The sequence below is a fragment of the Ailuropoda melanoleuca genome, chromosome X (assembly GCF_002007445.2).
Source record: "Ailuropoda melanoleuca isolate Jingjing chromosome X, ASM200744v2, whole genome shotgun sequence".
NCBI lineage: Eukaryota > Metazoa > Chordata > Mammalia > Carnivora > Ursidae > Ailuropoda > Ailuropoda melanoleuca.
In genome coordinates this window covers 16,776,449-16,838,502 of record NC_048238.1, presented here as the reverse complement: position 1 = coordinate 16,838,502, position 62,054 = coordinate 16,776,449, and the positions used below count along the sequence as shown (strand labels likewise).

Genomic DNA, 62,054 nt, shown 5'->3' with positions numbered 1-62,054 from the left:
GAGTTGTATGAGTTCTTCATATATTTTGGATATTAACACCTTATCAGATACATGGTCTACAAATATTTTCTCCCATTCAGTAGGCTGCATTTTCATTTTGTTTATAGTTTCCTTTGCTGCGCGAAAGCTTTTTAGTTTGATATAGCGCCATCTGTTTGTTTTTGCTTTTGTTGCCTTTGCTTTTAGTGTCCTGTCCAGAAAATGATCACCAAGATTGATGTTAAGGGGCTGTGTATGATTTCTTTTGGGAGTTTTATGATTTCAGGTCTTACAGTCAAGTCTTTAATCCTTTCCGAGTTAATTTTTATGTATGGTGTTAGAGGATGGTCCATTTTCTTTCTTCTGCGTGTGGCTGTCCAGTTTTCCCAACAGCATTTATTGAAAAGACCACCCTTCCCCTGCACTGTATACTCATGGCTCCTTTGTCATAAATTAATCGACCATATACGTGTGGGTTTATTTCTGGGATCTCTATTCTGTTTCACTGGTTTACATGTCTGTTTTTATGCCAATACCTTACTGTTTAGATTACAATAGCTTTGTAGTATAGTTGGAAATCAGGGAGCATGATACTTCCAATTTTGTTCCTCTTTCTGGAGAATGCTTTAGCTATTCAGAGTCTTTTGTGGTTCTATACAAATTTTAGGATTGTTTGTTCTTTTCCTTGAAAAAATGCCTTTGGAATTTTGATAGGAATTGCATTAAACTGTGTATTGCTTTGGGTAGTATGGATATTTTAACAATATTAGTTCTTTATTTCCATGAGGACAGAATGTCTTCCCATTCATTGGTGTCATCTTCAATTTCTTAATGTGTTGAATTACTGCTTTAAAACATGCAGAATTGTATCACAAGTGCTTTATATTATATCCAAACATGAATACAGCTAAGGGCAGTTTGCCTCTGAAGTGAAGGTAGACTAGAAGTTCCCTTACAAGTCTTCTGCTTAACAGACGAACTGACCCTATCATTTTTTCTGAAAAACAAGGCGACCAAAGCTCTTGACACTTGGAATACCCAGATACCAAGCTCCCTTCCAGTCCACCCACACAACTCAGCTTCCATCTTTTAAGTTGTATGCTTTAAAAAGATCGTTTGGGTTTTCATTCTCAAATATGTTTATTCCAGTTGTAATTGTAGGTATGTTAGTTAATTTTGCATATTATGCAAACTAATGAAACGTGATTACTAGTGAGGGAAGAAAGCAGAATTAAGCAGAGAGAAAAGTTGAGTTGTAATGTGATTCCCAAGGACACTACTTAATAAATATCTTGCCACCTAAACCCCATCTCAGGATCTGCTTCCTGGGAATCCCAACCTGCAACAGTGGTGCTATACATTACAGCACTTCACGTAAGGAAATAAAACTGTTTATACCCGTTGAGTTTAAATATGATTTCATCTGAGTATGGTCAGACCTTGGGCTCAGGGAGATTTAACCCAAAACACCCACTAGCCAAGAAGAGCACAATGGCCTTTATGAATATAACCATTTCTTCTCATGAGCTACACTGGCTGATAACCAGAAAAGATGGGAAAACGGGAATTTTTTTTTAAGAAAATTAAATCCTAACAATCAAATCTTGTAGGAAAGGATGTTCAATGTAGTAAACATATTTAGGTTTAGAAGATCTAGACCTTCCCATTTAATATTAAGATTAGAGGTTCTGACTAAATTAGAAACTGGGAGACGTCAAAAATAGGAATAAGACACCAGGAATTCATCATTGCAACACAAATCTCTAGATCTTTTTCCAAGATGATAAATTTAGGCAAAGTAAGGATCACTCCTCATTACTGATGAAAAAAGAAATATGCTTGACAATAGCTGTGGGTGGACTTGCGACTTGGTCCCCAAAGCATTCAAGACTGAAAAAGAAAAAATTGTCATTATTTGAAATTTTCCATAGTGGTGACAGCTATCACACTGTGCTGTCTTTTGACCTAACAATCCAATCTAGCTGATCTGTTGCTAGAAGAGTTTTACTGATGACTAAAATGTTTATTTAGCTGCTAAAATTATTCAACTCACTAGATATAATGATAGAAATATATTTTAATGTGAAGAGTGATATGAAAAGTGTCATCAATGGTTTCACTTGCAAGGAGAGGCAAACAAAGAAAATAGAAAGGAAATAAAAACATTGTAATGCATCACATGTCAAGAATTTCTGAGTCCCTTTATTTTTTCTCATTATGTATAGGGACATCAGATATATTCATTTCCCATATTCTATCAAGGTGAAAAATGACAGCTCTCCTATCTATAAATAGAAAATTATAGCCTGCTAAAATTACACTATATATCCAAATTCTCCATGAAAGGAATTATAAATAGAAGGAAACTTATGAATTGAAATGCTGTTGCTCTGAGAAATCTTTCTCACCAAGAATAAAGAGGTTAACTCGTTTCCCCTCCATCTGCTCTGCACCATCCATACTTCTTTTATCAGAATTCTCTGATGGTAAGTTCTGATTGCTTTTCTCCTCTGGGTCTCAGATCTACTACTAGCTTTGATGATTTCTCATCAGAACCATTTAAATCCAGCATCCCTAAATCTTTTCTAAGGTGTGTTTTTAACTGATTCTAATGAAAAAGTGGGAAGGCATTCATTCTGAAAAGGAAGGCTAATTTCTGATGGGATGGAGCAGTCATGGCAGAAGCAACAATCTATATGCTCCATAATCCTTGTGCTTCTTGGGGAGAAAGAGGATGTACCAATTAATTACGGCTGCAGTGATGCTGTGTAACAACCAACCACAAAATCCCAGTGGTAAACAACAATAAGCATTTATTTAGCCCATGAGTCTATGAGTCAACAAGAGTCTAGCTGATCGAGGCAGGGCTTTGGCTGAGTGGTTCTGCTGATCTCTGCTGGGCTTACTCATGCATCTGTAGGGTTCACTGAAGATCAATGGATCTAGTCTGGGCTTGGCTTGAGTGACTTGGCTCTGCTCCACATGTTTCTCATCCTCTTTTTGGGACCAGTGGGCTAGCCTGGACACATGCTTCTCAAGGTGTTGCCAGAGGTATAAGAGGGCAAGTCCAGTCATGCAAGTGCTTCTACTTTTGGGTCATCTCACATTCGTTAACATTCCACTGGCCAAAGCTCATTACATAGCCAAACTCAAAGTCAAGCATCAGAAAAATAAAGCCCACTTTTTTAGTGGAAAGAACTGAAAAGTCATATGGCAAAGGGTATGGGTACAGGAAGAAGTAAATAAACTAACAAACAAAACCAGGGTCATTAATTCAGTCTCCCACAGGGAAGGAGCATATATAGTTGCTTTGATATCGGACTGCCACATATCGATGTGCAGATGTATTATGCACAATGTTATGTGGCAAAAGGCGTGGTAGGGGATAGAATCCAGCCCACACTGCACTGCCCACAGCCATGCACCCTGGCATGGCGCTGTGGCCTTTCTCTAACAAAAGTGCTGCATGGGTGAATGGAGCCCTGTTTGCAGTTCACCATTAAAGGCTTCAAAAACTGTATCACTGTCCTCCCACCAGAAGCAATTTTCAACTTTCTCATCAGGTTTTTCAATTCCATGCTCTTCCACTTCTATTCCAAAATCACCTCCTCCAGATAGCAGTTCAGACATGTGGTATGTATGGATCTCAGCACACAAACCCAAGTTGAAAAGCATTTAACTTACCTTCTATAGATAAACTTAATTTCCTTTTTTAGGCCCCCGTTCAGTCAGTGGTAGAAAATTAATCCCTGTCAGTTCTGTACCACCCCTTCCCCACAGTTGTGTCAGAAGCATGGGGGACTTATATACTGTCACATGGTCCGTGGAAGATTGGGTGTACAGTCATCATAGACCCAGTGAAATGTGATAATGATGTCCTCCCACATGTGATCCTCCATGCTCCTTCCCCAAGCTGCAACCTTGACAACCAAGAGACAAAGATGGCAAGGTGACAAGAGGGTAAGAGCCTGGGATCCCTGAATCATCACCTAGAGTTAGAACCTTACCTGCCGATCAGGAATTCTTGTTTGGGATTTATGCCAGAAGAAAGAAAGAAACTGTTAACAGATTAAGCCACTGATGTTGGGAGTTTATCTTTTCAATAGGTAAAATAACATCAATGAGGTTAGTCAATTCAGATAGCATGCGCGCTGGGCAATGTAGCGTGATGACCAAGCTGCGTGCAGAACTGACAGGACTTCTGCGATCACTCACTCAAAGTGCAGGTCATTGGGTGATGGTGGGTTTCTTTCCAACAGTGTTCAGCTTCTCAGTGCAGATGTGGAGTAAACAGAGTCCTGTTTTGAGCCCCAGGTCTCTTGGCCTCAGCCTCAGTGATTGTAATACCCAGGTAACTGTCTTCCCCTCCAACGTTACTCCTGTCATAATTCTTGGAAATTTCAGTATCCACGTGGATGATGGTTCTAGCACCCTGCTGTGCCAGCTCATTTAGTCAGAAGCGTGGGGTTTAGGTTGGTTTCTCTAGAAACAGAACCTGAAACGGAGATTTTTGTACAAGTGATTTATTGAAGAAGGACTCTCATGAGTAAGGCAGAGAGGGAAACAGGAAAGGACAGAAAAAGCCAAGCAGAGATGTGGTTTCAGCTGAAGTCTGGCCTCTGCTTGAAACTGACATCATATAGTTGTCCCAGCTTGAGGTAAGTGGGGGGATAGAACTTTGTACCCTCCCCCTAATGCAGGCCATGTAAGCCCTCAGGGGAAGGGCATAATCTGCCAGGCAGTTCCCAGGGAAGCAGCTCCAATTGACCAAGGGTAATTCTTCAAAGAAGAGTACAGCTACAAGCCGTCAGCAGCGAGTTTGCACAGTATGCTGCCCCAGCCCAGGAAGAAGCATCTGAGTGGGTACCAACAACCTGTCACAGCATGCTACCTGGACTCACCCTCCAGTAAGAAAACCTGCTTTTCTGTGTGGCCTTCTCCTTCAGAAGGAATCCAACTAGACCACTTCTCTCTAAGACAGTTTGGCCAGGTACCTGGCATAGCCACCCATGAAGCCTCACCGCTGGACTAAGGTCATTATCACACCGATGTCTGCATCATAGCAAGCCACCTGGGAAACACTGCATCTCCACCTAGAATAGAAAGCAGTAACATGCAGTGTCAGCCTAAAAGTTTACTGCTCCCACCTCATTTCAGCTTAAATAATTTGATGTAGCCCTTAGCACTTTGATCTCATTAGGAATTTTGTGAACTTGTTCTGCAAAATGAAACTGAAGGCAGTGTGATTTGCACTGCTAGCCTCACTGGGGTCCACGGTTTTCATGCAGCATTTCCTGTGTAGCGAGATTGCCGTCACTTTACCGAGTGGTTTCAAGTTATGGCAACAGGATTATTTGTGCAGTTTGAAAAGCTATTTCATGAAGACATTTTGGCTCAAGGCATGGTCAGAGACCTCTTGAAATCAAATTAACAGAGTGAATTGGGGCCCTTGTCTTTACAAACTAATCAAAGACCCGCTTCCCCGCTATAATAAAATATTCCAAAACTTTTTCCCTTGCTGATGACTTGTCAGTCCCATAAAAAAAAAAATCCACCCACCCAGTCTATACAACTCCAGGGAAGATCTCTGCTTTCATTCAATTTCACCACCTATGAGTTTGTCATACACACACACATACATACATATGTAAATACATGCAAAAAAATGAAATGATGGCCATGGTTATCATTATACCTCAGGTATCTTATTCAATGAGACAAATATTTATTTAGCACAAATGTGCCAGACGCTATGCTAAATGCTAAGATTGCAAAGGAGAATGAGACGTGGGTCCTGCTCTCAGTTTGCTCGCAGACCATTGGCAGAGATGGATCTCTATTCAAATAACTGACAATAGAACTGTGGCATGTGGCTAACAGAACTATGTTGCATGGGGTGGTGTGGGATAATGTCATTGAGAAGGTGGCGTTTTATCGGAGTGGAAGGGATGAGTATGCATTGTCTGCTAACTGGAGTAGTTAATTATCCCAATTTACGGAATAATTGGTGAATCCATCTTTCAAAATTCAGAGGGATCACTATTTCCTAAGACAAATGAGTTCTGAAGTTTCCAATATAAAAACATAGTTAATAAACATTTTTGGCATCTAAAGTCAATTCTGGCTCAGAAAAAAAAGGGTAGATATAGTGATAAAAGAAGGAAGAAAATTATCATTACATAGACCTTATTGTTGTCCATCAAATTACATTCTCATTCAATTCAACAAACAGTACTGAACACTTAACATAAATAAGCCACACATGGCAATGATATTTAAGATGAAGAATAGTTGCGTGTGCAAACTGAATTTTAGAACTTTACAACAAAACTGCTGGCAGTGAAAGCTATTTTTAAAAAAAGAAAAATGATATCAATAGAATTGTTTGATGCATTGCTCATGTTTTCTTTTGGCAAAGATTTCTTGCAGCAAAAATTAAAATTAAATGATTCTTGAGGACATGCAAACTGTAGGCCCCCCAAGGATGGCAGGTACATTAGTGAACGCAAGGAGCACTCCCACCTCCAGGGAGTCTGCCGCCTGAGTAGCTCCAGACTATGGAAGATGGATTAGGCCTTGCTGACAACCATGAAATTGATGTAGCTAGAGAATGATTCAAGCGTAAGAGTTGCAGTCATAGTCATGGGATTTAGAGATGGAAGGAAATCCACTCATCAGGAACAGACGGTTGTTTGTCAAACAGTCATCCAATTTAAATAGCTCTTCCTGTATGATACCATAGGTCAGGATTAAAGCATTTGGGAGAAAAATTGGCATGTCGACCCACAAGCACAATGTGAGCAAGAGTAGGTTACCCATTTGAGCTAACGTGATTTCGGGGCTCCCAACATTTTACACGCCCAGCATGTGCACTCACACACTCATACACACTCATTCACATACACAGTCTTACTCTAAATCTCAAAATCACAGCCCAAAATCCCACACTTAAAAAATTATTACAGGAGGGGCGTCTGGGTGGTTCAGTCATTAAGCGTCTGCCTTTGGCTCAGACCATGATCCCAGGATACTGGGATCTAGCCCCACACTGGGCTCCCTGCTCAACGGGGAGCCTGCTTCTCCCTCTCCCACCCCCCCTGCTTGTGTTCCCTCTCTCACTGTCTCTCTCTCTGTCAAATAAATAAAATCTTTAAAAAAAGTTATTACAGGAGTTCCTGGGTGGCTCAGTCTGTTAAGCGTCTGCCTTCAACTCAGGTCATTATCTCAGAATCCTACATGGGATCGAGCCCTGTATTGGCCTCCCTGCTCAGCAGCGAGTCTGCTTCTCCCTCACCCTCTGTGCGCTCACTCGCTCTCTCTCGCTCTCTCTCAAATAAATAAATAAATCTTAAAAAAAAAAAAGAATTGTTACAGTTTAAGTGTTGAATTCATTCCTGGATCCAATGAAAGTAAAAACTCCACTAGAAAATTAAAAAACCTGTTAACTGTCTGATCCAGCAATGCCATTCCTAGAGAAGTGAAAACTTACATTCCCACAAAGACCTATACAGGAATGTTTATAGCAGCTCTACTCATAACTGCCAAGAGCTCAAACAACCCAAATTTCCTCCAACAGGGGACTGGATAAACACGCTGTAGTACATCTACCCCACGGAATACTACCCAGCAAGAAGAAGAAGTGACTAACAGTGCAAACAACAGCATGGATGAATCTCAAAGGCATTATGCTGAGTGAAAGAAGCCGCTCTCAAAGGTCACATTGTATAATTCCATTTACGCGACCTTCTGGAAAAGGCAAAAGTGTAGTGATGAATAACAGATCTCTGATTGCCAGGGTTCAGGAGTGAGGGCAGAGTTTTGCAAAGGAGCAGCCCAGAGGTGGTTTTTGCTGTTGTTGTTGTTGGGGGTTTTTGTTTAAGTGATGGAGCTGTTCTATATCCTGATTGCGGTGGTGGTTACACAAACCTACACACGTTAAAACTCTGAGAACTATGTATCAAAAAAATAAATTTACAGTCTATCGATTAAAAAAATTGAAGACCATGCATGCCAGTCTCAAAATGAAAAACAGAGATGTATATTTAGCTACAAGTGGAAGGGTAATCTGCTTCCCCCCTCAAAATCTGATTTATATAGACTGAGAAGGAAGGAGATTAAGAAGGCATTTGGGGCACCTGGTGGTGAATTTGCAGAGGATAGAACAGGTGGCGGAGGAAAGGAGTGGGTGAAGAAGGAAGGGTAAAGGACAAAGAACATGGAGTCTATGAAACCATGGAACATCTCTAGGACTCAGACCCTTAACAGCACCAATTCCAAAAGTTGAGCAGGGGAGGTAACACTTTTTAAAGCTGATTGTGCAGCCCCCAATTTTTGTGCCACAAGAGATAGAGGCTGAGAAGAAGACAGAGGTGACTAAAAAGGGGGTGGGGGAGATGAACAAAAGGAGAAGAGACTTTGTTCCCCTAAGTACTTCCGCCAGGAACTGGGCTTTCCACATGGATCACGGAGTGGAGAGGAGTTTGCAGTCTTTCAAACGGAGTGTCTCCATCACCTGCCTAAGCGAATGTCCTCCTACCCTTGTGACCCATACGCATCTGGTCAATTCTCAGACCTTGAAAGAAAATTGTCTATTTACTGATGCTTTGGCAAGAGGCAGTTTTGACAAAGACGAGTAATCAGTTAATGAGCCTTCCAAACTTTACGTCTGTTAGGTGCCTCGTTGCCTTTGGGAGCACACGTTTATTCCTTATCTAATTCTAAATCAGTGGTTCTCAACCAGGGATAGTTATGCCCTCCGTGGGACACTGGAGACAGTTTTGGCTGTCACAACTCAGGAGAGGATGCTACTAGACACGCGGGGCGGGGCCGGGGGTGGAGGCCAGGGCTGCAGCTAAACACCCTGCATTGCACAGAACAGCCCCCACAACAAAGAATTACCTGGCCCCAAATGTCGGTAGTGCCAGGATTGAAAAACCCTGCTCCAAATGTTCTAATAATACTTGAAATTTTTCCATTACTTAATTTACATACCACCTTTGCCTGAAATAACTTTTACTCATTAGAGGTTTTTTTTCTAGCACATGTGTGATGTGGCTGGGGTCTGGTTGGGCTTCTCGACTTCACAGATGGAGCTGCTGATCACCACAGGAAGCTACGCACCAGATACGATTGCTCTGACTTGAAAACCAAGGCGCTGCAAGACCTCACGCTCATCCACATATGCTAAGTACATTTTCCACATTTGGTACTTTTTATGGGGCAAATAAAACCCACGCTGCTTTCTCAAGATCACACAAAGATCAATCAGTGTTCTCCATGGAAACATCACCCAGCTCGAGGCAAAGCAAAGCAAATGTGCCACCTCTGTGAAGGGACAGGACTTCTTGTTTCAAAGGCTAATGACAGGTTAAGATGATGAGTATTTTCATGCCTCCTCAATGTTTAAAAAGCATGAATTGTTTTCCTTTTCGGTGTAATAGCCAGAAAAGTCTATTAATTTTCACTTTTTCACTATAGAGCAGAATTTGAACAGACCCATTTAAATCACCAGGCTCCATCTGTACCCCCCCCCAAGCAAATTCCCTGCATACTCCAAGAAACAAGGAATAGAAGGCAAAGTAAGCCCAAGTCACATCTCTTTCAGTGAAGGTTTAATAGAAACATTAAGCTGGCATTTGTGCTCAAGTGAATTCTCCCCATACATGCAGAACCTTCTTTCTTACATCACAGACACTTGGGTTTTTCAGACATTCGACTCCTGTCTCTCATCTCCTGCCCCATCCAGCCTCAAAGCATTAACAGAAAGGTATTTTATACTGCTGTCTTGGTTCATTGTTCAGATTCTTGTGAAGAAAGCAAGCAGTGAATGGTGTCTCGCATAAAAGGAGGCAGGTGTACAGCACCTTACCTTCCAGCTTGTGTCTCACATTTTCAAACACCTAATAGAAAAATTGTGCACTAGCAGGACCCAATTTGTTGCCATTTCTAAAATGCCTAAAGCATTAAATGGATGACTAAGAGCTTTCACCCATTTCTCCCATCTCCGCATTATTATGAGAGCAATACATTCACCGGGGATGACAAGGACATTTATTCAAAGACCACCTGCCCCAAAGGCCTAATTTTCTGCACAGAGATTCTTTTCTGTAAAAGAAGTAACGTTTCAGCCTGTACTTAATAAACACCTTACTCCGGTGAGCTCAGTACGCTGCTTGCATAGGTCCTAGTGAAGTTCCATCAGGAGGCAGTGATTGCCCCAAACACAGATCTGGCTGGAAATTTCACTCACTGAGGATTTGAGGATGGAGGGTAGGTACTGAAAAATATGTGTATTAAATCGATAAACAGTAAGTCTACCGTTCTAGGTTCCATGGCAAGTCCAAAATGACCTGCCTTCAGGGAGTTTAAGATCTAACTGAAAACATAAGACAAAAATATATATTAAAAAAAACACCAAAACTAAACAACTTAAGGACACTACTGATGTTTATATTCCACTTACTGCAAATTCTGTATGATGGTGGTTAACCCTCAAATCATAAAAAGCCCAACTTCCTTTTGGATGATTCAAAGAATATGATATCATATGATATCCAGATGACATCAAACACAAATCAAGTATAGATTTTTCTGAAGACATCAAGGTATGGCAGCCATATGTGGATGATTTCTAGAGTGGTCCCAATTTTAAATATTTTATCATCTTGCCAGATCCGGTGCTGACTTTTCATTGAGGAAATATGGTCACAATACGTAGTGATGTGCTGGATGGAGTCTCATCAGTAGGTTATGTCCAAATCCCACTGCAGGATGGGTTTCCTGAAGAAAGTCTTAGAGATCAGGAATTCCACCATGAGTGAACAATTGTCTCAAGAAAGGAAGGTAGCAAGGTAGCCCTCGGTCTTCCTACCCTTAGATTTTGACAGATACCTCTCACTTTTGAGCCTTTGGGCCTGTGAAAGTGCACCACATCATTTGTCATCATGCTAAGGACTCAAAGCATGAGGACAGACAGATTTCCTGCCTTTGACAAGCAATGTACTTAATCAAAGAGCAACAACCCTGGGACACAATAAAGACGTTGTTTAAAAAAAAAAAAAAGCAATGGGTATTTTTATCCTTGTCAGGCTCTGACATTTACGCCAGGATACATAACATGAATTCTTATTCTCCAATCAGCCACACAGCTCCTGACCCAAGGTTATGCTTACAAAGGAGGCGAGGAGAGTCGAAATTTGCAGAGGGATGGATGCTTTAAGCCAGCAAGTCCACAAAAAAAAAAAAAAAAATCCCAGTGTGAAAGAGCCTCTGTATTGACTCCGTGAACAATTTCTTTTTCACATCTCCCTATTTCCTCTTGCTGTGTGGAGGGTTTTCAAAAGAACCATCGGGTCAATAATAAATTGACAAAAAGTGCTTCAAGCCACTTGTCCTGTCAGCATGTATAGACTTCTTTAATTCCCAAATGACTGTCTTCGGTAACCTTCCTGTTGTTATGAGTTAGGAGTACTGACGTGTGATGAATAAATTGCACCCATTGGTTATTGTCAGGAATAGGTAAATTACATGTTTAGATTGGCATTCCTTTCTCAAACTTCATCGCCAAATGAAGCACATGTGATATGACTATGAAAATCTTCCCTGACTCAGAACAGAGTAAAATAAAAAACAATTTCTAGATTATTGACCCCTTATAGGATAGAAAGAAAAACCCCCAACAGCCCAGCAATATCTGAAGAGCCCCTGGAGATTCTTTTCTCGTACCGCCATTTCTCTCTGTTTCTCTCCTACCACACGAAAGCTAATATTTCAATGTGAGGCTACTGATGAAATGCTTGCGATCCATTTGAGAGGAAGGTTAAGATGAGAACGAGCTCACTTCTGAAGTTGCAGATGGACAGCTGAAGCATATGCAGGCCGCGCATCACTCACAACGTTAATACTTGGACGGGACAAACCCCGCCCTAGTCTTTCACAACCTCCCATGCATCTCTGCTCTTTTCCACCTGCCTTTTAATGGTAACAGAAAAGAGGAAGAAAAAAATCCTGTTAATGAGGATTCGGTCCAAATTCAGGACTCTATGTAAACCATCTTCTTAAATTCTGTCCATGTATTTGAAATGGGAAATGAAAATTTTATGCAAACAGGCTTTTGGATTTCAAGTAGCTACTGATTACTCACCAAATGAACCTGACTTTTAAGAGTCCACTTAATAACTCGCCTGTGTCCCCCCATATTTCTGTTCTGCTATGGAGTATTTAGGAATTGAAACTTTTTTTTTTTTACTCAACAAGCTATTCTTTCAAGTAACATTTACAGAGTTTATAATATCTAACCGAGATGTGGCTTTTAGTCTTGAGCTCAGGCTAAAGGGGAAATTTTTACCTTAAGTGATAAAAATTTTAAATCAATAATATTGTTATACATAATAGAGGTATCCTTATTCAGAAACCATTTTTTAAATATTGTAAGATAAAGCAAGTAATGATATTAAGACTCAAGACTTTGAGAATAAAAGAGAATTATAAAATCAAAGAAATTAAGTAAAAAATAGTGATGTTAAAGTTAATTGACAATATCAATATAAAGTCATTTGAAAAAAAAACAGTATATATATATATATATATAATTATTATTTTTTCTAGCTCTGATTTAAAATGCCCTAGAAGCAATGTCACCCCAATCATAATGCATAACCTTGAAATTATTTTTCCTCTGATACTTCTCATTCCAAGGAACCAGGGCTCCTTGGAGAAATGGCAGATTCCAGGCCTGGGGCAGAGAAGGTACAATTACAGTCTGAGACACCTTGTGGGCAGGAAAAAAAAGGGAGCTTTTCAAGATTAATTGGGTCATGTCAAAAGGACACAGGAGCCAGATTGAAAGTGCCCCTCCTACTGGCGAAAGTTGTGACAAACGAACATCAAAGAGAACAATGTAGTTGTTTGAAATGTATTAAATCTCTGAAAATCCATAAATAAAAAAAAAAAAGAGAAAGCCAGGGGAAAACTCACTTGGCATAATTCAGGGCAGCTCTTAACGTGACTCCTTCCTTTGCAAGTTAGTGATTAAAGGAAAGGGGTTAAACATTTATCCTGGAAAAGTAACCAAATAGCTCTTCATTCCAGAGCAATGCCAGTTAGTATATGTAAAAGGAATGGTAGAATTATACAATCATCATTTTGCAGCCCCCAGAGAAATTGATTCAGGCCAGGATTATCAGTGGGTGTTAAAAAAAAAAGAGAAAAAAGAAAAGAAAGAAAGAAAGAAAACAACTACCAGGGGAATGGTAAATGAGGAATGAGGCATTCACAGTGGGTCCAGAGAAAAACCAGTCTTAGAACTCTGAGCTCAAAGACGCAAACTCAAGGGTATGGCAGAGGGGGTCAAGCTGTTATCACCCTAGTCCAGGGCTCAATCTTTGTACCACTAATGGTAGAACAAGCAGATATCACATGTCACCTGTTGTAATGCATTATAATGTACCCAACATCTGTGACCAATTCTTGTGACAAATATTTAATGAGTACCCATCAGGCTTTTAGAGCCAACTTGCAGTTTACAGGAAATAGAACTAAATATAGCAAAGTGACTCCACAAGGAATCAACCACACAAATCCAGAGAGTGAAATAATTTTTTATGGACAATTTGCCCATCAGTAAGTCAGGATCATGAAAAAGACACTCTTTTGGAATAAAAGAGACTTAAAGGAAATAAGTACCCGCAGTGGATGGTCCTAGAGTACATTCTGGTTGATTAAGGGACATTTTGGAAACCATTGGGGAAATCTGAATATCCACTGTATATTAGATCTTATTTTAAATAAGCATAATTGTAACTTCAAGTGTGATAATGTTACTTTGCCAAAGGTATTTTTTAAGGAGCATATTTAGTAGCTTCTTTTGATTGGTGTGCAGCAGAAGCCAAGCCTAGAACTAAGTGTGGTCTGCGGACATCTGGGAACATGCTGGAAATGCAAACTCAGTCATCACCCAGACCTACTGAATCAGTGTACATGTCCACAAGATCCCCTTGGGATTCCTCCACACCCGGCAGTTTGAGAAGTATGGTTGTAGGGCCTGATCTTGCTACATAATGAAACATTGAAGAATGCTGTAACAAAGTTGTGAATTGCTTTGGCTTCCAGCTCCCTGTGTGCCCTAGAATGTGCTTGATTGCACCCCAAAGTGTATTGAGACTTAGCCCCTGTGCCCACAGGATTCAGCCTCTAGTTAACTCATCTGCCATCATCACTCTCCTTTTTTTTTTAAGATTTTTTTATTTATTTATTTGACAGAGATAAAGACAGCTAGCGAGAGAGGGAACATAAGCAGGGGGAGTGGGAGAGGAAGAAGCAGGCTCATAGAGGAGGAGCCTGATGTGGGGCTCGATCCCATAACGCCGGGATCACGCCCTGAGCCAAAGGCAGACGCCCAACCGCTGTGCCACCCAGGCGCCCCCCATCACTCTCCTCTTCTAACTGCTCCTGGCAGCTCCCAGTTTTCAACTCCAGAGTTGAGCAGGGGAGTACGTTCAGAAGAGGTGCTATTGTACACAGAAGCAGTCACCCACTAATTACGCACAGTTCTCCTGGAGGGGAGGAAGAGAGAGAGTGCCCCCTGTGACTCATCCCGGTCACATCCCTTCCTGCCCAGATTCTGCTTCATTTAGACTGAGCTCTGCAAGTCTGCTCTTAATCTTTTGCAGGACTTTGTACCTGCCCGTACCAGGTGGACTGGTGTAAATAGTGTCCCTCCAAAGTTCATGTCCACCCAGAACCTCAAAATCCAACCTTATTTAGAAATAGGATCTTTACAGATGCAGTAAGGTTAAGATGAAGTCCTGCTGGAATAGGGTGAGCGCAAAACCCATTAGGACTGGTGTCCTTGTAGGGCGAGAGAACTGTGGATGCAGACATGCGCATGGGGAGAAGGCCCAGTGAAGACGAAGGCAGAGATTGGAGTGAGGTGTCTGCAAGTCGAGGAATCCTAAGGACTGCCAGTGAGCACCAGAAGCTACGAAGAGACAGGGAGGGATCTTCCCCTAGAGCCTTCAGAGCCTTGCCTTGATCTCTGAGTTCCAGCCTCCAGAAATGTGCAAGGATGAATTTTTATTGTTTTAAGCCACGAAGTTCGTGGAGCTTTGTTACAACAGTCCTGGGAAACTACTAGGCAGCCCTCCCAACCTAAATTCAAAAGGAGTAACATGATGATGATTACTAGTTCACATTTATCGAGTGTTTATTATGTGCAAGGCGCTAGACTGCGTACTTTACATGAAATTGCCTAATCTAGTCTTCAAACAATCCTCTAAATTAGATAACTTAGTTCCCCATTCTACAGATCAAAAACTGAAGTTTAGTGACATCAAGTACCTTGTATAAATTTATCAAGTTAGTAAGTAGCAGAGCAGAATCGAATGCATCTGTCTGATCCCACGGCCATGCACTTCGTGGCCATGCTATGAAGTTCAGGGTGAACGTAGCATCATATTTTGACCAGGATTTTTCACTGGTGCATGTCCAGCTGTCACTCGTCACATGGATTTGTATCATTTCCCAGCCAGAAGGCAGCAGAAGCCAGGGCCCTGGAAGACTGGGGACCCGGGGTACTTGGAAGTCCACAGCTCACTCACTGGTGTCTCTTCATTGTTTCCAAACGCACCTCACCTCCCAGGAGAACCTAAAATAGCTTGGGGTTGGCACTATCCCATTAGATACTCAAAATACTCAGTCTTTTATCCTTATGAGGACCAAGATAAAGCCAAAAAATATGATCCAAAACATACAGTACTGTTGCCCAGGTGACAAATGCCTGAGTCAAAGTGTCAGCCACCTGCACTAGCTGCAGGCCAGAAAGCTGGCTTGGAAGGACTTCTGTAGTTTTACTCAATTGTCTCTTTGGACCTCCTGCAAAACCCAGAGACAAACCTTCATCGTGTGTGCCCCTGACGGTCCCTCAGGCGCAAGAGACGGATAAGGAACAGGTCAAAGTTACCTCTGAGTGCTTCACAACTTAGATGTGAACTGAGTGTTTCAGGAGTCTCAATATCTTATGAGGATTTTAGACGTTTGAATTATTGCTATTTAAGTGTCTAAGTAACCAGTTAACTTATTGTCTGAAATCCTAAAATGATTCAAGTGGTTTCTTTTAGGGGAGGCAGGGAGTTTCTGCTTTCAGTGCTAGTGCCCAGTAAGGTAGGGGGATAAGTCAGAACTCGAGGATGGAAATACTTGGGTTTTCCTTTCTTTAATTCATTTTTTCAACATTTTAACAAATATCTTATTAACCTCAAGTTCCTGCCGCTTCTCTATTTTGTTTTCAATCCCTGCTTTGTTGTCTCGGGTAGCCCGTGAAAGCAGTCCGGTGAGGGCAGGGCGGGGGATCCTGTGTGGAAAGAGACTCAGTCCTCACACCTGTGTTGCTTTTTCTTTGTTTCCACTTACATAGAGCTTTAGAGTGTCAAGTCTATTATTGTATTTGATTTGCTCCATACTTACAAGATGTGGGCAGAAAAGGCATTCCTGTGGTGGCCTTGTGAAAGAGAGCTGGCTTTGAGCTTCCAGCAAGCATGCGTCAGGACTCAGATACCCTTGACCAAAGAAAAGGAAGACGCCATTCCACCCACAGGCTTTGGGAGGGACTGACATAAGGAGGAAAGGGACTCCCACTTAGCCAGTCAGATCAGTGGAAACAATCCTGGCAACCAGTTCAGTAACAGATGCTCTGGCCAGATGGCCCTCTCATTCATTTTACACATGAGGAAACTGAGTCCCTTCACTCAAATATTTGTTGAACACTGTGCTTGCATTACAGTATGGAGAGTTGCATTCTAATGAGGCAAGTAGACAATAGCCACATAACCGCTCTGAGGAAAAAGCAGGGGAAGGGGATAGGGAGGGATGGAGGTGCTGCTTTAGAGACAGCAGTCAAGGAAGACATCTCTAGGATGCCTTCCGCAGAGCCCAGGAGGCAGGGAGGGAGTTAGCTCATGGATATGCGAGGCAAGTGTATTCCAGTTAGAGGGAGCCACAAGTGCCAAGGCTCTGAGGCAGGAACGCCCCGGCACTAGCAGAGGTAGGCAGCAGGGAAGCCGGGGTGACTGAGCAGAGAGAAGGAAGGAAAGAGTGGAAGGAGATGAGTCACATGATGGGGGCAGCCTGGGGACTGGGCAAAAAAGGTAGGGCCTCAGAGGCCATGCTACGAATTCTCCTCATTCTGAATGCAGTGGGAAACCATCTTAGGTTTTGGACAAGACAGTGACACAATCTGGCATTTTTAAAGGGTCACTCCACCTGCTATGTTGAAAATAGACTGGAAACAAGACAAGATTAAAAGCTGGCCTACTGATCCAGGCAATGGACAAAGGTAGAAACAGAGCTGACGGTAACTTGGACCAGTGGTGATGATGAGAAGATATCAGAACCTTTCTCTAGGACAGAGCCGCAAGGATGACAGTGTGTGTGTGTGTGTGTGTGTGTGTGACAGAGAGAGAGAGAGAGAGAGAGAAGAGTCAAGAATGGCTCTGGTTTGGGGCCTAAATAATTGAGAGGACTATAATCCCATTAACTGAGATCAGGGGCCAGCAAAGTTTTTATGTAAAGGGCCAAATGGTAAATATCTTCAACTTTACAGGCCAGACAATCTCTTAAAACCACTCAGCTCTGCTATTGGCATGTGAAAGCAGCTATTGATAATAAGTAAATGAACGGGGCATGCCTGTGTTCCTTCAAAACTTTATTTAGAAAACCGGATCTGCTCATGACCACATAGCTGATAGGGAGCCAGGATGAGAATTGAGATCTACTGACCCTCACTCTGGTGTTCTTCTTGCTGTTCTGCCTCTCCTAATAACATTTCTCCTACTGTTGACAGTATGTGAGGATCACAGTGCACATGGCCAGCACTAGCTTAAATGCCACCAGGAGCTCAATGAGTGCGGTCCACAGGGCATCTGCAGGTGGCCAAGGAGAGGTTCAGCAATGCACACCCCAAGGAGGGGACAGAGGCTTGTGTTACATCCCTGCTCTAAGAGGTATGCTTGCTTGTGGACTTTTATAAGGTGCTCCATCTTGTCCTACTTACACCAACCTTCAGTAAGGTCACAGTGGTGAACTGGGGGCATGCTGGTCTTTGTCAGAGGAAATTTGCAGAATACTGCCAGTTATGTCTTCCAGAAGCAAAAAAGAAGAAAAATACCCTACTGCATCATTTCAATAGCTCTAATAAGATGAATCTAAAATCGGGTTTTGGTTTCCTTTTTGTCTTGTGCCAAGAAATAAAAAAGGGAGAGAGATCCTGGCTGTGTTCCCTGTAATAACCTTTAATTACCACAGTGATTAACAGCCGCCACCTTTTCAGTTAGCTCGGGTCTGTTAGTTCTCCGACTGTGGGGCCTAGAGGTTGCTAGCCTCGTGGCTCTATGAGGAGATAACCGATCGTCAATCGTTACTGGCTTTTGTCCTGGTTGGCACCCTCCACATTTGCATCTGTAGCCTATTTCTCTGTGCCCATCAATAATCGGTCATTCAAAGTTCTCCATGGCCTTCTCATCCTAACCTCAAGGCCCCTCGAGCTCTTCCAGCCTATGTCCAGTCACTTCCATAATGCTCTCAGAGGTATAGGAAAGTCTGGCTCTCTCATACCACCAGGAGGTGACAGGAGACATGGGAGGTCGTCTTCTGCCCGCGCTACCTAGACCCTCCTGGATATGCTCCCACTTCCACTATAGATGACACATTATGGGGAAACCTTAGGCTCCTTCTTCTCGTTCCTGGTTCAAGTCTAGAAACAAAGCACATTATTCTCTGTCCTCAGATCCCCAAACTTGCATGAAGGATTTCTTATACTCCTGGCCTCTTAGCTAGCATGGAGCCAGCTCACGTGCGCTCACTGGAGCCAGGTGTGTGTATCTTTCCAGCTCCAGCAGCAGCGATGCCAGCTGTGTCAGTATCTTGAACTTGGCCATGTACGGTAGGAGTATTGACACCAGGGAAAGTGGCAGACCCTACAAATCAGGGCTTTTCTTCTTGGACAGCCATCTGTTAAACCTTGAGCAGCGCATCACTGCCCATTACACTTCACACCTTGATGGGGTTGGGGGTGTAGGGCACACATGTCACAGAGCTCCTTCTCAAGGACACACTGACAGCCCAGCTCCTCTCTCTCTCCTCTTCACCTCCCCTCTCACTTGCCAATCTGTGTAAACATCCAAGTATGATGCACTAGAACTCTCAGCAAGAATTCTTCCCAAATCTGCTGTTAAAGGCACCTAATTCCCACCTCCACACATTCTAATTTCATTGGTATGAGTGCACCCTCAGCATTGGGGATTTAAAAGCTCCCTAGGTAATTTTAACATGCAGAAAAGTTTGGGAACAACTATTTTAAGGCTTTGGTTCTCCACCTGGTTGCATGTTAGTGTTATTGGAAGTTTGTGTGTAAACGTGTGTGTGTGTGTGTGTGTGTGTGTGTATGTATAAAATAAATGAATGCCCACCAAAAATCAACTACAGGGGCGCCTGGGTGGCACAGCGGTTAAGCGTCTGCCTTCGGCTCAGGGCGTGATCCCGGCGTTATGGGATCGAGCCCCACATCAGGCTCCTCCGCTATGAGCCTGCTTCTTCCTCTCCCACTCCCCTGCTTGTGTTCCCTCTCTCGCTGGCTGTCTCTATCTCTGTCAAATAAATAAATAAAATCTTTTTTTAAAAAATCAACTACAACTGAGTCTTCGCAGGTAAAGTCCAGGCACTGGTAGGTTTTAAAACCCCGCAAGGTGACGGTGATACAAGGAGGTGTTTGAGAGCCACTAGTCTACAGCCTAAGTTTTGGCTCCAGTAGTGTTAAAAGCTATGCTGGTCAATCTCAAAGCCTTTTCTCTGAATCTCTTTAGAAACTCAAATGCTGTGAGATGCATGTCTTTCTCTCTCTTTTCCTTCTATAACCGTCCTCCCTTGTGGCAATCTGTATGGAAAGATTTCTCTGCTGCCTGAATGGTGAGAGACAGAGAGGGAAATGTGCGTTCCTGTGGATGAATAGCACGGAGGCTTCTATCTAAATAGTACTCCGCTACAGGGATATAGAACAAAGCCTTAAAAACCAGATTCACTAGTTTTCTTCAAGAGAAAAGGGAAAACAGGGTAACGCTTAGGTGTGTTAGTTCGGGCTTCTGTAACAGAATACCATAGACTGGCGGGGGCTTCTAAACAACAGACACTTCTCACAGTTCTGGAGACTGGGAAGTCCAAGATCAAGGCACCAGTAGATTCTGTGTCTGGTGAGGGCCCCTTTCCTGGGTCATACAGGGGCACCCTCTCACTCTATCGTCACATGGCTGAAAGGGTGAGCAAGCTCTCTGGGTCTCTTTCATAAGGGCATAAATCCCATTCATAAGGACACCACCGTCATGACCCAAGCACTTCCCAAAGGCCCCATCTCCCAGTACCATGACATTCGGTGTTAGGATTCCAACATAGGAACTGGGTGGGGCAGGGGGAGAGGGACATAAACCTCCAGCCCACAGCACTTGGCTTCTGTTGTTGTTAGTAGTGGTGGTTGTAGTGGCGGCAGTTTCTTTGTTTTTTAGAGTTTAGGCTGTTTTTCATTCTTTTTTTTTTTTCTCCCAGAAGCTCCGATCACTTTAGCAATGGTGTGGCAATGAGTCTCTACGTGGAGGTTAGTACACATTCTGGAAGCTTGAGCCTCTAGAATGCACAATTGAATCCTGTCCTGTGTCTTTTTTTTTAATTAAAAATCCAGTTAGATACTTTATAGTTCTCATTATTTTTATAATCTCACAGCCCAATGAACCCTCAAATTACTTCTCCCTACAAGATATCTCCCCATTCCGTTGAGGTTTATTCAAGAGTTCATCCACCAGACCCACACGCTCGGTGACGGTGGCGGTAGGGCTGCCGATAAAAATACTGAATTTGTTGCCAGCTCCGCTGTGTCAGTGTGATACTGAGATGAATCCCATAAATACATCAACATTCCCACCTCAGCGAGGTCATTTGGCAGATAGAACAAGCTTGAATGCAACATGGAAAGCAGCACTTTCCACTCAGACAGACATGGATTTGGACCCCACCTCTGCCGCTGAAAAGACATGTGGCTGTGGCAAGTTACTCCTGCTCTCTGAGCCGGTTTCCTCATCTGTTAACCAGCAATACTCATACTTTCTTAGAGGGTGTTACAAGGATCACGGTTAATGTGTTTAGAGCTAGAAATTTAATGCATGGGGGCGCCTGGGTGGCACAGCGGTTGAGCGTCTGCCTTCGGCTCAGGGCGTGATCCCGGCGTTATGGGATCAAGCCCCACATCAGGCTCTTCTGCTATGAGCCTGCTTCTTCCTCTCCCACTCCCTCTGCTTGTGTTCCCTCTCTCTGGCTGTCTCTATCTCTGTCGAATAAATAAAAAATAAAATATTTAAAAAAAAAAAAAAGAAAAAGAAATTTAATGCATGAAGTGGTTCCTTTATATTGTTATTTTCAGGTCTAGGCTTAGCCACAAGACCACACCACATACTGTAATAAGGGTTTTGTTTTCTTTTGTTTCTCACAAGCAGAGAGAAATAGCAAGCTTTCATTTTCCTTTTTTAATATGTTAGCAACCGCTAACCTGTCCATGGCATTCAGCATACCCTGTAGGTGTATAAAGAAAGGACAGGGAAGCCAGAAGGAGTGGGGAGTGCACTGCACAAATGATCAACTCTCATTCTCAAACCCCCCGGAGTCACAATACAGATTAATCTGCAGGGGAGAGTTGGTTCTATCAGAAAATGATTCAGAGGCCACCCACGTTCTTATTTCCCAAGTTCCCCATTTGTCAGTGCTCTCCTGCTCTGACGACGTAAAGAGCAGCGCTTGGGTGTGAGAAGTAGCTTCTTCTCCTCTGTGTCCCTCCAGCTGCACTTTGTTTTTACCTCTACAATGCACTTGTCATGTTTTCATCTGAAGTTTCCTTTCCAGATTTGCCTCTTTCCCCTCCGTCGTGTTTCTCAGCCTCAGCTGCACTTTGGGATAAGCTGGGGACCTTTCAAAGATCCCGAAGTCTGGGTTCTACCCCCAGACATTCTGATTTTACTGAACATGGTGCAACTTGGGTATTTTTTTAAGTTCTTCGGGTGACCATAATCTGCAACCAAAGTTCAGACCCTCTGGCCAACACCCTCCCTAGACTGTGAACGCCATGAAAGCAGTGACTGTGTCCTCCTCACTCTCATGTCCCAGGTGCATAGCCTAGTGGCTGGCACAGGGTTGCTCAATAAATGTAAGTAGGGATTTAAGATCTCATCATTTCTGATTCTCTCCCAACTAAGGAAGGAAGTGATCAGGATATCCCTAACATTCTTATCCTAGAATCTTGGTCTGGTAATCCCAGAGACTCTTGTGATTACATTCCCATGATCACCAGTTGGGTCAGGTACTGGATAACGATGATGCTAGTGGTGGTCCCCCAAACCCTTCATAGAAATTGAATAGCTACAGAATAATCCCATGTCATTTGGAAGCCTGGGGGAGAGCGCTCAGCAGTCCTGTTCACAAAGGAAAAGAATTCCCTCCCAGGAAATGCTTAGTGGAAACAAAAAGGATGTTACAGCAGGCTTTCCTTCTCAATCTGACTTGAGGCACGCCAGCCCATGGATACAGCAGCCCGAGATCTGTTTCTGTAATCCCCACTGCAACTCCCATGTCTAATCATTTGTTTCACTTGGGACGCATTTATTGAACGGATATTTAGTGTAAGGTTCTGAAATAAGTGCTATGAAAAATACTAGGAAGGTTCAGTATAATAATGATAACACATCAAAATTGCATAGAACATTAAAGTTGACAATGCACATGGTGCATTCTAAACCTGATACTTCAAAAGAGTCTTGTTCAGCCCAATCATACACCAGTGAACTCACAAAGGTATCCAGTCCCCCTTTCACTCTCTTTGCCATGGTTACAGCAAATTCTAACACTTTGGTTTCCACATCTAAAGCCAGCCTCACAGGAAAATAAGTTATTACTTGCCCGGGAATAATTTAAGAAGTTCTAGAAATACCTCACAGCCAAAAACACCTACCTACCTCCCCCACATCTGAAATTCCAGCATTTGAGATTCTTCCCTTCCTGATATCCTGCTAGGAGGAGCAAGAGAAAGCTCTCACAACCTAATGAATTTATCAGCTGCTTCTCTCATCCCAAGAAGCATTGAAGAAGAAGGGCAGGATCAGTGAAAGTCTGGAGGAGAATAAAGAAAACATGTCGGGGAGCCTGGAAAACAAATCTCTCCACCTCCATATCCCACTTAAGGTCATAGCTAAGTACTGCTTTGGATAAAGTGGTCACACAAAATGTCCAAAACCAGACAGCTCCAGCCCTTCTGTCTCACTAAGCTCCTTAAGTCTGCTAACTTTCACTTACTTGACATATTTTGTTTGTGTTGTTAAACCTTCTGAATATAAATTGCATATAAACCTCTCCAGATCGCCTGAGGGGGAAAAGAAAAAGTATTTCTCAACAGGGCCCCTACTGGCATTTTCGATGGGACAGCTCTTCCTCGTGCTAGACATTTTCGCTCTCTCCCCCACTTCAGCAAATGGAAGTAGCACGCCCCCCAGTCATTGTGACAATCAAAAATGCTCCCACACACTTCCAAATGCTCGCTGGAAGCGTGGTACTGGCGTGGGTTCAGAATCGCTCATTTTACACCCTAAGCCAGCAAGACACAAAAGGCTCACAGCCATCTTGTAGAGGCATTTTGCCTACAGAATTTTGAAGATGAAGTTGTCATCTTACCTTACCACCTTCATTAACAAAGCAAAAATTAGAACTCATCTCATCATGTGAAGCCCTTCTACCAGAAACGAGAAAGAAACCAGAAAGGATTCGTCCTCCCTTTTGTGAGAGCCTACACATTATATATGTTGCTCTTAAGCCTTCTCTGAATCAGGTTGTTCCAATAAATCCCCAATATACTTTAAAGTTATTTGGAAACCTTCAAAGAGGATTATTGAAGTGGTAGTAGAGACATTACTCAACACAACTTGAACTTGACCTCACACGGGGAAGTTAAGTCCTGTAAGGAGGAACATTTCAGTGTCCCTCAGGGGGCGCCATAACCCCTTCACAGACCTCTCTTCTGGTTAGGCTGGTCTGCAACCCAGTTCCATTATCCGAGGATTGGTAGCAAAGAACAACTCTCAAATGGGATTCCTTGGGGAGCAACCAGGACGATTCTGGTAGCCCCATAGCCCTCTGTCTGTGTCAATGTCGCATAACCTATCCTGCCTGGATTTCCTCCCCCAACACAGTTTGATTATCTTCAGCCATGGGTGATCCCAAGGTAAACCAGACTGTCCTGTTTCCAGGAAATGAGTCTCAACCCTATTTCCAAGGTACTAAGAAATCCTTTGTAAGGGCCTCCTGAACACTGGCATCTTTTCAGACACACAGGACCTGTATTCATCTCACTAAGAAAGAATCTGAGTTTTTTCTCCAGTTCCCTATGGCTAAGCAATCACTTGAAGTATTCCAAGCTTAATTGCTGAAATAATGCCATCAGGCAATACGAGGTTGTGTCCTCACTTTGCCAAGAACAGATATTAGGGAAATAGTCACTTTCTCTGCACTCTTCTGATTGGGGTGTGTGTGTGTATATTTTTTTTTTTGGCAAATTTTGAAGACAGACACAGCAGTGCTACTCTTGGGTATATATCCAAAAGAAGTGCGTGCCCAAAATAGCCCTTTTTTGTACGTTGTCCACAAAAATACCTATACAAGAATGTTTCTATCAGTTTTTCTCATAGTAGGCAAAAAGTGCAGAAAAACTCATCAAGAAGAGATTGGGTAAATGAAGTGTGGTACACCCATGCAATCGGATATGACCTAGCAATACAAAGGAATGAAGTGTTGATGTATACTACAGTCGTCCCAAATGTATTGTGCGTAGTGAAAGAAGCCAGACCAGAAAAAAAAGAAACCATCTAATTAGATGAATTTCAGGAATAGGTGAAACTAATGTGTGGTGTAGGAAATCAGAGTGGTGGTTACCTCTGGGAGAGGGTGTCATATGTGTGGGAGCATGAGAGGATTTTCCAGGGCGATGGAATTGTTCTGTATCTTTATCTGGGTGGTAGTTATATGAGTATATAGATAAATATTCACGGGGGCGCCTGGGCTGAGCATCTGACTCTTGGTTTTAGCTCAGGTCATGATCTCTAGGTCATGGGATCGAGCCCTGTGTCCGGCTCTGCACTTGGTGCAGTCTGCTTGAGATTCTCTCTCCCTCTCCTTCAGCCCCTCTCCCAGATCATGCATTTTCTCTCTCTCTCTCGCCCTCAGATAAATAAATAAGTCTTTTTTAAAAATTCGTCAAATGATACACCTAAGGTTTGTGTGTTCTACTGTGGGTAAATTATTCCTCAATAAAAAACTCCTAGGGCAAATGCAAAATGATGTAGTTAGAAGTCTCAGCGAAGAATTTCTCTTGTATGCAGTAATACATGTGATACCCAATGTTTATACTAATATTTCTCTCACCTATGTCATACTTTGAGAAATCATATTATTATGCTTTCCTCTAAATTATGTAATTGAGCACAAGTTCCTGGGAACGCTTTCTTCTCTGGGGCTGTTCGAGCCGGAGCAGCATTCAGGAGAGTAAGCAAAAGCCCTCCAGTCAGTGAGTGGTTTCAGTTTAAAAGCAGATTGGCTAGGAAGGCACTTCATCCTAATCCCCAAAACCTTGCCAGGAATCTTCAAGACAGGCCTCCTTTCCTGCAGCCTACTGAACTCTCCAGTGACTGTTGGAACAATAATTGCCCTATGCCCCAAGTTTCTTCCTTTTCAAATTCAGTCTTTGCCCGTGTGCATAATTTATGACAAGTCTGGGTTAGAAGACAAACACAGGCTCTACCTGATTGAATGGCCCGTTCAGCTTTTCAGAATGCAGTAAAGCAATTCAGTGATCTAAAATTGTCTTCCCGAGCAAGCATTTAATTACTGCACAATTACTAGACGCTGCATCTGAACTGGCACTTGCTAACTCCAGAGCAAGAACAATTTGAAAATCAAGAAACTATTCGGAAAATCATATTCCAGTTGTAGACAACAGCACAGTGGACTTCTTGACTACTTATCACATTTTTTTATCACGGTAAAACGAATTAGAATTTCAAAGGAAGTTGTTGCAGCATTGCTTATAGGGTTTTTGTTTCCCAACAGCCTAAGAAGAACTTGATGAAAGCTTGATTTATTATTGCATGTCAGAGTTCAGGTCCACTACCCGAGCTCAGCAGAGGCAAACCCAGCAAGAAGCTAGACTGAGTAAAGGACGCTCGAGTAATCTGTCGATTTTATCAAAATGTGAATGCGTGAAGCACCTAAGTTGCAACTGTAAAACCTACAGAACTTTTCATTCACGCCTGTCCATGGGTTCCGAGGACATATAAATGGAAGGATAAAACTGGAAAGCATTGCCTTCGTAAGGAGGAGTTAGAGCCAGAAAATCAAGACCTACCAATAGATCTTCCAGACCAGTCTGAGATACCCACACTCTCATTGCTGACCCCATGACTTTCTTCTCAGGTTTTCTGGAGTACTGTCTTTGATGGCATGCTTAAAGAGCAGGCCCTGAGACTCGGGTGTATGTACATGTGATTTATCAAGGAAGAGCTCCCAGGAGAAACCAGTAAGGGTAAGAGGAAAGAAGAACAGGGAAGGGGAAGAAGCCTAACAAGGGTAGGAACCACAGGGATCTGGGGATCTCAGCCCATGTGGATCCTGAGGGGAGCTCTGGAATATAACTGCCACTCCGAGGCATAAGAGCACCAGTCAGCCATCGGCTGACGACCCTGAGCTGGAGGTAGGGGAGATAAACTCCTAACAACTTGCTTCTCTCCTGGTGTCCGAGAGTTGGCTCCAGGAGCATAAAGATAGGTCCCTAAAGAAAGTTGAAGGCAGTTGTGTTCTGGTAAATGTTTAACAACTGGTTGGGGGCTGAGGTGCGGGAGCCTGGATTTGTAGCCTTTGCTGGTTTCTGTCGTGTAAATACTCCCACCGTGGCCAATGTCCAACTACCAGCTTGTCATCACTGACCACGGGGGTTTGGAAAGAGATGCACAGACCCTCACTGTATCGTATTTCTGCTATACAGTTTTAATACACATAAATAACCGCAAGAGCATAGATGATAGTCATATGTAGCAAAATAATTAGGAAGTTAGGAGTTTTGAGTCTTTACTACCTTTTGTGTAATATAATTCATTTTTAAGTGTATATAGTCAATTCTCGTTATTCACAATAGTAATGTTCTGCAAAGTTGCTGCAAACACTCAGCAAATACTGAATTATTGCTTCTAGAGGAAATACAGGGTTAATTGCCTGCAAGCCTCAAAATATTTTGCCAACTGATCAATGCATGACTTTGTTTTATGTATGTTTCTGTTTAAAGACAACTTATTTAATATATGTTGCTGAATCATTAGCATTGAACTCATGACCAACAGCGCTATAACTCATGCCTGAACAAAGCTTATTTAACACAGTATTTTCTCCATAAAGCACATCACAACATTTTTGTGCTTAGGAACACGAGTCAGCACTTGAGTACTACACTTAGAAGCCATTTTCAACAGTGAAATCATCCACAAAAAAGCACAAAAATGTGAAAAACGTGGCACTAAATATATACCACAAAAAAACCCCATCTCATTTACAGTATGAGAACTGGAACAAGAAGGTCTTGTTTGACCTCAGCTGGGAGCGTGCACATTGGGCAACTCAAATTTTTCCAACTCTGCACATGCACATGTTTGCAAATGACCACAAAAGTGCCCCAACTATTGATTTGGGGCTTACAAATAAATTTTAGTGAGTAAGCGAATTCACGAATACGGAATCTGTGAATAATGGGAATCAACTATATACATAATTTTTAGCAATGACTGTGTTTAACAGCCCACTCACAGAATTCCTGAAAATTTAGCAGTCAGCTCTTGTGAGCCTGAATGAGCCTGCTTCAACACAGCCTTGACTGGACTGGACATTATCTTGACCACCATCTCCACTGGTCTCTAAACGACAACGCAGGAACCAGGTCCTGTTTATTTCATTATTCTGGCACTTAGCTCAATGCCTGGTTCATGGCAGGTAATCAGAAACTGTTGATGGATGGATGGATGGATGGATGGATGGATGGATGGATGTATTATGGCAAAATAATAAAACTCACATTGGAAGAGCACTTTAATGTTTAGAAAATACCTTCCCATCCAAAGGTTGTTTGGTGTTCACAAAATTCTGTGGCCAGCATTAACTATTTTACAGATAAGAAAATGAGGCTTTAAAAATTAGGTGACCTCCCAAAAAAGACAATCGATTAGGAAGAAAGTCAGGACTCAAATCAATTCTTCCTACTTCAAATCCCATGTTCCTGCATCATACTAGGATTAACTCTGTCCCTGCAATTAATGGGTAGCAACAGCAATTACACCCATGCTATGTATGGGCAGGTGCCCACGTTTGCTTCAAATGTTTCACCTGAACAAGTCACCAGTCTACCCAACAAACCAACAATAAGAAAAACGACCTCCAATAATAACAATTCAGTCACTCGTGGTACAGAATTTAGTATTCTAGATTTTTAAAGGCTTCAGATAACTGAAACACAAATCATCTAGGCACAACTGTTGCTGTAGGAACGGTTTTTAATAAAATGTGTCAAACACGTATTATATGCTAAGGCAATTTCTAAATTCTCAAATGACAGAAGTGTTTGTACGAGCTCCTGGATATCTCCTAAATCATATTTCCTTTAAGAGCACTTTATTTCCTGTGCATGTCCACACACATATTATCTGCTTTTTCAACTTTTGCTAATGTTTTCTCTTTCGCTTACGGCTATGTCTAACAAAGCAACATTTCTAACTGCCTGTGTACCTGTTGTAACTGGAGAACGCAAGAACCACACTGAGGTTCAGAGGCTAGTCAGCTCAACTTAGCGGTTCAGCAACAAGTTCTGTAACCCAGCCCTCATAAAGCTTACAGCTCAAGTCACACACACACACACACACACACACACACACGCTCGCGCACGAAATCTGGAACTGCAAATAGCATCCTCGACTGTACTGCCATATTCAGAAATTTAATCATCCTTAGAGATTCCAGGTCATAATAATAAGCAGCAGTGCCTAAAACAGTGCCTTTTTCATAGTAGGGACTCAGCAAATGGCTCAGTGACGAGCCAGAGTCTATGTTTTCCACCTAAATCTTCAAGAAAAAGAGAAAATGTAAAGTCATTGAGTGAAAGATCTTAGCTCTTGTCCTGGCCAGTGAGCCACCTATTGGCTCAGCTATGTTAAGGAAGAAGTTTGCTAATTAGGGGTGCCTGGGTGGCTCAGTTGGTGAAGCATCTGCCTTCAGCTCAGGTCATGATCCCAGGGTCCTGGGATTGAGCCCCGCATCGAGTTCCCTACTCAGCGGGAAGTCTGCTTGTCTTCCTCCCCCTCCCCCTGCTCGTGCTCTCTCTCTCTTGTGCTCTCTCTCTCTCTCAAATAAATAAAATATTTTTCTAAAAAGGTTGCTAATTATATATAAAGTAGCTTGGCACAGCTGGGCACCAGTAGCCTTAAAATGTATTAGTGTAGGGTTCTCAGCTTTATTTCCTCTATACAGGGAGCTCGTGTAGTGATGAAAAATGAAACTCAACTTATTAATGTGGTGAGATGAGTCCCTTCCAAGAGTACAATCTGCAGGAAGACTCGAGAAATCCTTTGACCTAGCAATTCCACATCTGGGAATTTAGCTTTAGGAAATAGCACAAGATTGATATGTGAAGAGCTCCCACAAATATTTAGCGAAAACATAAAGAGCATACTTTTTTACTTGGCAAATGACTTTAACAGAAGATGTTTCAGAGGAAGAAATAAAAAGAATGAATAGTTACAGGAAAGAAGTGCAATGGTAAGATAGCATTTTCATCCATCCATCAGCCTGGAAGAAAGAAAAACAGTAACAGCCAGCGTCATCAAGGTGCGGGAAAATATTGGAGGAATGTACTCTGCATTTTGAGAGTCAACTGTCTATATCTATTGAAATTGCAAATGCCCGTACTCTGACCCAGCTATTTCACCTCCAGGCATCTACCTCATAAAAGCATGTGCAAATGTGCAGAAAGGTATATATGCAAGAATAGTTATTTCAATTACCACTTATTGTCATGAGAAAACAATTATAAACAGCTAAAAGTCCATTACCAGGGGAGTCATTGTGTTAATTGTGCCGTGTCGGTCCGATGGACTAATACACAGCAAGTTCAAAGAAATAAGTGGGTCAATATATGAATATGGAACCATCACCATGACATATTGTTAGATGGAAAAAGCAACTTGCGGAATAATACATAACACTGGATCTCACTTAAGGAACAAAACACTCTGAGTCTACGTACATATACTTGAATGTGTATGTATGCACAGGGGGGTAAAGAGAGGCACAATGAACTGCAGTTGCTGCTTGTCTGGAGGTGAGTAGATGGAGAGTAAAAGTAGAGGGGCATTTTTATGTTTTACTGTGTGTGCTATAGTATTGTCATAATTTTGCCAGTGAAAATGTAATTATGTACCACTTCAATGATTTTTATAAAACAAAAAATACACGATGAAAGGTTTTTTAAAACACTTCATCTAGAAAGAACTGGGTGTTGGAAGGCAGAAAAGCAAAATGGAAGTTCTAAAAAAAGTCCGAGTGGCTGTGTGTGACCGAAGGTTGAAAGACCACTTGCGGACTCTACCCCAAAGTTAAAAATTGGCCAGTGGGAGGAAGAGGCCAGGAATCACAGGGAATTCTGTCGGCTGCTTGGGCTTGACTTAATCTGATCAGAACCTGGACAGAACATGATTTTAAAAATGTTCTTTCCACTTCTCTCTCTGTGGTAGATTAAAGATAGCCACAAATTACTTGCTGTTGCTACCATCAAGAAATGGAGTCTCTTTACCATCTTGAATCTAGGCATGTCCCGTGACTTGCTTTGAGCAGTAGAACATGGCAGAAATGACAGAGGGCTTGCTCTGGGCCAAGCCTTTGAGAAGCCTGGCAGCTTCCACTATGTAAGGGGAAGCCAGCTAGCAGTGAAGAAGTCTCACTATTCTGAGACTCCCATGCGAGGGCCCAGCTAGCCACGTGGAGAAGCCACCCGGCAAAGAACTGAGGGCCCGGACATATGACCCCAACTGACCATCCCCGCCAATATTTCCAGTCATTTCAAGCCACCCAGCCAAGCACCCAGACACTGGGGAGAAGACAAGCCCTTCCCACGGTGCCTCTCCAAATTCCTGAATCACAAAATCATAAGCAAGTAAAATAGCTATTGCTTCAAACCACTAAGTTCTGGGGTAGTTTCTTACTCAGCAATAGGTAACCAAAACTCTCTCTATGCTGTTCTTTTTCTCCCCTTCTATCAACTGTAAGAAGACATTGCAGGGATGTGTAGTCTGACAGAGCTGGCTTTTATTACAAATCCCATAGCCACAGTGCTGACCACGCAAACTAACATTCTGACCCAAAAGACGCACTGTGCCAAACACTCAGAAAGCTATCTTCCTAGAAACTTCCAACTAAGTATTGTCAGAGAGCCAATAGCACATGGGTGTTTTTGAGCTGGAAATAATCAGGTCACTGTTGAATTTGGAAAACCAAATTGCCAGCCCCTGACGTCACAAAAGGATTGCTCTTCTCTGGAACCTGCTCTGCATGAGTTCATCCAGAGGCTGGACCCTCCAAGGGATACGCCCTGGGTCATCCACCTGGTCCTTCTATATGCCCGTCTCAGCCCTGACGACCATGAATAGGGAGCGTCTGGGAGTCATTGAGGGTCTGAGGGAGCTGGCAAGTGAGGGGTGTCACAGGTGTGGGTGGGAGAAAAGCCGCAGATGTGGCCTTCTGAGATCCTCTGGGTGGGCCCTGGGACTAAGCACCCAACAGGATTGAGACCCAAGGAAATCTGGCTGCTTGACTTCTCCCAGTAGGAAATGGGCAGTCCCTGTCAAACTTGGCCAGCAGCTTCTCCAAATGCAGTTTTTCTGGTACACCAAGACAGGAAGTTACTTGTTTTCCCTAAACCTTAAAGTCAATCTGTCCCTACGAATCATGGCTTCTGACAGGCACATCTCCACTAGTCACCACAGCCCAGAAATTAGAAAACACTGTATTCATCCAGATGAATGTGCACAGATGTTTCTGACTTCACTGTCACGTGAAAAACGTCACTGAATTGCTCTTTCTCGTCTTGGGATACTCTTAGTTTACTGGGACTTTTTCTGGCTAATATGCAGCTGAAGTTTTGAAACATCCCAAGAATGATCATTTTTAGTTGTTCTGGGTAAATAGATGTGGCCATCATATAGCCTAGACCTAGAGCCTTGCTACTCTGTGGACCAGCAGCACCTGGGACTTTGCTAGAAATGCAGACTCTCAGGCCCCACCCCGGATCCACTGTACCAGCCCCTGGTGCTTAATGAGGTCCTCAAGGGATTTGTGCACACAGTAACATTTGAAAGGTGCTGGTCTGGGGGCCACATCCTTTAGCGGCTGCTCCAGAAATATCCAGCTTCTCCTCCTCCTCCCCCCCCTCAGATTTTTTACAAGCAGAATCATTTTTCAAGAAACATGGAAAGTGGCTTTGAAGAAGAAAAGCAGGCCTGAATAGAAAAACACACTGCCTCATATAGCAAGAACTCGATTATGTGGCAGTAAGACTGCCTAGATGGGGGCTCTTGAGGGTTGAATTGTGTCCCCCAAAAAGATATGTTGAAGTCCTAACCCCCCAGTACCTCAAAACATGATCATATGTGGAAATAGGGTCCTCGCAGATGTAATTAGTTAAGATGAGGTCCTAGCAGAGTGGAGTGAGCCCCTAGTCCAATATGATTGGTGTCCTTATAGGAAGAGAAGACACATTCAGGGAGAAGATGGCCATGTGACTATGGTGGAAGAGATTGGACTGAGGCATCTACAAGCCAAGGAATGCTAAGGACTGCTGACAACCACCAGAAGCTGGAAGAGGTAAGGGAGGATTCTCCCCCACAGGCTGCAGAGGGAGCATGGCCCTGCCAACACCTTGACTTCGAACTCGTAGCCTCCAAAACTGGGAGACAATAAAGCTTCTGTTGTTTTAAGCCACCCAGTTTGTGGCACTTGGTTACAGCAGCCCTAGGAAACTGCTAAGATGGGGAAGGGAGTGGATGGGGCTTGCAAAATATCAGAGTCATCCCCCCACCTCCTTTCTTAGCCCCAGGCCAGGGGCTGCCAGTGTCTCCTCCAAGGGATTCCCTCCCTGCTGAATTGTGGCTGAAAATTATCTAAGCACTATGGCTATCTTGGGTGATAATATCACAGAAACAACTTTCCTAGCAATTAGAAGGGAACAGAAGTCAGGTATTTTAAAGTGCCTGGTACAGCCTGTCCTGCTCTGTTTTAAGCACCTTAAGAATACAAAGGAAGTGAAAGCACAAATGCCGGTCAGAACCTAACTGTTGGTCAGAAACTCAGCAATCAAGCTGGCTGGATTGTTGAGGGGGGACACTATAGAAAATATCCTTTATCTGGCGTCTTCGTAGCTCTCTTCCTTTCACCCTAGTGAAAACTCTTATCTGGTTTTGGCTTATCCTGCTTAGTGCCACATGGAACCTTCTCTTGTTCTTCAGCAACTTCACTGATGCATTGTAACGCTGAAAGGGTTGAGAGGGGAAATCCTGCCCAGCGCCCTTTCTCAAGATACCGACTGTATGTTATTTATTTTCTCTTATCCCTCCCTGTGGTTTACCAAGCATTTCGAAAGATCTTAGAACCAAAAAGAACCTCAGTAAACATCTGGTCCAACTGTCTTACACATGATGAAATGGAGGTTCAGAAAGGTCAAATGTTGGGCAGCAAAGCCAACATAAAAAACAAAACAAAACAAAAAACTCAGGCTGTCCAACTCCCAGGCTCTGCGAGCCTCATGGCCCTAGTAAGTAGACTGCCTTTTGACCATTTTTTACCTGAGGCAAGGTTTGGGAGACCAAGCAACAACAAAGGAGCACAGCCTTTGAAGTCAAACAGAGCTCAGTCCGAGCTCTAAATCCTCCACCTACATGGTGGGTGACCCTGAGCAATTTCACCTCTTGGTTTCCTCATCCCATATAACGGGGACAACGCCACTACCTCAAAGACGGCTATGTTGATTTCTTTGATAGCATACGGGAAGTTCTGTGTCAGTTGGGGTGGTTTCAGCTCACAATGTCTATGACTCCACTCCCCAACTCCCCACCCACCTCCACTCCTTAGCCTTTCTGTTCCTCACTGTTGGCTTCAGGGTCAGGCCAGTAGCAAGATGGCGGCAGCCGTTCCAAGTATCTCCTCCAGGCACAGCAACTCCTAGGAAGAAGAGAGACTATCTCTTTTTTTGGCTCTCCCTTGGGAGTGAGAAAACATTTTCCAGAAGCCTCCCAGGAGACTGTCCTAGTCTCACTGGCCAGATTAGGTCACATGGCCATTTAAGGGGAATGGGATTAATCTTAAACCAACCAGGCTATCCCTGAAGATGGGATCAGCTTCCTCTGAGACACATGGCTGAAAAAATGTAGGGTTCTGTTAGAAAAGCAAGTAAACTGGATGCTAAGTAGGCAGGAAGCACTGGCAATTATAATAGATGTTTCCCATTAACTTATTTCATTGTGAGTGAAGAAAACACTTCCGGAATATTTTAGATAACCCTCCTGACAAGGTTTGAATGGTAAATTACCTCTCCTCCCTCCATACCATTTCCCCCAAAGGGAGTTTCCTGACATTCCTGCTACAGCATCCCCCCCACCTCTGGGAAGTATGTCAATTCTTAGCTATTCATCCCCAGTGACTCACCAAATATGTGGGCTGCCCCTCACAGTTGTGCTGGAATTGACTATCTAAGGATAAAACCATCCATACGTATAGCTAGCACTCTCAAGTTTACAAAGCTCTTTGATACATATTATCTCATGTGAGCCTCTACATCTGAGAAAAATGAGGAACAGGGAGAGGTGAAACAACTTGCCCAAAGGCCTTAGCTAGTAAGTGGCAGTACTATCTGGAAAGACACCACAGGTGCAAAATGCTTTCTGCTGTTCTGCTTTGCCACTAGCAATTCCAGGTAGAAATTCGGCCTATATGGCAGTCATGAGAGGTTATTGGTGCCAACTGAATGGTGGGATTCTGCATTCTACACACTGTATACCCTTTCTTTCAAGATCCACCCATTTTCTAATCCAAAATCTTCCTAGAAGCACAAATGAAACTTTCCTTAATTCAAAGTGGAGCTTCTCATTTATTTATCAAACACTGATAATAGCACGTACTGTATGCCAAGCATTATGCAACAGGCTTTACAAATATTAATTCATTTAATCCCACTTAGTTCTGTCTGCTTAGTGAAGTCCAACGTCTTAGGTCATACCTGTTTCACAAACGCCTCATATAATTTATTCTATTGGAAATCCACTAAAGGTTGAGACCCCCCAAATGGCCCAGAATTCAGAAACAGATCAAACTTCTGGGCAAAAATCTTTCCAGAGCTAGCCATCTTTTCTCTTACTCTTGCCTTAGAAGCAACCTATGCCCAAATTACCCAGTCAGAGCAAATATGTAAACAAATCATGCTACAGTCTGCAATTGCTTGAGGAAAAATCTGGATTGTCCTAAATTTATTATAGGACATAATCCTTTCATAACCCTCTTTTCTATCTTGGCAGATTATAATTTTCCTTAAAAGGCGAGGGAACTTTCTGGTTCATGTTTGGGAGGGCCGAAGGGCATTGGTTGGTGCTGCTTTTGTGTCGACACATTCTTAATCTTCCCGTTGGTGTTTTAAAATAACAGATCACCCATGGAAATTGTAAACTGTACCTTATAAAAGTCCCTGTGAAGTGCTGCCATTTGCAAGAAGGGCTTTCTGACAGTGCAAGAAGTCACAATATGTCTCCTGCTTTTCATGTGACAGTAATTACTATCTCAGCTCTGAAGTGTTTACTCCCGCTGCTGAGAAGACAACATTTATAAGAGGTTCCAGCCATGAACCATTACTGTTTGCAATATGGGAGGATAAAGCCTTCAAAGTATAAAAAGAGAAAACCTAAGATATTTTGTCTCCTTTAACAATGTGGGATAAGCCTTTTAAGGAGGATATGGTCAACAGCCTCACATGCTTGCAAAAACAAGTCACAGTTGTATAGATTTGATTAACAAAGTACCAGCAGGTGTCAGGGGTTTAGTTTTGGGTTTTTTTTTTTCTCTTACACTGTCTTTCTTTTTTAAATTCAAGTTTGCCACAGAAAAAATAAGCCAATAAAAATTACTGCTCATCACACCTTGGGGAACTAGAGAAAACTCTGTCAGATTCTAAGAAATTTGCTTACTTGAAAACATGGTTCACCTTGCTAGAAATAAATTGCCTTTGGTCGAACAAGCTGGATAGGTACTCCTCTGTCAAATGTCAAATGAAGAAAATGAAGATTTCCTTCTTGAGGCTGTCTACACCTGGGCTTCCCAGACCTAAGCACATGTAAGGCTTCAGCAGCTTGTCAAAGTGCAGATTCCCACACACCTCCATCGAATCTGATTCAGTAGGTCTGGGGTGGAGACCAAGATGCTTGAACTCGAACAAGCCACCAGTTAGTGCTAATGCTGCTGGTCTGGAAAGCAACCACCCTTTGACCAGCACTGGTCTACACCAGCAGCCTCTTCAGTGAAGGCTGGCATTTCATCTTTGGAAATTCCTTTCCTTGGGCAAAGAAATGTGCAAATTAAATATACCAGCCCATGTGACCAACTAAAGAAAGCTGTATTATTATTTTGAGTTTCAGTTCAATTTGGCAAACTTACTCTGCTGTCTTGCACTATGCCCGCTGAAGACATCAGCTTTACTCTTACGAAGACCCCTATCTCTATAGGTACATAAATACCAAGGCAAATTTTAACGAGGCTGTGATATGACAAATACCAAACATGAAGCCCACACTCCTATTAGAGGCTAGCATTCAGAGAATGTCAAAGGAAAGAGGAATAGGCAGGGAATGGTCAAAGAGAGCTTGCAGAGAAGGTTTGCAAGATTCTTTATACTTTGCCGTAGAGCTTTCGTATAACCTCACGTGCCCTGTAGAGCTAGAACAATCCTGTGAGGCATGTATGACTTTGTCCAATTTGTACATGAAGAAATGAAGGCCGAGAGAGCTAACATAATTTGCCAAAGTTATATTAAAAACAAATGAGTAACACTTTAAATGGAGGAACTAAGATGGAGGGCATCCCCAGATGGAGAGGCAACAAGAAAAGAGGAAGAAAATTAGAAGATTCTAATTGTCGCAAAAACATTAACAGTAAATAACTGACATTTCTTGACCACATAATACTGCCAGACACAGTCCTAAGAACTCAGTATACATTATCTTGTATAATCCTAAAGAGCAATCCCATAAAATAAGTATTATTATTGTCCCCTTTTACAGAGGAGAAAAACTGAGGCCTGGAGAGGTTAAGTAACATGTCTAAGGTCACATAATTAAACAGTGGTTCTGTCAGAATCTGAACCTAGGTTTCTTAGAGTTTTAGTAGAGAGCAAGGGATGGGCTGTATGACTAGAATTTTGGTGCTGGAGGTGAAGGGCAGATGAGGTTAGAAAAAACTCTTGAATGTCTGCCAAAGAACAGTTGGACTTGATGTGGTAAGCAAAAGGGGAATTAATGCAAGTTTTATTTTAAGTATGGGAATGAAAAAAATCAAAGATCTATTTTAGAATGATATCTGTAACAGCGGTGTCTAGGGTAGTCTGGAGGGGGACAGAGAAGCGAGGCAGGTAAATCCGTACGGCTGTCAGGATTCAGCTGAGAGCCAGAGCTGGATGAGTGTCATAAGCCCAGGTGAAGAAAGGGCTCCACGACTGGAACTGTGCCCAAAAGGGCCTGCTGCAAAGAAGCATCCAGAACAACCTTATGAGTTGGGGACCTCAAACAGACCTTTGACAAGCCTGGGTTCCTTACGTTTGTACGACACTTTACTCTTTGCCATCAACTTTTCATGCAATCTCATTTAGCCTTCAGAATAAGTCTGTGAAGTAGGTATTACTTGCCCCACTTTGTAGATGAAGAAACGAAGGCTCAAATGGTGAAAAAGGATTTGCCAAGGTCAGAAAGCAAGGAAAGATGGAGACAAAGAATAAAGTTCAGAGCTAACATCAGGCTTCCTTGAAAGAAAATTTGGAAAATGTGGCTGAGTTGGCTCTCATGGTGACTTCCCATGGCAGCATAGGGCCCACACCTATTAGTGAAAAGAGGCTTCCAAGATCGAAAAAGATTAGGTGAGCCTGCAGAACTTTTCAAAAACTCTAATGTATGTGTGCCCTGCAAAGCTATAAAACAGAGGCCGAATAGCATGGTGGCTGCAGAGAATGATACTGTATTGTATACTTGAAAGTTGCTAAGACGAAAAAAATCTTAGAATTTCTCACCACAGAAACAAATGGTAACTATGTGAGGTGATGGATGTGTTAACTAACTTTATTGTGGTAACCAGTTTGCAGTACGCATGCGTATCACATCGTTACATTGCATTTATACCTTACACTGACACAATGTTATATATCAATTATATCTCAGTAAACTGTAGAAAACAGGATCAATGCTAACGCCAAGGACAAGTAGACTGTGATATACGTCACTTACCAAAGAGAAAGTATTGGCCCGTGGAAAGTTTGTTTTTTGTAGAATGCATGTCCCCTGTAGGGTAGAGTATGTGAAACACTTCCTGAAGGCAGTTATTCTCCAGAGGGCCATCATAGGCTTGCTTGCTGGACCTAGAAGTGGATCCAATGGGTGTCTTTGGCACTTCGTGCTTCTCTGTGTGAAGCTTAATACTGGAGCATGTAATAAAGGCTGGTCACTAAGAAAAAAATAATAATAAAAATAGGTATTCCCCCTCACTATCTGGACTTGTTATCCAAACTCTCACTATCTGAACTCAATACCCAAATAGATTTGGGAAAGCAAGGAATACTTGTATTTACTTGTCTCAAATGAGACACATATGCCCTAACTTCCATGAGGAAGAAATACAAGGTAAACCTTCATGGAAATACTTTATATTAATAATAATATAACAGGCCGTAGCTCCTCAATTGCCTGTTTGCACCATTCCCACCCTTCTTTACTCACCTCTTTGTTGGAGGACTCTGGCTACCTGCAAACTACTTTTCCCAGACTCCCTTGCCTGCTGGCTTCTGGCTGGGTTCTGCCAATGGGAGAGAATGACAGGAGATTGGAAGGTGGAAGAAAGGGAGAAGACATTTTTCTCCAGCTTCTGGTGGTGGCTGTGGCACCAGAGATGGCCTTCTGTCTTTCCCGCACTTGCGGTGACAGACAGTGGCTGGTAGATGCTGGCAAGTGAGGGCTACTGTGACAGTAGCAGCTCTGACGTCACGCACAGCTGCAGGCTCCGGTGACCTTTGGTGTTTTCAGGAGTGACAGGATTCTCAAAGCACCAGCAGTGTGGGAACAATTTCAGTGAAGAGCGTGCTCCTGGGCTCTGGGAACAGCACCTCTTCCCTTTGGCTCCTCCGGTCCTAGCAATAGTTTCTCCTGTCTCTAGCTTCCTGCCGTCACTACTCTTGGGGTCTCCTCCCTTCCCCTCGTGTTCCCTGGGCGTGGCCAACATTCTTGTAAACCATTTCCTGTATTAAATTCCCTCTGAAAGACCTAGAGTGGCTCTGCCGTCCTGACTGATACCCACACAACTGAGTTTTCCCACACTCCTGCAGTATTTCTTAAGCTTTCCTGTTGAAGCCCTTCTAAAGGTAGAGAAGGATGCATGTGATTTTTTTTTCTGTGTACCTGACATCTCATGGTTTAGCCCCAAACAGTTTCCCAGAGCAGGAGATATATTTTCAGTATCTTGTTTAGCGTTAACATTTTTATTTTTATAAAAATATGCATCATGAATGACTTGACAGTAAAGATGCATCAAGTTTATCATGCGGTTCTGCTTACCCTGGGGTGCCACCACGTATGCCTTTGTGGTTCAAACATCCCAGTTTGAAAGCAAGAAACCCAGGTGCTATCTGAGACTGTCTTAGCAGTAAGTCACCAAAACATTAGCACTCGTCCTAAGAGAGCAAACCTTGGGAGGCAGCTTGGCAACGTGGAGAACAGGACCTTGGAGGCAGGCAGGCTGGATTCCAATCCTAAGATTGGATTCCAATCCTAAGAGTCATCTGCTAGCTGTGTGACTTAGAGCCAGTTTCTTAACTTCTCTAGGACCTTCCCTGTTTATAAATTGAACCTAGGAATCTCTAACATACCAGGTTTTATGAGGATTTGCTATAATATAGGTTAAGTGCTTGGGACCACCTAGATGCTTCATAAATGCTAAATTTCTGGTGTCAATATCTGCTAATGGACATTACAGCCTTTCCTGGTTGGTTTCCAAATGTCTCCTCTCTGTAGCTCTTGGGAATGAAGAGAAGTTGATAGTCCACTCCCATATGCATCAGCCAAAAGAAAACTTTATAGAAATCGATTGTTGCTTCTCATCAGGAAGAGGATAGGGCTCCCTGACCCAGTGCCTGACTTGCAGTCATCCTTCACCTCAGCTTCCAGGTACCTGCTTCACGGAACGGGGTCACTGTGTGTGCTGCCTCTCTTGTTCTCTTCCATCCCACAGAGCCAAGTAACGTCTGGAAATCCAGGCACAGCTTCTGCCCAGTAACTTATAGAAGAAATACATTTTTCTATAATTGTAGGATGTATAAATCCAATGCTGAAATCACCGTGGCTGTGCCACATTTAACTCAAGACAAAAAAATTTCATAAAAAGGGTGGCCTGAGCTTCAAATTCTTGGGAGGGAGGTGTCCTTTGGGATCACTGATATTTATTTCCCTCTGTCCCTAAGTGAAATTTCCATGTATTATTAGAAGCTCTAATAGTCATAATAAGCAGGCCGCCTGGGTGGCGTAGTCATTAAGCGTCTGCCTTCGGCTCAGGGCGTAATCCTAGCATTCTGGGATTGAGCCCCGCATCAGGCTCCTTCGCTGGTAGCCTGCTTCTTCCTCTCCCACTCCCCCTGCCTGTGCTCCCTCTCTCGCTGCCTGTCTATCTCTATCAAATAAATGAAATCTTTAAAAAAAATAGTCGTAATAAGCTGTATCACTATCAAGAAATCGATAAGTTTAAGGTATGTATTTAAATGACCTTTGCTGTAGGTATTTGCATTTGTGAGACAGTGTGGTTCCTAGCTGTTAGCATTGCCTCCTGTCACTCCTTTTCTTTTCTTGCTGTCCCCATGCTTCTCTCTTCTAACTGGGCTAGTGTAAACAGACCCTGTTTTAAATTTTAAATGAATGATAATAAACCAGAAGAAATTCGATCTTAGATCTTAAAGCTTTATTTTAAAGAATTATGGGGCATCTGGCTGGCTCATTCAGAAAAGTGTGTGACTCTTGGTCTCGGGGTGGTAAGTTCGAGCCCCACAGTGGGTATAGAGATTATTTAAATAAATAAATATTTTTAAAAGGGATTATGAAATAGGTGGCCAATTGATTTGAAAAGAGGGCTTGGTACATTTACAAAATAGCAGCTACTTACTTTGCAGAGCAATAGAATTTTTTATAGAGATGAATGAATTCTGTTTACTTAAAACGTGATCAGCATATCTGCATCAGCCTGTCAGTAATCCAACACTACCATTAGAAGCTACACAGAAGATCCATTTATTCTTTCAAAGCACAAATGTTTGTTGGGGACCCACTATAAGCCCAGCATTGCAATAGGCAAAGACTGATACAATTTCTGCCATTGTGAAACTTAGAGTCTAGTGTGGCAGGTAGATCCGGTGGGTTGAATAGTGGTCCCCAGAAGCTAGGTCCACCTGAAACTTGTGAATATGTCCTAAATCCAATCAGTATCCTTCTGAGATACCAGAGGAAGACTCTGAGACACAGGGAAGAAGGTCATATGAAGACAGAGGTGGAGACTGGAACAATGCAGCCGCAGGCCAGTGAAGGCCAGGAGCCACCAGAAGCTGGAAGAGGCAAGGAAGGGGGGCTCTCCTTTAGAGCCTTCAGAGGGAGCACGGTCCTACCAACACCTTGCTTTGAGACTTCCAGCCTCCAGAACTGTGAGAGAATAGAATTCCGTACAATTCCACTGTTTTAAGCCACCAAAATTGTGGTAATTTGTTCAGCAGTCCTAGGAAACTAATACAGCAGACTCTAGTCAAGTAACTGCAAAATAAATATAAAATTGCAACTGTGCTAAAAGCTATGATGAAAAATTAGGTGATGTAGCCAGAGCACTCACCTCAGGGATTTGACCTCCTCAGGGAGGGAACGATCTGAGGGGTGCAGAGCAGAGGGAACAGCATGTGGAAGTCCCCGTGAGAAAAGGCGGCACTGGCTAGTGCCAGGGGCAGAGGAGGCAACTTGCAGGATGACTTTCAGGTTTCAAGGTGAGGTCAGGCCAGTTCACCCCCACCAGACCTCGCTGGCCATTTTCAGGACTTTGGGGTATAAGATCAACAGAAAAGAATCCGCATATATTAAGTTCAAAGTATGGTATGTAATCCATACAGAAAATTGGGCAGTTAGTTGAAAAAGCTCCAGAAAATGTGAATCATTAAAAATGACACATGGATACCTTTAACATTTTATTTGAAAGGTGCGTTCATGCCCCAATCTCTCCATGAAGATTCAAGACTTTGTCTTTAAGTATGGGTTAGATGAGTGTCTGTGGCCTCTTTCTTATCTGTAAGTTGTTGTCTACGGCTTTCCATTTCAGTTTCTTCTAAGAAAGAACTAAAAGACACCTGCAAAGCATTCTGAGTGCAGGATCCTTCTAGAGTTTTATTTTACGAGGTCTTCTGTGGATTACGCATTCATACTTAATTGAAGAACATTCTTTATAACCATCTGCCTTTAGTGAGTCTTCCCAAAGCATTCAACCTGGTTTTCGGAGAAAAACATTCTCTGAAATACAAATGTGTTCATGTTTCATCAACTTACATAATACTTCATTAAGTTGGGTCATTATTTCAAAAACTGACAAAAACAGGTTAGAGGCTCTTAGTAAACATACAGCTGAACTGGTAGGAGTGGAAATATGTGAGCACCCCGGAGAGTAGTCTGCTAGCAATGAGCCATGGGCACGGCCTGTGTATTTTCACAGAGGGCATAAATGGGGAGCACTGGTCACTCCAGCAGACTGATTAAGTGGATGTCAGTTATAAGAATAAAATGAATCTGAATTTTATGAAGAATGGACTTAATGGAGCAAAGAATAGATGGTTGCAGGCCAATTAGGAGGCTAACAACAGTCTATGTGAGCTATTTGTAGCTTGGGTTTGTAGCTTGGTTCTCTAGAATGGTAATGGAAAGATATGCCCACATTTGAGAGAGATTTAAATAAAACTGGCAAGATGGGCAGTTGGATATGGTGAGAGATAGGAGGGTCAAGGATGACTCCAAGTTTCTGGTTTGCAAAACTGAGCAGGAAATGATGCATCCACTGAGTTGGGTTGTGCTGGAATTGGACCAAGTTTGAGACAAGTTTGGGATATGCTGAGTTTGAAGTTCAGAATGTTCAAAGGGGTCTAGAGCTGGGAGGAGATATCTGGGCTAAAGTTCAACATTTAAATACAATCATTTTAACCAATACGTTAATGTCATGGCAACTTTCAATCAGCGATAAGTGTGCTTTGATTAAAATCTCATTAGCTGCAGTATTGCCTCAGCACAAAAATTGTCAGGGCAATTTTGCATTACATTTGTACATTATGAAGCTGTGCATTGCCAGTATTTACCAGCCTCGTTGAAAAAAAGAAAAGAAAACCACACACACCATTCCATAGGGACGAACTTTCAAAAGAAAATCCAATTCATTACAGTTCTTCTCTATCCCTCATCAGTAGTAACATATATTGTGTGCTTTCTGTAGGCATCTTCCTATGTGTTCACATATAATTTTAATTCATTCAGTCTTTGAAAAGATTCTTTAAGGTAAATAGTGTTATTGTCATATTCATTTTACAGTTGAGAAGGGTGAGCCACAAACTGTTTTAATATTGCCCACCCCATAAGTTGGCAGAGCTGTGAATCAAGCCGCGGGGTCTGTCTCCAAAGCCAGTGTCCGTAACCCCCGGGCCTCCCTGCCCCCGGTGAAAGGAGGCATCAATGGCCACAGGACTTCTGGGCATGTGGCATATTCCAGAATTCTAACACTAAGGAGGGAAAATGGTGCAACCATCATTAGTCCTATTCCATTTGTTTCACTGTCCACAGTCATGCAGTCTCCCGGCCCCCAGGTTCCTGTGTTTTTAGAAAAACACATTCTCTAAAGTAACAACACGAATTGCTTCTTCAAATGCTTTTGATTCTTTGTGCTGCTGGCTCAGATAGCTTTCTTGCTGGTGCAGGAAAGCAATAAAGCCAATAAGGAAACTATGAAGAAGAAAGCTTCTCTAAAGAAATCTGAAATCAGCTTTCAAAGTATGTAGAAGGAGGATATGTTTGCAAAACAATAAGAACTGTCTCCAAGACTTTCTGGTAGCTTTAGCAATACTGGGCACTTGACATCTACAAAAAAAAACAAAAAAACAAAAAACAACAACAACAACAAAAAACACCTTTTATCTCTGAAATAGTAAAGACATCATAACATCAGATCAGCGTATTAATAACAAAGGACTTGTTTTGCTATCGGGCAGCTAAAACATATTTCTTTGCTAGGAAATATTTTCTAGATTTCATCATGCCTGGTCATAAATTATGTATTCCTAAATTGTTGTTAGCCAGCTAACAGTCATTTGGACAATCCTTTTTACAGAGGCGTAAGTTGACAGTGATTTAATATTGCAGACTTCTTTGTGCCTGCTTTACTTAGGTTTGTCGATTGAAAATAAAATGGTTTGAGGGAAGTAAATTTATCTTACACAGAAAAACTATGATAAAATTTCATTGGCTTTCCCACAGCTCTGGGTGAGGCTCAAAACTCTTTTCTTTTATCGTATTGGTCTCCAAAAATTGAAGTTGTTTTAATAGCTATCCCTTCTTTTTCTCTGTCTTTTCATCCATTGTGTCCGTCCATCGACTTTATGCATCGGTCTCCCAGTCGTCCTTTGCACCCGGCTTTCCTATCCCCACCTGCTTGTGTCTCCCCGGCACCTCCCCCTTCCTTTCTGTTTCATATTCTTTACCCTTCTCTATTCCTGTGAGTCAAATCAGGTACAGGTATCATGTTTTCCACTTTTGCCATTGGCCCAAAGCAGGAGTCGAAAACATACAGCCTTCTGGCCCAATCTAACCCTCTGCCTGTTTTCGTAGATAAAGTGTTGCTGGAACACTGCCGCATGCATGTGTTTGCACACTGGCTATGGCTGCCCTCCTGCCACTGGCTGAGTCGAGTGGTTGCAACTGAAACTGTGTAGCCCACAAAGGCAAAAATAGTTACTCTTGGGCCCTTTACAGACCAAGTTTGCAGAGCCCGGGTATAAAGGATAGGCCCCAGAGTCGAGCAGCCGTATCTCCAGGGTCTTCGGAGTAGAGCCCTCATCCAGTTCTCTTATTTGCAAAATCAGTCCCACGAAAAGTCCCTCTGCTCCTATTTCACGAGGCTGCGCTGATGATCCGTAAAATCATATTGCTGATATACGGATGGGGAAAGGTATTGAAATCCTGTAACTTCAGATGACCAGGACGAAGGTTTTCCTGGGGACGCCATTATGAAGAACATAAATGACCCCAGTGAGAAATTGCTCTCTTTTGCAGCTTGAGGTATCTGAATCGAAGTATTTACCTTCAACTGCCCGCTCACCTTTGTATCCACTCTCCTGTGGAAGCTCATTTGCGATAAGGAAGCAAAAGGCCAGCTTTAAATACCCCCCCCAGAGGGAACTTGGGAGCCAGGTCCTCCTAGGGACCCGCTGACTCAAGCCAGCCCGCGATCCTACAGCAGGCTGCCAGGAGCCGGGGTTGGCCCGGCTGCTCTGAGTTCATCCTTTGGCTCCTGTTCTCTCAGGATGTTCCCAGATTCCCATTTGTTTTGCCTGAGGCTGCCACCCTGTTTGTCATACCTTCGATTTATGAAGCATGGCCTTGTAATTCAAGCTGTTCAAGGACAATCTGCTTTCTCCTCAAATTAATTTGGCAACATGATCTCCTTAGAAAAACATGGATCTGGAACTGAGAGGCTGTGTAGAGATGGTGTGTGGTGGGGCTTCTGCCTTACCTCCTAAACAGAAATTTGGAGAATACATACCCTGCAGGCTTGTCACAAACTGGCAGTCATCAATAGAGCACCACCTTTGGGGTGAACGGGCAGAACCATCTGAGGTGGGCCCAGATGGGCCCCTTTCTGTATTCCTGTCTGACCGAGGCAGGACATGGCTCAGCTTAAAATGCTGTTGCCACTTAGAGGAGGCCAGGCTTTCCCGAGACCACCGTGAATCCCCGTCAGCCTGCAAAGTCCCGGCTGATCTGAGGTGGAGGGAAGAATATGAGAAAGCCCGAGAGCAAGGAAGGCGAGGAAGGGGGGCACGCCGCAGGCCAGCCTAGGGTGGCCGGAGGGCCCAGCCGACCCTGCACAAAGAAGCCCCGGTTGGGGCTGCTCCCCGCACCTGACAGGCTTCCCGGGAGCATGCTGCTCTGACATGAGCTCCTCAGAAGCCTGTGAGACATGCAGAGCCTTAGGCCCTGCTCCAGACCCTGTGCCCTTTAAAGCTCCCTGGGTGAATGGTGTGCACGTCGAAGTTGAGGCAAGCTGTGTGAGGACATGTGCAGCTGTAGAAAAGGACTGGTAGCAGTCAGCTACCAAGTCACTGTCTCGTTACTCATTTCTTCTGTCGCAGTCCCCAACCCGCCCTTCCGTGTTCTGCTCCGCGCTGTCAGGGCCTGGACGCCACAGACTGCATTTCTGCTTTGCGGCTGCTGGCTGTGCAGCTCGGTTCACAGCCCCCCAAGCCCCTCAGGCGTCTGTGTCGAACCCCTCCAGTCCCTTCTGAGCTCAGAGACGGCAGCACCAGCCGAGCAGCGTTCCCCCTCAGAGGTCTGACTTTCAGCGGTATGGGACCCTCCTCTGGCTTTCCTATTTCCAGCGTCTTCCTTTGTTCCTTCAGCCTCAGGGGTGGGAGCCCCTTCCTACAGTTGCTACCCCTGTGACACCTTCGAGCTCCCTTTTACCCTTTCAGTTACTGAGATTACAACTCGATAGCTAGTTAACAGGGTCTTCATAAGAAATCCTCCCTTGTACAAATAACTGGTGTGGCTTCTGCCCCCTGACAGGGCCCTGCCTAAAACCAGAGCCTAAGGTGACACATGAAACTGGTCCGAGGACAGGCCGCTCCCATGGTGCAACCAGACAACTTTCTAGTCCACCCTCTTCACCACAAGGAGAACCTGAAAAGAACACCACACCCCACGGCCCCCAAGGAAAGGCCCTTTCTTCACCAGAGGATGTGCCAACTCTGCTTAAGTGCCAGAGCTAAAGCCACACAAGAAACCAGGGCAGAGAAGAGGGCCAAAGACAGGGGCGTGTGGGCTGTCACCCTACTGGGGCCCACTAGTTTTCACCGCTGAGCTTCTCCTCAGCATCTCTGTGCCACTGTCCAGCCCCACTCTGACAGAAGAGGCCTTGTTTCCAGCAAAAAGAAAAGCTCGCTTCTTGGGATGGAGTTGAGAGACCTCCCCCAACAATGGCAGGCAATTCAAACAAGGAGCTGAAGGGGGAGGCTGCACATTATGCCAGAGCAGAGGTGGGCAAGGTGGAGAGTGCCCCCAGCCGACACACACACACACACACGCACGCACACACGCACACAGGGATAGGAAGGCACAGCGTTGTTTCGGGCAGCGTGTCACCTCAGCATGAGGTCACGGCTCCTTCCTATGGTAGAGGCACACCTGAAATGACAGACTTGGCTCGCTCCCCTCAGCTCTTCAAAAGCAAAACATTGTCGGGAATATTTCATTAAAAGGAGAGCCAAAAAACCAAACCAAAACAAAGAAGAACCAGAGTGTTTAAATGGCAAAATCCATTTGCAAAAACAGAGTGTAACAACAATAAAGAAAAAATAACAATTGACAATAAACACCAAATGGAGTAAGAATCCTGCAACTTGCCATAAACTGGCATAATGAGGAGAAATGGAATAAAACAAAAGAAAAGACAGACTTATAAGGAAATGAGAACGAAGTTTAGAATACTTTATTTCCTCGTGAGTTCTGAAACTACTTAAAAGTATTATGACTATGAATCATCTCACTACACATTATTTAGATAGAGGGATAGAAGAGATCACGTCATATTGTCTGACCCCTGCTACATGCCAGGGATTGAGTTTAGTGCTCTGTATGGAGCACATCAGAGAATTTTCTCTCCACTGTCAAATAAACCTGTAGCTATGACTGTCCCCATTTTAGGAGAAAAATGGAGCTCAGCATGCCCAAATTTTACTGAAATCTGGGTGCATGGACAAATGGAATTGGGCCTCAGGCTCCATGTTTTGTCTTCCCTACCATGTGGGTCCCTCTCAACAACGGACTTGTGGACTCTTGAAGTCTCTCCTTGTCTCGGTACATTTGGACTGCTATAACAAAACACCAGAGACCGGGTGGCTTATAGACGACACAAATTTATTTATTTTTTTTGCAGTTCCTTTGGGAAGTCCAAGATCAAAGCACCAGCAGATTTGGTGTCTGATGAGAACTGGTTTTCCGGTCCGGTTCGTAGATGGCACCTTCGAGCTAGAACTTCACTTGGTATAAAGAGCAAGGAAGCTCTCTCAGGCTTGTTCTAGAAGGGTATTAATCCCATGCGTGGGATTCAGGTCTGCTTCATGACCTCATCACCTCCCAAAGGCCCCACCGCCTTGGGGGTTAGGTTTCAACATATGAATTTGGGGGAGGGGACACAAACATTCAGATCATAGCACCCATTTTTTATTGCCTGCCCTCATTGTTTCTTGAGTTTTGATGAAAACATTCAGCTTTGCTGGATTCAGTTATTTAAGTGGTCCATTACATATCTCTGCTGTGGTTCTAACAGCAGCTATGGAATTTCTAGCCACTGAAAATCTATAGTTCTTTTCTCATCATAAAGGAAACTCCATTCATGATCTGCTTTGCTTTATTAGTACAATGGAGCTTATCACCTGATAAAATTCTATGCAATCTCAAGATGAAAACAACAAAGTGAATTGTAATTAGTTAGATAGTGCCCACCTCGTTTTTAAAGGCCTCTTATTTCGTGGTTGGTGCTAAAGACAACAAGTTGCTGGTTCTTGTAAACAAACTAGGTTTCCTGAAAACATCTGTATGAATGGCAGGTAACCTGTCCCCTGTAGCGGTGGTTCTCATACTTGAACCCGTATCACAGTCTCCTGGAGAGCTTGCTCAAACACATCACCAAGCTCTACCCCCAGAGTTTCTGAGCTAGCAGGCTGGAGTGGGACCCGAGCATTTGCCTTTGTAACCAGTTCCCAGGTATTGCTGATGCTGATGGTCAGGAGGCCAGACTTTGAGACCTGCCCCTATGTAGAATGGCTTAGAAAATGAACTAGTCATTCCCCCTTTCTTCTTTAGTAATGAAACTCTGCTTTTAATTCAGGGTGGAAATGCATCTAGCTGAAAGATTGTATTTCTTAGTCTCTCTTGCAACTGGATATGGCTCCATGACCAAGTCTATGAGCTATAAGAAAAAGTGGTGTGTGGGAGCTCCAGGAAGGTGGCTTGAAGGAAGCCGGGTCCCCGGGAAGAGCCTGTAGTAGACAGCCTCTCAGATAGCTCGGCGAGGACCTGCTTCCTGGTGTGTAGGCCCTCGTGCGGGTCCCCGTGCTTGAGAGTGGGCCGGACTTCTAATGGGGTTAGCCAGCTTCCGGGCATGGGGCAGCCCTGTGGAGAAGCCCATGTAAGTGAGCTTGGAAGCGGACCTTCTAAACCCTGCCAATAACCCTGTGAGTGGGCTCGGAGGGAAGTTCTCCTGAGCTGAGCCTGGAGATTACTGCCACCCCAGCTGAGGCCTCAGTTGCGCCTGTGAGCTTCTGAGCCACAACCACACAGCTAAGCTTCTCCCCAGTATGGCCCACAGAGATTCTGAGATAATAAATGTTCGTTATCTCAAGCTCCCAAGTTTTGGGGCAACTTGTTATGCAGCGATGCGGAAGGAAGACAGAGCCCCTTTCTCATGCTGCTGCCCTGGTGTGCTGGGCGGTGAGCTAGCGCTGCGGGAGCCACCCTCCCCCGCCTGGGGCAGGGTCTACATGATGAGGGGGCAAAGCAAAATGACGACATCTGCGTCCTCATGGTATCGCAAAGCCAACACAGGGCTGCATACTTCCCGACTTCCGGTATGTGAGAGAGAAATGGACTCCTCTCTTGTTGATGCTTCAAAATGTTATGTGTGTCTGGATTTCCTCTTTTCACCAAGTCTATAAAAAAACCTTATAACTCCTTAACAGACACTTAGCTGTTACTGTGTGCCAGCCACCGTCTAAATGCTTTACAAATAGGAACCCATGAAATCGGCATCACAACCCTGTTGTTACTCCCACTTTGTGGATGAGGAATCTGGCCAGGGGCTAAGGGACTTGCTGAAGGTCACACGGCTAGGAAGAATTATAAACCCAGGCAGCGTGGATGCCCAATCTGCGCTTTTAATCCCTTGGCTCTGCTGTGCTAACATTTACTGAGCACTTCCCCTGTGCTGGACGGCCCGCCGAGTGCTTTACACATTTTACAGAAGAGGGAGCTGGAGCTCAGAGAGGCTTAAGTGACTTCCTGAAAGCTGCAGGGTTGGAAGCGGCACGTTGATACGCAGATCCAGGTTTTCTTCGCTTCTGGGGCCAGCACTCTTCCTGCTTGTGATATGACCCTTCTGTTCTGGGCCTCATTTGTCTTCAAGCATTCCCAGTGGCCGTGGCCATGAGCCCAGCGCTCCCAAACTTGGCCACGCATGCAGGTCACCTGGGGGGCTTGGTCCATGCAGATTCTGCCTCAGAAGCTCTGGGCTGGAGCTCAGGAATCTGCATTTCTCGCACATGCCCAGATGACATTGACGCTGCTGGTCCGGGGCCCCCACTTGATGCAGCAAGGGTCCAGACAGCAGATGGACATTCTCCTTAGCAAAGCTTGACCCTCCCTGGCCTGTTTGTTTCCTTTTCTGTAAAACAAGAGGGAGCTGGAAGAGATGTTCAATAGGTTCCTTCTAGCTCTAAAAGTTCTTAATTTTGTGTGGAATATAATTTTCTGCCACTCTCCACCCCTTCGTACTTACCTGACAAAGAAACAAAGCAACCTGAATTACTCCAAGTGTAACAAAATGCGTCTGATGGAACATCAGAGAGATCGCTTTGCCCAATGCCCCTGCTTTACAGATGAGAAAGCAAAGAAGTGAAGTGACCTGCCCCAGCCACAGAGCTGGGGGCTGGGGGACTGTGCCCAGATGCTGGCTCTGCTCCAACTGGCTTCTCAGACTTGGCTGTGCCTCCAGGGCTCGGATTAAAATGCAGAATCTGGCTCAGGAGAGTCTGCATGGTTAACCACTGCTTCGGGAACCCGGGCCCCAGGTCGGGCTGTCGCTGGGTAGCCCCGAGCTGCAGGCCCGCTGTCACTTCGAGGTGCACAGATCCAGAGTACTTTGCTCGCACCACCACCCTCCTCTCCGGCCATGCAACTGTGGGGTCAGAAATACAGCCTGGCCAGGGAGGGAATATGATGCCAGGCTCTCGGGCCCCCACAGTCAGAAGAGACAGGAAGCCCACAGTGAGGCAGGAAGGAATGAGCTGAGTGACCCGAATTTCAAGGGAAGAGGTGAGGTTCGCGTTCGGCCCGAAGCTCAAGGGAAGTGGTTAGAGTCCTCACGAGGGTTGAGAACACAACAAGAGCAAAGAAGTGCACACACGGGAGCTTTTCTGACGTTTCTCTGACGCAAGAGCCAACCCTCCTGGAGCTGGTCTGGGCCCCATAGTCGGGCACAAACCGAGGTGGTAATGCTTGGGTGGCACCCCAGGGACAGCCTGACCTGGGACCCCGGTTCCCCTGCATCTCATGAGACCTCTGACCTCAATTAATCAGTCTTTAGTTAATGCCCTCTGTGTGCCTAGCACTTATGCTAGGTGGTCTGGGAAATACAAAAAAAGTCTAAAATATGGTGTCTACCCTCAAGGGATTTGTCATTTAATGGAGGGAGCCAGGATGAAGCAAGCTGAGAATTCCTGAGAGTTCCAGAGAACACTCAACTGTGAAGTAAGGACTGGATGTGCAGTGGAGAATCTCAGAAAGTAAAAACGGGTACGGGTCTGAGGAAGTCAGGAAGGGATTCACGGAAGAGCTGATACCTGACCTGGGGCCCGAGGAAGGGGTGGTCTGTTACTCAAGTGGTCCCAACTCCTCCCCCTCCTTGTAGCCTTACCCTTTGGCGTATAACTTTGTAGGCTGCCCCCCTCCCCTGGCCATTTTGATTCTGACCTCAGCCCTGAGGCTGGCTTTGGATACTCGGGGGTCAGAAGTCTTGACAAAGCAGGGGTCTGAAAATGTGCCCACATAGTTCCACTTGCCTTTTACTCTTCGGTCATCCCCAGGGGCGAATGCCCAGGCTAGTCTGCTGGAGATTGAGAGACAAGCAGGGCAAAGCCAATTTGCCTCAGTTGTCCCAGCCAAGAGCCAGCCAGACCCCAGACGTCTGAGCTGGGGCAGCCAGGATCGCCAGAGCCACCTAGCCAACCACCCCAGACACGGCAGCATGAAGCGCTTATTATTGTATGCCGCTGTGGTTTTGTGACTGTTTTTATGCAGCGTTATTATGAAAATAGGTAACTGATATAATAGGGAAAGAGTTTGGAAGAATGGAACACTTGAGCATTTCCTGCAGAGACTCGTTTAGAAAACTAGCTTTGTGTGATATTAATAACTACTACTTAAAACAGGGCTCCCCTGGTTAAACACATTTGGGAAATGCTAAGTAAATGAGGATAACAGGTTCCTTGATGTAGGGCTTCCCAAGGCCTTAACTGTTCACAATTGTACATGGTGAATCTCCAGCAGGAGGGAGTGTTCAGGATGCAACATTTCCCGAACGTTGCCTGAGGGGTCTCATGGGACAAGGGTGCCCCTGGCCACATGTGAGACATGCTGGTCTCAGCACCTCACAGGCCATCCACCACTAGCAGATCCGTTGCCCCAGGGCGGAGAGATTCTCTCTCTTGTTCTGTGCTGTGTCTCTGGAGCCTACAGCAGGGCATGCCCCGTCATGCGCACTTGGTAAATACATGTGGAAGGAAGGAAGGGAGGGAAGACGTCTCTTACCCAGTCTCTTCTATTTGTGCTCTTACCTCTGCCAACAACAAATGCCTTGGCTTTGTCTGCTTGGTGAGCCCTTTGAGCTCAGGGTACAAGTCGCCATTTCTCTCAGTAGTTCGCTGACGTCCTCAAGCAAAGTTGGGTGATTCATGCACCCTTGCAAATACTCTACTGCTGTTGCTGTCCCTCTGTCCCACAGTGCTGGGAGCTGCACTGCTGATTGTATCTTTGCTGCCATGGCCAGCACAGAGTCCATCAGACTACAGAGGTGCCCTATGAGTATGCTCTGGAAAGACGCAGGGGGAGGAGGAGGAGGGAGAGAAGAAACGAAAGGAGAGAGGAAAGAGAGATTGAAGGAGTGGAAAGAGAGAGGGGGGAAGGAAAGGAAAGAGGGAGGTAAAAATTAATATTCAGGGGTCATTTCATAATAACAAATGATTAGTGATGAGATGGGAGAGGTTTCCTGGGGGCAGGGGAGAGAGAGACAGGAATATATGAAAATGAGTTCACTCTTTATTCTGTAAGTCACAAGGCATCACAGATTAATATTTTAAGCAAGAAGGTAGCATCAGCTGAGCTTTCTCTGGAAATTGGTTTTTGTCAACAGGCAAAACACTATTATACTATGTATTACAAGGTGACCTGAATGATTCAAGTCATCTGCGTAATAGAGAAAATAGTATGTAGCAAAAGAGAGGAAAAAATTTGCACAAGTCCCTCAACCTTTGTAAACTAATACGAAGACCTCTGTTGAATGGACATGCTGCACTCAAGTGGGGCCTGGTGACCAGAAGCGGTCACCCATGAGACTGAGCCATTTGTTTGCACATTAAATATTGAATTAAATCTACCCTGTGTCGATAAAGGGAGGCGCAAGTCCCAAGAAGCTTAGTCTACAATCAGAATGGAATTAAATATTTTCTTCTTCTGAAAGCCAATAATAGTACAGATAAGCATTTAATCAAGATTTGTATATCATCAACCTTTGTACGTGGAGCCCAAAGAGCTTGTCAAATTTATGGGTTCCATTTTCTACTCTTTAAATTTTCAAGCAGATGCTGACAGTTTACTCATGGCTATCATGCCTGCCACAGTTGAAGGAATAGTTGATATTTTTCTGAAAGCTCCCCAGCATCATAGGTGTTTTAAATGTTCCCTGCTAAGTAAGAAAAAGTCGGAACCTAACGAGTGTGCCTGTTGTATATACTTGTAGTCCTACCTAATTCAAAGCTGGCTGGAGTGTAAAGCAAGCTAAATCTTACTTGTACTGACATTTGATAAAAGGCAAAGATTCATTTCTGCCTAAATCTAAACAAGCCAAAAGAGTTACAGAAGTGGGAGAAGTATCCAGAAGGTTCCAGAAATGTAGAAACTCTGTGTGCGTGTGCATCTATGGAGGGATGTTATTTAGGCACATCCAGAAAGGGATGAGGTTAAGTAACAGATATGAGTAGCAGTCAACAAAATTATCTATATGTGCCCTGTAAACTTGTGACTGAAAATATTTCAGGACATTCACATCCCATCAAAAAGATTTTGAAAATGGTCTCAAGGAATATGACTGGAACTTTAAAAAGCTGATTGGATTAGGCTCTTTTTAAAAAATTTTTAATGGCAGGAAAGGGATGCTCATTGGGGCTACAAAAAGAAAAATCAGAAAGAAAGAATCACTCAGGGTCTCTTTCACCATCCGGGGGTAAAGGGGCCCTGAATAGCCAAAATGGGCGTTCCACCTTACTCAACAGATCTACCCCTGTGGTAGCCTGGAAAATGCCCTCCCCCCAAAAAAATAGCCAAGTCCTAATCCCTGGAACCTGTGACTGTTACCTTATATGACAAAATTGACTTTGTAGATATGATTAAGTTATGGCTCTTGAAACGGGGAGATTCTCTTGGATTATTGAGATGGGCCCTAAACACCAGCGCATGTATCTTTTTAAGAAGGAAGTGGAGGGAGATTTGACACAGAGGAGAGGTGGTGTGAAGGTGGAGACAGAGAGTAGAGCAATGTGACCACCAGCCAAGGAACATGGGAGCCACTGGAGGCTGGGAAAGGCAAGGAATAGATTCTCCCCTAGAGCCTCTAGAGGGAGTGTGGCCCTGCCAACGTCTTGATTTTGGCCCAGTGAGACTAACTGTGGACTTCTGGCTTCCATAACTGTGAGAGAGTTTCTCTTATTTTACGCCACCCAGTTTGTGGTGATTTGTTACAGTGGCCACAGGGAGCTAATACAACCCCCACCTCAGGATGAGGCCCTCAGGCAACTGTAGCTCGGAGACACTCACTATTACACTCACGCAAGGGACCCTCCCTTCCCTACCCCCAGGCCTGCACCGTCTGCTGTCTGGCTCTAATTCCTTGCTTTCCAATTAGACTTCCGGATAATAATTTGGTGTTTTTTATAGATTGACCAGAAGAGAGAGACCACACCAACCAAAGACAAACTTTTTGGTCTGTTCAGCAGACAATTCACAGACAATTCACAATTTTCTATTGTGAATTTACTTTAGATTTTTGCCTCAGTCTCTGTGAGACTGGCCAGTGGAAGCCAACTGCCCCAAACTGGGTTAGCCTCCATCACACTAACAGAATCAATTTTCTAGATCCGCACTGTTGAAGTCTCAGTATGCAAATGTATGATGATGTCACCAGCCTACTGACTCCCAGCCTGGGCAGCCAGCCATCTTTCTTAGTAACATCTCCATCTCCTCTGTCAAAATAGAATGGTTGCCTGCATCACTTGAACTTGTTTCAGGTACCAGTATAGGTGCAGCCTTTTCTTACAAAGATAGGGGAACACTATGAAAATAGGCCCTTGATGCATTTGCAAGACCTACTCAGTTGCATCATTTCCCCTTCTGATTACCTCCCCTTTCTTTATCCCCTTCTTCCCCTACCAATCTTCCTAGTTCTTATGTTCCATAGGTGAGAGAAACCATATGATAATTGTCTTTCTCTGCTTGACTTATTTCACTTAGCATTATCTCCTCCAGTGCCGTCCATGTTGCAGCAAATGTTGAGAAATCGTTCTTTCTGATAGCTGAGTAATAATCCATTGTATATATCAACCACATCTTCTTAATCGAGCCATCTGTTGAAGGGCATCTCGGCTTCTTCCACAATTTAGCTATTGTGAACAATGCTGCTATGAACTTTGGGGTGCATATGGCCCTTCTCTTCACTATGTCTGTATCTTTGGGGTAAATACCCAGTAGTGCAATTGCTGGATCATAGGATAGCTCAGGCTTCAGAGGGGAGGGGGTGGGGGAATGGGATAGGCTGGTGATGGGTAGTAAGGAGAGCACGTATTGCATGGTGCACTGGGTGTTATACGCAACTAATGAATCATGGAACTTTACATCAAAAACCAGGGATGTACTGTATGGTGACTAACATAATATAATAAAAAAAATTATTATAATAAAAAAAAAGACCTACTCAGTTGCAAGTGAAATAAACTCCAACTCAAATTATCTTAGCTATGCAAACCAAAAAGAAATTTACTTCCTCTCATAAATGGGATGTTCCAAGAGAAGGCTTCAGATTCAGGCATAGCTGCATCCAGGAGCGTTATGATATAAGCAGGAATTTGTCCCTTTCTATCCATCTCCCAACAACTGTCTTCTTGTTGACTTTGGTATCTGGTAAGCTTTCTTCTCTGGGTAAGAAATACAGCCATTAGAAGTTCCAGACTTACTTACCCTTATATCTAGCAATCACAGCAACAACAACAACAACAAAAGTTGTCTCTTTACTATTTGTCCTAGCAAAAATTCCTGGGAAAGCTCCATTTGGTCCATCTAGGGTTATAGATCCATTTTTGAATCAGTCACTGTTGCCAAGAAGTTTTGTGTTAAACTGTGGGACAATTTATTTTTCAAACGTTCCAGTATGAACAATATGAAATAGGTGTATGAATCAAGTCTGATCTCCGCCTTAAGAGTAGCTAGCATTTGAAATCCTCTAATCAGGAATCAACACTCCAGGAGAGACTAACTAGCATAGAAGTACTCTATTCACAAATCAGTACTTTCCCAAGTTCCCAGCAGGAAAAAGTTCATTCAAATTAGGACAAATCAAAGAGAGTTTAATAAAACTATGATTTACAAAGGTCTGGAAAGGATGTAGTATAGTATGAAGGAGCTAATAACAACAGGGCTCTTCCATCCCTTGACCCAAAGGGATGCAAGAAAGAATCAGTTACCAGAACCTGGAAGGAGAAAGTCATACAGGCAGCTGCCTTGACAGGAGCTACGACCTTCAAGATGGATCACAGCCAGCTTGGGGCAGCCCTGCAGGGATGGAATTGGGGGAATAAATATCCTAACCTCATTCTCCTCCCTCTTCCCAGTCACCTGCTGGGCTGGCTCACCATTAGTCAAAACCAGCTGGAAGCCAGAGGGTAAGAAAGCCCACTGATATAGTCCATACAGGTCAGTTTCCCAGGCCAGAAAGCAGGGACAGAAAGCACGGAGAGAGCGATCTGGACAGGTGAACAGAAAATATTCAGCACAAGATGAGGTTCTATAGCACTTAGCATATATTATCAAAACCTCCACACGGAATGTTTCCTAATTAACATAAAGAAGATTAGAAAAATGATATAGGTAAAAGGAATAATGTTCAAAGTAGTAAATGGTTAGGAAGACTGTAGAAGCCCCACCACCCTTGCATGAGAATCCGGCAAGACCAGCATTGTCATGTCACAGGCAGCACTGGAGGGATGGAACCCCACTGCCCTGCACCGCTCCATTTCAAGGGGAACTCTGTCTCCAGGCCCACTTACCGGGCTGACCTGCCCTGCTGTTGGAATATTGAGGCAACCCCAAAAGACTCTCATGCTAAGTGCTATTTCAAGTGTCCAGGTAAGAACAGAACTTCCCTGAGCTACAGAACAGACTGAATAACATGTTTGGAGCTACTTGCTAATAAATACTTGTAGTTTTTGTAAGGTTTAGTCTAAGACTTGCTTTCACTGTAGGACACTATCTGGGAGTTGGGTTATAAGGGAGAGGAAACATGACTTCCACCAACAGCTAACCACCAGAGGCTCCCAACATTTTCCAAGGGAACCCAACGTTTGCTGAATGGCCAGGCTGGATCACGTGCCCAACCCTGTGGCAAGGGGGTCATCTCGACCCAGTCCATCCAGAATGGATTTTCCATTAGCAAAATAAACTTTACTACAAGAAGAAAGTTGGGGAGGGAAGGACAGAGTATTAGGTAGACAATAACTACACCTACCCCAGTTTACTACAGCTTCCATTTGTGGATTTAACACTCATGATTGCCGCTATTCCGGAATCACCTGAATACCCAGGACATAAGTCATTTGTGATTTCACTAAGGCACAAAGTTGTATCGCCAATGCTACAAGCCAGAGCGCAGTGAAAAGGTGCTTAGCTAGTGAAGAAGCCTGGCTGGCCACCTGTCAACCACATCTCCGAGCGGCTTTGTTCTTCTCTCCTGAATATCTGTACAGGAAGCCTTGATGAGAGCCAAACTTTGTGCTTAGTGAAAGCTTCCCTCAGATGACGGCAACTCTGGATATTGGTGCTGAAGTGAAGAAGTGACGAGATCTTTTATAAATAGACTATAAACACACTCTGTTCAAAAATCATCTTAAGTCTGAAAGGGCTACACAAATATTTCAGTCTTACCTGACTGTGTGTTAGGAGCTCCTAATAATAATACATTATAATGTATTCAAGAAGAGCCTAGGGCATATGCCTTATGGATGACACGGGCTTCCTGCATTTTTAAAAATCTGTATAACATTCATGAGCCTTGTTTCAGTTATCTATTCTTATATAACAAACTACCGCAAAGCTTAATGTCTGAAAGCAACAAATATTTTCATTGCTCACAATTCCACAATCTGAGCTGGTCTTAGCTAGGCCATTCTTCTGCTCATCTTACCGGCCATCACTCATGTGTCTGCATTCACCTGGCAGTTTGGTTGAGGGCTGGGCTTGGCCGGGATGCTAGGATGCTTGGATCTCCCTCTCTCCCTCTCTCCACATAGCCTCTTCATATGCTCTATTTCAGATAGCCAGATTCTTATATAGTGGCTTAGAAATTCCAAGAGCACAAATGCAAAAACTACCAGGTCTTCCTAAGGCTTAGGCACTGGACACACTCAATTAATTAAAGTGAGTCACAAAGCCAGCCCAGATTCAAGGGACGGGAACTACACAAGGGCAGGAATGTGGGGAGACAAGGCGCTATGGTTATAATGGACGACCACAGCTCCCCTATACTATAGTCCTAGGTACACTAGTACATTTTTTTGCTAAAAAAATCCAGGTGCATCCTCATTTTGTAGATAATGAAACTGAGGCTTATAGAGGTTAAGAAACTATTCCAAAATTACCCAGATAGATTTGAATCCAAAGGCAGTGCTTGATCCACTAACCACAGGATATCATACTACCTTTGGAATATGCAGTTACATTCAGTTCCTGGAAACGTATTCATTGGGTGGTCCCTGGTAGACTTGCGAAACAAGACGTGCTTTCATCTCCCCTTCTCTCCTCTTTAGCCTCTACCCCAATATTATCATCATCTACTCTAGGACTTCCAACAACTCAGATTCCAACTGGAATCTTCCAACTTCCAACTCCAGATTCCATCTGGTTTTCTCCAGGCACAAAATTAATGGCACTCACTGCCACACCCACAAGAGCACCCATTTAACAGCTCAGGCTGGGCTCAGATGCATCCATACTTGGGCTTACCTTGTCCCTGATTCCCCAACCCTCCATAGCCCAAGGTGAAGGCTGTCCGTACTCCGCAAAGGTAATACTGTGCTGCCGTTCCCCATCTTGGGGGACTTGTATCAGCTTTCAGACAAGGTGGTAGCATCAGGGAGGTCTTGAGGCTGTGGATTCTGGGCTGTCAAGCTGAAGGTGATAAGCTTAGATGGGCAGTCCCAGAAGGAGAGGGAGGGCATGTCAAGGTGCCGTGAGTAGAAGTCCCAAGAGAGCTACTAGGGAAGCTTTGGGTTTTTTTTTTATTAATTGACATCCCCAAAAACTTAATCAGCTACCCACAAATAACTGTTAAAGCATACTGACATAAAAATTTGACTTTGACAGCTTTCCATAGCAGTCTGATGCCAAACAAGTGTGCTGAATGCTCAGTTTCATTTTGTGTTTTCCCCACGCTGGGCTCCAAGACGGTTTGGGGAGAGACTGAACAAAGAATGAGAGGGAGAAGTGAGGGCCTACTTGAGTCACTCTTAGGCCCACTGTTCCTCACATTTCAGGTTCTCCCTTCTCTTAATAATCTGCCCCGTACCCCAGGGTACGCCACACCACCACACTCTCTGGGTTGATGCTACAACCCAGGCTGACAGCTGCTACAAGGACCCCAAGGTGGGGGAATGGCAGTGTAGTAGCCTCTACCTTGGGGCCCAGAGGGTTGATGAACGAGAGACAATAGAATCCCAGTGTTGATATGTTTGAGCCCAGCCTCAGCTTTAAGTGGGTGCCATTTTCTGTGTGTGCATGAGACAATTTAAAGATGAGCGCAAACTGTCAGCCTTAATTCTCCAAGATCTATAATCTGCATCAGAGTAAGAAGAGAAAAGCACAAAAATTTATTCAACTCTGTAAATATAATACTAATTATATCCTTTAAGTGATCTATTTACCATTTAGGCTAAATCACTACTCAGCACACTAGCAATTATGTGCATATCATTAAAATATGTCCTGTTGATATGGTTTCAAGTTATATTTGATTATGACAGTAATCCATGAGACTCACTCTGTAAGCAATATATGAAAATCAGTCTTCACACTTTATAATTATATCATGAATTTTCAGTCTTTGTAATTTGCTGCTCATAAAATATGGTCACAGCTTAAAACATTAAAGAAAATGTTAACTATTACTCAAATCATATATTGCTTTTTCTCCATTTAATTGTTTATAAAAATTCTATGATTTTGCATTTAAATAATTCAATGATCCTTGATTGTGGCACCATGAAATGTTTTTTTCTCTCAGACACACTTTTAATATGCAGTGTTTCTCTTCAGTTGTGCTTAGTACATCTTACATCTTGTGTTTCCTGGAGCCAGAGCCATAAAAGGAAAATGTAGTAGAACATTCTGCCTGTCACCTATGTGTAATTGTTTCATTTACATGTGCTTTATTGCTGGACATTGGGGAGGCAATATATGGGAACAAGTTATCAAAGTGTTGGAATACCTAGTTCATGGAGACAATTTCTTCCCAGTTCTTTGGGGGCAAGGGCTGTATTTACAAGATGCTAAGGGCCAAAGGATGATAGGATTACTGGGTGAGATCTCCTTGACAAGCAGGCCAAAATGGGACGAAGATTGCATAGGCAGGTTTACCCTCCCGTTCGTTTGCTTCCTGTAAATCACCTACCGCAATTGACCTGAGCAGATTCGCGGGTCACAGACTTGAGGATGTTTTTGGATGGCTTCAGTAGTTACAAGGAAGTGAGGGCAATAGGTCTCCTTTCCAACAACCTCACTGTCAGGTAGCATGTTATAATAAAAGCAAATGTCAGACCAAATTCTGACCCTCATACAAACATTCGTAGCAAGGAGACCCCCCTGATGGCCGTACAATCTGTCCTGGAAGATAAGTGAAGTCCCAGTTTGATGACGCTTTAGCTGCTCCCACCGCTTTTTGCATGAAAGATTCATGCGACATCCATGTGCACTACTGGAACTGTTGAATTTACTAAAATGTCTAGTCAGATTCAGACAACCGAGTCCCCCCATAAGTGGCCAGACAAGGGA

At 43.7% G+C, this 62,054-nt stretch overlaps 1 long non-coding RNA gene across 4 annotated transcripts; it reads right to left on the bottom strand.

The window, feature by feature from the left end:
* Positions 1-1,831: 1,831 nt before the first annotated feature.
* On the bottom strand, positions 1,832-39,609 carry LOC109491226. 4 transcript variants are annotated; one of them, XR_004622531.1, is made up of 6 exons: positions 39,150-39,609; positions 38,661-38,877; positions 34,245-34,347; positions 4,881-5,072; positions 3,987-4,474; positions 1,832-1,869 (listed from the first exon to the last, which is right to left on the bottom strand). It is a non-coding gene; the product is annotated as an uncharacterized LOC109491226 (long non-coding RNA). The 4 variants fall into 4 exon arrangements; XR_004622533.1 differs by lacking the exon at positions 34,245-34,347; XR_004622534.1 differs by lacking the exon at positions 34,245-34,347 and having other exon boundaries at positions 5,001-5,072.
* Between the last annotated feature and the right edge of the window lie 22,445 nt (positions 39,610-62,054).